Source organism: Rosa rugosa, chromosome 7 (assembly GCF_958449725.1).
Source record: "Rosa rugosa chromosome 7, drRosRugo1.1, whole genome shotgun sequence".
NCBI classification, from domain to species: Eukaryota; Viridiplantae; Streptophyta; class Magnoliopsida; order Rosales; family Rosaceae; genus Rosa; species Rosa rugosa.
Genome location: NC_084826.1, coordinates 30,914,660 through 30,976,347, shown reverse-complemented (window position 1 = coordinate 30,976,347; position 61,688 = coordinate 30,914,660). Strand labels below are relative to the sequence as shown.

At 38.0% G+C, this 61,688-nt stretch overlaps 7 protein-coding genes across 9 annotated transcripts; 2 read left to right on the top strand and 5 right to left on the bottom strand.

Annotated features, from left to right (window-relative positions):
* Positions 1-2,116: 2,116 nt before the first annotated feature.
* Positions 2,117-11,874, bottom strand: LOC133720560 (isocitrate dehydrogenase [NADP]-like). Its single transcript, XM_062146931.1, has 15 exons — positions 11,657-11,874; positions 10,471-10,514; positions 10,225-10,334; positions 10,043-10,080; positions 9,822-9,899; positions 9,688-9,741; positions 9,512-9,613; positions 9,253-9,344; positions 9,045-9,148; positions 8,859-8,927; positions 8,654-8,769; positions 8,527-8,561; positions 2,870-3,012; positions 2,658-2,780; positions 2,117-2,538 (listed from the first exon to the last, which is right to left on the bottom strand). Exons 1-15 carry the CDS (start codon positions 11,703-11,705, stop codon positions 2,460-2,462), a joined length of 1,236 nt encoding a protein of 411 aa, XP_062002915.1. The 5' UTR covers positions 11,706-11,874; the 3' UTR covers positions 2,117-2,459.
* Positions 11,875-12,236: 362 nt separating this feature from the next.
* On the bottom strand, positions 12,237-13,825 carry LOC133720563 (uncharacterized). The gene is made up of 4 exons (XM_062146934.1): positions 13,185-13,825; positions 12,762-12,872; positions 12,537-12,617; positions 12,237-12,408 (listed from the first exon to the last, which is right to left on the bottom strand). Exons 1-4 carry the CDS (start codon positions 13,395-13,397, stop codon positions 12,334-12,336), a joined length of 480 nt encoding a protein of 159 aa, XP_062002918.1. The 5' UTR covers positions 13,398-13,825; the 3' UTR covers positions 12,237-12,333.
* Positions 13,826-14,778: 953 nt separating this feature from the next.
* LOC133720561 (cell division control protein 2 homolog) lies at positions 14,779-18,480 on the bottom strand. 2 transcript variants are annotated; one of them, XM_062146932.1, is made up of 9 exons: positions 18,370-18,480; positions 18,229-18,266; positions 17,943-18,127; positions 17,451-17,571; positions 16,790-16,963; positions 16,035-16,198; positions 15,828-15,915; positions 15,683-15,736; positions 14,779-15,267 (listed from the first exon to the last, which is right to left on the bottom strand). In XM_062146932.1, the coding sequence occupies exons 2-9, from the start codon at positions 18,235-18,237 to the stop codon at positions 15,178-15,180; spliced, it is 885 nt and encodes a 294-aa protein (XP_062002916.1). In that variant the 5' UTR covers positions 18,238-18,266; positions 18,370-18,480; the 3' UTR covers positions 14,779-15,177. The 2 variants fall into 2 exon arrangements, with proteins under 2 accessions (XP_062002916.1, XP_062002917.1); XM_062146933.1 differs by having other exon boundaries at positions 18,229-18,370.
* Positions 18,481-25,655: 7,175 nt separating this feature from the next.
* Positions 25,656-30,144, top strand: LOC133719926 (uncharacterized). 2 transcript variants are annotated; one of them, XR_009851562.1, is made up of 5 exons: positions 25,656-26,180; positions 26,269-26,387; positions 27,084-28,110; positions 28,838-28,900; positions 29,246-30,144. XR_009851562.1 is itself a non-coding variant. In XM_062146120.1 (5 exons), the coding sequence occupies exons 3-5, from the start codon at positions 27,097-27,099 to the stop codon at positions 29,555-29,557; spliced, it is 462 nt and encodes a 153-aa protein (XP_062002104.1). In that variant the 5' UTR covers positions 25,656-26,180; positions 26,269-26,387; positions 27,084-27,096; the 3' UTR covers positions 29,558-30,144. The 2 variants fall into 2 exon arrangements, 1 of the variants encoding a protein (XP_062002104.1); XM_062146120.1 differs by having other exon boundaries at positions 27,084-27,183.
* Positions 30,145-40,842: 10,698 nt separating this feature from the next.
* Positions 40,843-41,469, bottom strand: LOC133723166 (protein FAR1-RELATED SEQUENCE 5-like). Its single transcript, XM_062149989.1, has one exon. The coding sequence runs from the start codon at positions 41,467-41,469 to the stop codon at positions 40,843-40,845; it is 627 nt and encodes a 208-aa protein (XP_062005973.1).
* Positions 41,470-42,790: 1,321 nt separating this feature from the next.
* Positions 42,791-50,891, top strand: LOC133722487 (DNA repair protein recA homolog 1, chloroplastic). The gene is made up of 12 exons (XM_062149374.1): positions 42,791-43,239; positions 43,338-43,413; positions 44,361-44,423; positions 44,544-44,673; positions 44,768-44,853; positions 44,941-45,066; positions 45,377-45,481; positions 45,613-45,669; positions 46,219-46,281; positions 46,360-46,436; positions 47,242-47,314; positions 50,397-50,891. Exons 1-12 carry the CDS (start codon positions 42,932-42,934, stop codon positions 50,502-50,504), a joined length of 1,272 nt encoding a protein of 423 aa, XP_062005358.1. The 5' UTR covers positions 42,791-42,931; the 3' UTR covers positions 50,505-50,891.
* Positions 50,892-52,008: 1,117 nt separating this feature from the next.
* Positions 52,009-52,752, bottom strand: LOC133723165 (uncharacterized). Its single transcript, XM_062149988.1, has one exon. The coding sequence runs from the start codon at positions 52,750-52,752 to the stop codon at positions 52,009-52,011; it is 744 nt and encodes a 247-aa protein (XP_062005972.1).
* Positions 52,753-61,688: the final 8,936 nt, after the last annotated feature.

Here is a 61,688-nt window from a genome sequence, read left to right as displayed (position 1 = left end):
AACATCAATTTTATGAGCAAAAGCACCCTTGAACAACCCCTCATGGTCATGAAAAAACTACACCAAAATCGATAGTGCTTGGACCTTTTGGCCCTTGTGGGCATGTGTTTTGTTGGTGCCCAACTCCAGAATCTATCTTTGAAGTATCTCCATTCTCTGTTTTGTTGGGCATCCATTTGAACCTAAATTTGGCAAGGCCCACATGGCACACATGTGGGTAGGGTCCACAAGAAATTTGGCTTAGGACCGCAGTTGAATGGTTGAATAGCAGCCACATAATGGATGACCGCTATTGAATGGCCGTGGCATAATGAATAACGGCAATCGAATGGTGTTAATCAAGTTCATAAAGGCCATAAGCTGCAGGTGCGCGTTAAAAGGATTCAGGATATTCAAAAGCCGTGGAGATTATGAGTTTTAATTCCCAAGTTAGCAGTTACTGCATTCAAATGCATGTAACCGTCAACTTTGAATTCATGCAATCAATACGGTCTCGACAGTTACAACCAAGATTTTTATCTTTTCCTTTATTCAGTAGTGTATCTTTCACTATAAAAAGGACCATAGGCATCATTGTTAAAGGTCCTCGACCAAACGCTCTACACGATTACTCAAATTTTATCTCAATACATTTCAACGTTTCAGCAACACTTATCAATCTTAATTTACGTACTTATCTTATCGTTTTCTTTACCAGTATTTATCTTTCCTGCACTTTACATTGTCGTTCTTTACATTCCAGCAATTTATCTTTTTACTTATTACTTTGCATCACTTTCTTTCCCACGGTTTACATTCTTGTTCTTTATCTTCCTACATTTTATTTGCTGCACTTTTACATTCCTGCACTTTCATTTATGCTATTTATTTGTTGTTGTTTACTTTACGTCATTTACTTTATACAAAATCACAAAAAGAATCATCATCACTTCACTTTCACCTCAATCATCTAGTTACACAGCATGAAGACTGCGGCTAGGTAAGGCCGATCAGTGCTAAAGTCCTTGCATTCAAGGCAGAGAGAACCCCGCGGTCGAGATCGATCCTTCCTCGGCCCACAATCAGTTTATCAGAAGTCAGATCGGCGCAAGATCTACAATCTATAACAAAACCTCGCTTGGCCTCCTGTAGAAACTGATTTTTCGTATATTGCTGTTTACAAAGATACACATATATAGCAGTGAATTGCTGCCGTTACAATACAAGAATTAAACTATATTTACAGCTAATTATAACCATATCAAAACAGCTCGCTGGAGTAATCATGGGCAAGGCAGTCCCATATGGCTTTGGATGTTTCAAATCCAATGGCAAGTTGGGCAATATTTTCAGTTAAAGTGGTGGTGAGGGTACTGACAATGAGTTGATCTTGTTGAAACCATTTTGCATAGTCTGGATTGGGAATGGGAGTAGCTGGTTGAGTATCAGAAGGTGTGGACGTGATGGTGGATTCAGGCGCAGGTGTGGAACCATCAATGTAGCCCCAAAGACCATTACCAATAAGGTATGGTTTGAGTTGACGAAGCCAAATCAAGTAGTTGGTTTCAGTAAGTTTGATGAAGTGGGCAGTGTTTGGAGAGGGAGTGGAGGATGAGTTTGTGGTAGCCATGCGAGGAGAAAGACAAGAACAGAAGATCAAGAACAAGAAGGTAAGAGGAACCTAACTTGCTGATACCATGTAGAAACTGATTTTTCATATATTGTTGTTTACAAAGATACACATATATAGCAGTGAATTGTTGCCGTTACGATACAAGAATTAACTATATTTACAACTAATTATAACCATATATATCAAAACAACTAACAAGTAATTCAATGGAGAAGATCCATGGCTTGATTTCAGGAGAAGATTTAGTTTCGCTAACACCTCCCGGCCGCAAGTTGGCACGCCCGCGCACACGTCACCACCCCAGAAGGGCACGTGTAAGCCAAAGAAGCCCTCGGCCCAGTGACACGAGGCCAAGACGATTTTTGAGCGAACAATATCCATTCTTTTAACTTCAAACAATGAAATGGATGTCTCCAGACTCCAGATTGATAATGTTCATTTGGAGTTTGTGGAACAATAGAAATGACAAACTTTAGGGGTAAGAGTAGAAATCAAACTTTGCCATTGTTTATGGTATGAGGAAAGGTGAATGGCACAGTTGCCCGACCATGAAACAAAACTCACAACTCGTTAAGTTCAACAAATGAAGAAATGTAACTGGCAAAATAATGAAATAAATGAAAAGGAAAATCACAAGGAAATGAGAGAAACAAAAATACTAAATGACAACTGACATTTATAATGAAATGCATGTGTTAATTTGCCACCCTAAAAGACTGGTTTTAGCTGACATTACTTTACACAAGTTATGGCTGCTAATACTCAGAACACCAGGAATGAAGCACAAAACAGAAAGATATTAGTTTCGAGGCATAGAATCAAATCTGCAAGTGCTCCCACAATGCTTTCAAGAAAGCTTTGCTCTCAGTTCTGCTGCGACGGCATCAATGAACACTTCCGTGTTCAAGTAGTGGTTCCTAGCAACCCTACACCATATAAGCATACGATGAAACCACTGTCCATGCAAAGATGCAGAAAAACACAACCCCAGTGTGACATGCACACACACGAAGGATGAAGAAACAACACACTAGTAGATACTTACTTAGGTCCATGAATATTTAGCGCAAGATCCTTGGTCATTTTCCCAGATTCCACAGTTCCAATACAAGCTGCTTCCAGCTTCTGAGTGAAATCCAACAGTTTAGCATTGTCATCCAACTTTGCCCTGTTACGAAATTTTTCGACATGAAATTATATCATACAACCTTGAAAAAGAGACGAGTATCAACATGAAGAATGAACTTTACAAAGTACCTGTGTGCAAGCCCTCTTGTCCAAGCAAAAATAGAAGCTATGCTGTTTGTGCTGGTTTCACCTCCTTTTTGGTGGATTCTATAATGGCGAGTAATTGTACCATGGGCGGCTTCAGCTTCTATAGTCTTTCCATCTGGGCACACCTGCAGTCATGAAAAACGCTCTAGTAAGTGAAGGACAAGGATTCACAAAACACAAAGAGTGTATTGAGACTCTGATGTGATGCAGAACAGATGGCAGCCCAATTTGAAGAACAGTTGGATCGTGCTAAAGGAGGAAAACGAAAAGTGACTAGTAGACGCGAAACAGCTCTTCGGAGTCCGATTGAGACGCACCTTACCTTTCCGGAAAGGGAATCGTGCCAGAAATCAAACTTTTTTCGGGCTTTCGGGGTCGTTTAGGGCCTCAAAAATGCGTTTTTCTATTTTTACCCGTTTTGGTTTTCCTAGTTATTTTCGGGTTGTTTTCGTTTTTACCCATGGGCTTTAGGGTTTCATTGTTAGTCGCCATAGGGTTTATTTTCTCTTATTTAAGCCGCCTTAAGCGACGGCAAACCTATCTTTCATCTTTTATCAATAAAATTAGAGATTTTCTCTTTTATCTCTGGTGGACTCCAGATTTCTTTGTTAGGTTTATTGCTGGTAAACCTAGTTTATCAATCCGATCAATCCGACTGCGTCAGGTGGTATCAGAGCAGGTCTTCCCTGTCTCTTTTATTTGCCTTAGTAGCAATGGGTGAAGTTACGAAATCAGATATTGAAGCTCTTACGACAGCGTTTACCGCTGCCATCAATTCCTTGAATAATCAGATCGGAGAAATTCGTGGATTGTTGGGTGAGAGGAACAACAACAACAACAACAACAACATCAACAACAATAATCAGAATAGAGGCGGGGAAGGAGGCCAGCGAGCTCCACGTAGAGAAGTTGTTGACCATACTTCAGAATCTGAGTCTGAAGAAGATATTGTGCAATATGAACCACAAGGACAAGCTGACCAGGATTACAGAGTCAAGGCCGAAATTCCTTTCTTTTCGGGCAACTTGGGTGTAGAAGACTATCTAGATTGGCAGCTTCAGGTGGACAGGTTCTTTGAGATTATGGAAGTTCCTGAACACAAGCAGGTTAAGCATGTTGCATGGAGATTGAAGAGTACTGCTGCAGTTTGGTGGGATAAATTGCAGAACACTCGAAAGAAGCAGAGGAAGCAGGGTGTTAGAACATGGCGAAGAATGAAGCAGTTGATGATGGAGAGATTCTTGCCAGATGATTATGAGCAGATTCTATACAGGTTGTACATTGAATGTGTCCAGGGAACTAGGACAGTGGCTGATTACACGGCTGAGTTCTTACGCTACTCAGAGCGTAATGAACTAGGAGAAACTGAAGGCCAGAAGGTGGCTCGCTATGTTAGCGGGCTGAAGCCTTCCATTCAGGAGAAAATTGGGTTACAAACTGTTCATACTATGGCCGAAGCTTCAAACCTAGCATTGAAGGCAGAGTTGTTAGAGAAGCCTTCACGAGCTTCTTCTTTCCAGAGATATAATTACCAAAGGAGCACAGATTTGGTAAACTCCTCAACTGACAAGAGTAAAACCACACTGCAGAGATCAGAAAACGCTTTTAGGGCTTCCAATCCTCCTTTTAAAGGGGTTGGCAGTTCTAACAGTTCTAGTGGTGTTCAAACCAGGGCACCGAACCAAAGGCTTAATAATCCTTACGCTAGACCTACAACAGATGTCTGTTATCGATGCAACAAGCCTGGGCATAGATCTAATGTGTGTCCTGAGAGGAGACAAACTGCCCATATAGATGATTATGATGAGGATGAAGAAGAAGTTGGGAGAGATGGTGATTATGATGGGGCTGAGTTTGCGGAGGAGGAGTCTCCTGAAAAGGTTAATATTGTGTTGCAGCGGGTCTTATTATGTCCTAAAGAAGATGGGCAGCGACGCAATATTTTCAGGTCATTTTGTTCCATCAATAACAAAGTGTGCAATTTAATTGTGGATAATGGGAGCTGTGAAAACTTTGTAGCCAAGAAGCTGGTGGAATACTTGCAGTTACCTACGCAGCCTCATGAAGCACCTTATTCTCTTGGTTGGGTCAAGAAAGGTCCACAAGTTCGAGTTACTGATTCCTGCAAAGTACCGGTATCCATTGGTAAACATTATAAAGATGAAGTTCTATGTGATATTATTGATATGGATGCTTGTCATATTTTATTTGGACGACCTTGGAAATATGATGTGGATGTGATTTATAAAGGCAAAGATGATGTGATGATGTTTATGTGGAATAGTCATAAAATTGCTATGGCTCCTGTGTGTCAATTTGAGAAATCTGATGGAAAGAAAGGGGAGAGTTTCCTGACCTTGTCTAGCAGTGAATTTGAGATGGAGAGGGCCTTTAAAGAATCTGAAGTTTTCTGTCCAGTGGTGATAAAGGGGTTGTTGGCTGCAGAAAAGGAAGATGTGGTAATCCCTAAGGAAGTGCAGAATATGTTGGGAGAGTTTGAAGAGTTGATTTCAGATGAGTTGCCCAATGAACTACCACCTATGAGAGACATTCAACATCAGATTGATTTGGTTCCTGGAGCTAGTTTGCCAAATCTGCCACATTACCGAATGAGTCCCAAGGAGAATGAGATTTTGAGGGAGCAGATTGAAGACTTGTTGAAAAAAGGGTTCATTCGTGAGAGTATGAGTCCTTGTGCAGTTCCAGTCCTCCTTGTTCCTAAGAAGGGCAATCAATGGCGGATGTGTGTTGATAGCAGGGCCATAAATAAGATAACTGTGAAGTACAGGTTTCTTATTCCTCGTTTGGAGGACATGCTTGATGAGCTGGAGGGTTCCAAAGTGTTTACCAAGATAGATCTTCGAAGTGGTTACCACCAGATTCGAATCAAACCAGGAGATGAGTGGAAGACAGCTTTTAAGAGCAAGGATGGTTTGTTCGAGTGGATGGTTATGCCATTCGGGTTGTCTAATGCACCCAGCACTTTTATGAGGCTTATGAACCAGGTTCTTCGTCCTTTTATTGGTTCCTTTGTCGTAGTGTATTTTGATGACATATTGATCTATAGCAGGACCAAAGAAGAACATCTGGTACAGTTGAAACAGGTTCTGAGAGCTTTACAGGAAAATAAACTGTACATTAACCTGAAGAAGTGTATTTTCTGTACCAACAAACTGTTATTTCTGGGATTTGTGGTTGGAGAAGAAGGCATTCAGGTTGATGAAGAGAAGGTGCGAGCAATAAGAGAATGGCCAGCTCCAAAAACAGTTTATGAGGTGCAGAGCTTTCATGGTTTAGCTACCTTCTACAGGAGGTTTGTGAAGAATTTCAGTACTATTACTGCCCCTATTACTGAATGTTTAAAGAAAGGCAAATTCCAGTGGGGAGATGAGCAAGAGAAGAGTTTTGCCTTAATCAAGGAGAAACTTTGCACTGCACCAGTTCTTGCTCTTCCTAATTTTGACAAGGTCTTTGAGGTTGAATGTGATGCTAGTGGTGTGGGAGTAGGTGCTGTGTTGTCACAGGAGAAGAAACCAGTAGCATTCTTTAGTGAAAAGCTGAGTGAAGCTCGTCAGAAGTGGAGTACTTATGACCAAGAATTTTATGCAGTGTTCCGGGCATTGAGATAATGGGAGCACTACCTGATTCAGAGGGAGTTTGTACTGTTCACTAATCATCAAGCCTTGAAGTACCTTAATAGCCAAAAAACTGTGAATAAGATGCATGCAAGGTGGGTGAGTTTTCTGCAGAAATTCCCTTTTGTGATTCAGCATAAATCTGGTACTCTTAACCGGGTTGCAGATGCTTTGAGTAGGAGGGCTTCCTTGCTGGTCACTTTAGCTCAGGAGATTGTGGGGTTTGAGCTCTTGAAGGAGTTATATGAGGAAGATACTGATTTTAAGGAGATCTGGACCAAGTGTAGTAGCAATAATGCAGTTGCAGATTTTTATGTGAACGACGGATATTTATTCAAAGGCAATCGGCTATGTATTCCTAGTTCTTCTTTGAGGGAGAAACTGATCAGAGATCTGCATGGAGGGGGATTGAGTGGACACTTGGGCCGAGACAAAACTATTGCTAGCCTTGAGGAGAGGTATTTCTGGCCACAGTTGAAAAAGGATGCAGGAACTATCGTGAGGAAGTGCTACACCTGCCAGGTTTCTAAGGGTCAGTCCCAAAACACAGGACTTTATCTTCCTTTACCTGTTCCTGATGATATTTGGCAGGACCTTGCTATGGATTTTGTGCTGGGATTACCCCGTACCCAAAGAGGTGTGGATTCTGTGTTTGTGGTAGTTGACAGGTTCTCCAAGATGGCGCACTTTATTGCTTGTAAGAAGACTGCTGATGCGTCCAATATAGCCAAATTGTTCTTCAGGGAGGTGGTCCGTTTGCATGGAGTGCCCAAGTCCATCACCTCTGATAGAGACACAAAATTCCTTAGTCACTTTTGGCTTACGTTGTGGAGGATGTTTGGAACAGCCTTGAACCGTAGCAGCACAGCACATCCTCAAACTGATGGGCAGACCGAGGTTACCAACAGAACGTTAGGTAACATGGTCCGCAGTGTTTGTGGAGATCGCCCCAAACAGTGGGATTATGCTTTGCCACAGGTGGAGTTTGCTTATAACAGTGCTGTGCATAGTGCAACAGGGAAGTCCCCATTCTCCTTGGTTTATACTGCTGTTCCTCGACATGTGGTGGATTTGGTACAGCTTCCTAAAGTTCCTGGTATTAGTGTTGCGGCTGAAAGCATGGCCAAGGATGTGCAGTTTGTTAGAGAATCTGTTAAGGCCAAGCTGGAACAAACTAATGCAAAGTATAAAGCTGCAGCTGACAAGCATAGGCGAGTTAAAGTGTTCCAGGAAGGTGATGACGTGATGGCGTTCCTGAGGAAGGAGCGATTTCCTGTTGGTACCTATAACAAGCTGAAGCCCAGAAAATATGGTCCTTTTAAAGTGGTGAAGAAGATCAATGATAATGCTTATGTTGTTGCACTTCCAGATTCGATGGGCATTTCTAACACTTTCAATGTTGCTGATCTGCATGAGTTTCGTGAAGATGAGGCTCTTTATCCTGAAGAGAACTCGGGGTCGAGTTCTTCGGAGGTAGAGGAGACTGATGCAGAACAGATGGCAGCCCAATTTGAAGAACAGTTGGATCGTGCTAAAGGAGGAAAACGAAAAGTGACTAGTAGACGCGAAACAGCTCTTCGGAGTCCGATTGGGACGCACCTTACCTTTCCGGAAAGGGAATCGCGCCAGAAATCAAACTTTTTTCGGGCTTTCGGGGTCGTTTAGGGCCTCAAAAATGCGTTTTTCTATTTTTACCCGTTTTGGTTTTCCTAGTTATTTTCGGGTTGTTTTCGTTTTTACCCATGGGCTTTAGGGTTTCATTGTTAGTCGCCCTAGGGTTTATTTTCTCTTATTTAAGCCGCCTTAAGCGACGGCAAACCTATCTTTCATCTTTTATCAATAAAATTAGAGATTTTCTCTTTTATCTCTGGTGGACTCCAGATTTCTTTGTTAGGTTTATTGCTGGTAAACCTAGTTTATCAATCCGATCAATCCGACTGCGTCATGATGGAAGGGAAGGTGGATAGGAAAGAGAAAGTAGACACCAAAGAAGTTATAGCATACCAGTACTGAAGTCATCAATCCAAGAGATCCAAAACCTATAATGCAACCAAAAGTTAGAAACTATAACTTGGGCTAGATGATGATAAACAGAAGAAAAAAAGGGTTGCTAGAAGTCTGTCATACAAACCTTGGGCTAAGAAATCACTTTGTACATCTCCATCATAATTCTTGCATGCCCAAACAAAACCACCTTCGCTTTTAAGTGCATAAGCCACCATATCATCAATGAGACGATGTTCATACCTTCCAATCCAATCATATATATAAAGTCAATAAATAAGCAATAGACCTAAAAATCCATCATAGGAATGCAAAATCACCAAGTTCCTCACCATATGCCAGCAGCTTCATACTTAGATTTCCACTGGGCTTCATATACTTCTTGAAATATGTCCTTGAATCTTATCTCAGGAACAAATAAGGGTTTAGGAAAGAAAAAAAGTATAGACATAACTTGGAGAATGATAAAGAAAATCCTAGATATATATTAATAAAAAGCCAATAGAGAATATGCATACCTTCCATCGTACTTCTTAAGAACAGTATTTTTTGTGCTAAGATAAAGAGGCCACTTTTTCTCATAAGCTGTGGTCATAGAAGCCTCTGCAAAAGCACGGATTGACTGCATGCACACAAAAAAACATACACAACAAAAGAAGCAAAAGGCTTACTCGCTGCGATCGAGCAACTGTTTCAATTAAAACACCATGGATTAGCAAATCAAACCTCATCAACGTTGCACATGGCAAGTGCAACTCCCCCTTCCCCTGTAAAGTTGTATACATCCAGTTCAGTCTTCTCATCCTTTCCTTCTGGAACTGCAAACATTTTCAATTTTTTCTCAGAAATCCCAAATTTACCAAGTAATAAGACAACAAATGACAGGAGAATCCTTTCTTTACTCAAGTTTTAGTTTGTATTCAGAACAATTTCTAAAACAAACGATATACATAATTCTGTAAAATATCATGCACATGTAATTTACCAAAAAGCAATTTCAGTTTCCCAGGTCCTTTTATGACTAAATCAATTGATCGATATTGATCACCGAAAGCATGTCTTCCAATGCATATTGCCTTTGTCCAGCCTGCAGAAAACACCAAGAATCAGCATGGTTCTACTCCAACGAAACAATATAGACATAACAAGAAATGATAATACCTGGGATAAGGCGAGGAACGTTCTTGCAAAGAATCGGTTCTCTGAAAACAGTACCTGAAGAAAGCCAGAAACCCTTGTAATAAATTTACCCATGAATGTGCAGAAGAGAAGTTTACAGCTTCAAGTTCACTAACCATTCAAAATGTTCCTAATAGTCACATTGGGACTCCTCCACAGTTGCTTTAAGTTATACTCCTTCATGCGATTGGCATCTGTCACATTATAACTCCAAGATTATGGATGTTGTGTTCCCTAGTGTGGATTAAAAATATTAATATGCTACTAAAGCGGTAAACATGGAGTTCAACAAGAACATATGAATGCCCAAATTCTAACATGTTCAGAAAGCGTATACCTGTTGAAACAGTGGCGCATTTGATTGCTACATTGTACCTAAGATACCAAGTCTTAGAGATGCAACATGAATACCAGAATAACATAAGAAAGTCAAAAAGTTACTGAGGCTCGTTCTTTTCTTACTACACAATTTGGAGAAAAATATCATACTTAGAAATTTAGGTGGAGAATAAGACTCACCTAAGAGTTGCCTCTGCACTTTCAACAGTAACTTTATCATTAGTGGCATCACGATGAGGAAGACCAAGGTCAAAGTACTTGATGTCCAGATCCAAAAAGGGGAAAATAAGCTACAAATGTAACAACAGAGAAGAGCTGACATAAGGAATCAAGATGTTGACTTGAAAATGATAAACCGGATAATATATATATATATATACGTATACATATAGATTAGAGAGAGAACATAGAGTAAAATCAAATCACCTTATCCTTAATTGATTTCCAGAAAACTCGAGTCATCTCATCTCCTGCCCCAGATATCAAAAGACTAATAGTATGAGAAAGAGGAAAGTAAAATTTCTTCAACCCATGTACAGAGAGTATGACATTTGCAAATTTGGATTGAATGTGTATGAAGTCTACAAGTGTGTTGTGTGCCATGGGCTCTCAGGGTCCATTCCATTTTCCAAGGATCAAGAATATTGGCATGGGTGAAATTTAAATAAGACTTGAAAAGGGATATTTTCGATGACTCTTGTCTAAACAATACTGGATTTTCTTGATAAAATTTTGAATAAATGATCAATACCGAAATCTTTTCAGACATGAAATACATGTGACACACAAAGTGCTTGCAAACAATGATTTAGGATGTAGTTAATTCATAAATCCTGTAAATTGCTTGAAGCATGAATCAAATTCATTCATTCCATCAATAAGAGCTCGAGCAAAATGCATATGAGGGGTGTCCAGAAATTCCAATTACAGACATTTTCAGAATAATATAAATCAAGCACTTGCCGATCACAGAGATGATTACTTTTACAGATCTTTATTAGCATATTAAAGAGTCCTGCTCCATTTAGATAAGCGAATAGGTCATTTTACAGTTCTATCTTGGGCTCTTGACAGGCAATAACATGTATTGAAAAAGAGTAAAAGATGATTCAAGGTGATGAGCCAGACCAAAGTGGAAAAGACATTCAGATGAAAACTAAATCCACCACACCATCCTAGTCTAGGATTAAAACCTGGCGACAATCCTAAACAAGTCATAACTAGAGGATTGGAGTTTGGTAACAATTCAGCCCTACTCAGACAGTCTGGCCATCAACATTCCATCTGAATGGAAGAGTGGAGCAGGCAGAGACCAAACCAAGACAAGGAGGAGCCTATGAACCAAGACTAGCATTGCTCATCACCATACACATCTGTCCTGATTTGCTCTAAGCTAACACTCACCATAATTGACTGTATAGCACATTAGAGCTGTTGTCGAGTCGATGTCTATATAAGCAGATGCAAATGTAACGTTTATACTCGATCAGAGAAGAAATGTACAGAAATTCTCTTTAACACTTTGACACTTAATTAGCAGTTAACTATTTGAATATGGGGTTGCTTATAAAAGACTAAAGACTAAATGAGAAGCAATCCAATCAGTGCTCACCGTCCATCTCAACGATGGGATTGGCGACCTTGATCTTCTCGAACTCCATTTTGTTTCTCTTGGCAGAAAGGTAGAGTGTTGCTCAGTGGTTTTGACTGATGAATGGTGTTGAGTGATCATGTATTATTATGATGATTCGGGTGGTAAGCTAGCTCCTATCAAACTCATCTGTCAAATGACAGGGTGGTGACTCAACGGCACAACAAAACAAGATCTCCCAAAATCTGTCAAATTATTTTCCACTCATTATTTTTTAATAGATTGACAGGGTGGACTTGTTTGTGTTGAGTGAAACATAACGGGGAAGAACATGGAGGGAGGAAGAGAATCGCATGAATGTTATAGTTTTGGTAGCACGTGTTTCGAGAGGCTGATTTCTGATATTACATTTTTCTCCCTTCATTTTATCGATTAATTATATTCTTTTCCAAAACTTAACCACTGTATCCCATTTCAGACGGACAAAAAAAAAAACCTCTGTAGCCCATAATGTGCCTAGTAACACATGGCCACAAAATCAACTTGGTTACAATAGTGAACTTAACAGTATAGTATACCCAGAATTTTATTACATCCATACTTGCTCATTCAAAAAGATAATAATAGTATTTATCTAAGGAAAAAGAATAGCATATAGAAATTAGAAGGTAGTCCACTGAAGCATCAGGGCGTTTCAATTAATGTGATAGTTCTATGTTCTTGCTCAGCTCCTCTAGCTTTTGCATCCTCAACCTCTCACTCTCAGTCAGAAGCTGGTAAGCAAGAGTACAAGAAATTGGAAGAAGAATCACCAAGTGATTAAGAAAGGAATATAGTAAATAAATTTGGGGTCTGGACACTAAATAAAGAAATCGAGAGCAAATGAGCATCAGGAATTTACCTCCATCATTGTGGTTACAAGTTGAGACTTTTCTTTGTTCTTTTCATTGAAGCTCTCCAGGACTTCCTTGTATTCTTTTTCCTGTTGCCAATAATACCATGTTTGTTCAATTGTATTCATCTTGAGGTATGTATAAGGTCTGCAGATGCATATGCACTGACATGTATTGTTGAGTGAAGGACTAGCTAGCTGAAGTATAGTTTTAGAAAAAAGAGCATGTAGCACCTTCTTCTGGCAGCTGAGTCCCAAGGGCTTCAGCTCTCGATTAACCATGTCGATTTTCTTCCTTACATTTGCAAGTTCCTTCCTCATCGGATCTGCCATTGCTTCAAGCTCCTACTACATTGTAAATTTAAAATATATAAATAAGAAAAATCATGTGGAAAAACCATGCTATAATGCAACGTTTGAACCAATAAAATATTAACTTTTAAGTACAGAATGACTTTCTGAAAGTGTCAATAACATCTCTAATATTAAATCGTAAGTCTAACAAGAAGTTGGTTTTGAGCACAGACGCCATATCACAAAAGATGTACATCAAGGATCCTATTTCAATAGTCGTAAGAACTAAAGTCACTAAAAACAAATTGATAAGTGATTGCAGTTAGATATGCTATCCTCTATTATTGGGTTTCTTGAACTTACTTCCCAAATTTGTGCCAAGCGCCTAGTTTCTTCCTCCGCACGACCTAATTGAAGTTCAACCCTCTCCTTCACTTCCATCTTCTTCCTCTCAATCTCCTCTTCTCTAGCTTGGAAGGTTAATATGGCCAGTCTCGAAGTCTCTTCATCCTCATTCTCCTCCATGGATAGCCTCCCACTGCTGCCATTTCCCCCAAGGCTCTTCATTTTCTGCATTTGTCACGATTCCAATTTCACTTCCAATTTCCTCTTATTGTACCTTCTCACATTGCTTTTGCTTCAATTCTGTCTCTCTTTCTCATCCCTTTTCTGGTAAGTCTTCTCTGGCCTGCTACTTGCTTCCTTTTGACAACACCTCAGAGAAAGCAAGAGAAGCAAAATTTAGGAAGAGAATATCTGAAAGATGTTTATGCCTCTACACATTTATCAATCATATAAACTACCCAAACACTAGTGTTTTGTTTAACTGGAGTCACATGATCCCATCACACTTGGAGATGAATTAGGTAAGAAAACTATGGCACACGGCTCGACATTGCTTTGAAGCAAGACGAAGTGTTTCAAGGATGGACACAATCTGTACATATTACTTTATAGCCATGATCATATATAAGGTCTTCTACTTTCCTTTCCATTTCTTTGTTTTTCCTCTTTTTAAAAATGGATAATCAAATAAAACAGAGCCAAGCCTCAAGAAGAAGCCAGACCAGAAACAATCAACAATTACAAACAAACATACCAGACCTAATGGAATGGGCAGAGAGCAAGAGATAGCACACGTCCCAAAGAAACAAGATGACAAAAGCCATTAGGCTGCTCCAAAAAGAACAGCAAACAAAAACTTAAAAAGCCTAAACAGAGACAACCCAACTTTGCAGAACAAGCACATTTGTAGAAGTCGGAGGGAATTGCAAGGAAGACGAGCTAATTTCAGAATTGAACTGAAGCGTCATCTAACTCGTAACGGGAGGTAGGTTCCCATTTCAGAATTTACAGTTCTCCTTTACCACACTCCGGCAGAGATTACTTATCACAACTTACACTCACTCCACTCATCATGCCAAGCTAATTTGCTATGGAACCACCTCCAACACTACAGAAACTAGTCCTCTAACCCGTATAATTTTTATGACAATCCAAAGTAAAGCTCAATTCTGCACTCTGTAACAATGTCACTACAGACTGTCAAGGTTAGCGTTTATTCAAGTTTATAATAACTACATGTTACAACTTTTATTGTCCATGGAAGCGCAAGCACATACGGGTGTAGCAAGAAAAACTTGGTTAAACATTCTTGTAGTTAAGCTAAGATTCAGAGTCTTCGGATCACCAATCCTCTGAAAGTATAGTTCAGAAACACATGCACATGACAAGAAACGATTAATATGGTTCTTGCCTCCCTCTCTCCCTCCCTCCCTCGATCCCGTCCATTCGTTGAGTGATCCCTTGCTTTCACGTTCTATGCTTCCAAAGACTAAAGACTACTCCCTCAATTGACAACATAAGATGGCGCACACTATATCTCAATTCTCAATAACTGCAATTTCCCAAAAATATTGAATTCTCAAAGAAATGAAACATTAACAAAGAATTAAAATCAGGGCCAATCTGCTTAAGTAGGAAGATTGAAGTAATTATAGTATTTTCACAGAACATGTGAATTGAGAGCATATCAAAAACAAAACCTATCTTTTACATTCCTCGAGGAAAAATTGTTTCTCATAGGACATTAGGACATGTATTGCCAATTACAAGCACTTAGAAAATGCCACCACCACATGCATATCTTTGAAAGGTAAAATGGAAGAGGAAAACAAAAAACTGGGAGCAGACAGTAATTGATGATAACATGTCTGCTGAAAGCCAAATCAACATAATCAGAACGGTCGAGGAATTGAGGGGGAAAAAATCACAAGAGCAACACACTATTGTCGTTCCAACCAAGTTCAGGATGCTAGGCTATAGTATAAACACTCAGCACAAAGTGAAGACAGAATCAGGGTACAAATGGAATATCTTTGAAGTATTCATGCTCAAGAGCACTCCTGGCTGTAATCCTTTTGCTGGGATCCAAGCAGAGCATTTTCTGAAACATAAGAGAAGAGATAAACATTTTGTATTTGAAAAGTCAACCCAAGTCCACAAGTTAGTAGAAGAAACTAACTATATGCAGTTGTAACATGGACAGCAGGAATCACCAATAAAACTACTTCTAGCCTCCATCTAAGCACAGAAAACTTTCTTTCTTGTTTTTTAAAATTGAATGTCAAATTTTACTCAAAGCTTAGGACATCTCAGGAACAAGGAGAAAAGAAAACTTACTACAGAACAAATTTGTATATACAATATTCAAGGGTTATGACCCTATCATCTTGTCTCCCAGTGGGAACTCAAGAACTCTCAATATACCAGAACAAACAATTTAGTGAGACTGACCAGGGACACATGTAGAACCCACTATTAAATCACAGAGGTGCAGCAAGTGTTTGTAAACAACTTACACAAAGAAGATCAACACCAGCTGATTCAAGATTTGGAACTAGAGTTGCCAAGTCCTGCAAAATAAAGGATGCTCATTCAATGCTTCACTAACACAAAAACTGAGGATTTACAATGGGAGTAGATAACACACATAGAGTAGAATACCTTAGAAGGCCACTTAGGAAAGGAAGATTTAAAATCAGGCATACTACTCACTCCAGGCCATGTATCCTCATTTGGAGTACCCAAGATTCTTCACATAAAAAGCAACAGTGTAAGAATGATAGCATAGATTAGACATCCCGCTGCATGTCTTCCAAAAAAGAAAAAAAAAAGGAAAGAGAATCACAGATTTGGTTGGGAATCTTTCACCTAAATATCTTGAACAATTCATCAATCTCAGAATCCCCAGGAAATAAAGGCCGTTGGTTTACCATCTCAGCAAATATACAACCCACTGACCACACATCAACTGGTGTAGAGTAATGGCGGGATCCAAGCAATATCTCCGGTGCTCTGTACCAGAGCGTGACCACCTACACAGATCACCAATGATTATTAACATAAGCCTAAAAGTAATATGAGGACTGAAGATGTGATCGTTTAGTTTTCCCTGATCCAACACTGGTGCAAACAGATATGAACTTTGTGTAGTCATAGGCGAACTCATATTAAGTCTTTTTGTATGTCTAAAATCTTACATGCATTGACTTTTTTCTTTCTTAATGCATCTCTCCTTAAAACATTGGCTAAAGTACCATACTATAAAGCATACTATTTACTTGAATCATTGATTGCTACCAACAAACAACTATGTTTCAATTAGAAATTACAAAAGTTACATTGATCTCACAGCTATCCAAGTTAGTGATAAAGTAGCTACACCAATCACATCTAAAACAACAAAAGGCCACTATGATTTGTTAATAAAAATGACTAGTCCAGCTTCCAAGTGGTACCAAGCTTCTACGTGAGTTTTATTCAGTAAAGTAGTTCTGCATTGTATCATTGGTACAAGCTGTAACCTATTTTGGACAGTTTCCATTGCTATCGATTAAACATAAGAGGAAAGCTATAATGTTATTGCAACAACTAAATATCATGACCTAATAGAGAGACATTCAGACCTCATGAGTAAATGTCCTAACAGGAATACCAAATGCTCGGGCCAGTCCGAAATCTGCAAGTTTGAGTGCATTAGTACGGCGATCTATCAGCAGATTCTGGGGTTTCAGATCGCGATGAAGAACTCTATGTGAATGACAATAAGCAATGCCTCGGAGAATCTGATAAAGGAACAACTGCAGAAAGGGGACATGACTGAATGACATTCTGTTGTATGTAATATCACAAGAGCTTATTATCAGAATCCACGATGAACTATATAACAAAGAAATGATTGCAAGCTTGATAAAAGGTGACGGCAGTAGCAACTAGAAGCAAGCATAAACATCATCATACACCAATGGGTCACAAAATATTTCATTTGGTCCTCCAAACTAAGCACAGGGTACACAATGAAATAAATGACAAATACGAAATCATGCAGCCATATGAAAATTCTCCAGCTGATAGCCTGATAAGTTTATCTGCATGAGTTTATAAGCATCTCCCCTACAATCTTTCTAAACACATTCACGAGGGGTACAATTTAAGGAATTGTCTTCATCTGATATGTAATACTAATCTCTTTAATCTGTTATCACATAACTACCAATTCTCTGATATATAAGTTTCTAAAGTAAACACTACAGCATAGTTCACAAAGAGCAGAAAGCAATCACACACTTTTATTTGGCGGGGATCCTTTGCAAAATCAGGAGTAGAATCCATATGTTTCTTCAGATCCAAGTCGAGGTACTCAAACACCAGATACAAGCGCTTCTCACTGTGCACTACATCCTGTAACCTGCCAAGCAGATACCCATCAAAATCAAATACGAATAGTCTTGCTACGCGACCAAGCATTGACGAAACATGACAGGTGCCTAAGAACCCAAACTTGAAATGTTTCAACACGACACAGATTGCCTTCTATACAAGAAAATGCATCTCTCTCACACATCACAACCACGAAAAACAACATGCTCTCATATAAATCAATCAAACACCCCAAAAAGTAACATATCAAAGTCTTATTAAATGCATAGCCTACTTCCAATACTCTACTAGACTTACGATTCACATCGAATCGAATGCCGAAACATGTAAATTAAAGCTGTAAATCAGGAAGAAAAAAAAAAAAAAAAAAAACTCACTCTGAAAAATGTAAGGAGATACCTGACAATGTTGCCGTGCTGCATTTCCTTGAGTAGAGAAATCTCTCTAATGGCGGTGCTAGGCACTCCCTCATCTTCCTGCTCCAACCGAATCTTCTTGAGAGCTATAGTCTCATTCGTAACACGATCACGAGCCTTGTAAACCACTCCGTAAGTCCCTTCGCCGATCTTCTCAACTTTCTCGTACTTGAATCGCACCACCAACATCACAATCAGATACAGATTTAACGCAAACTCGGATTCAAAATTTGACAAAATCGAAAGAAAGGGAAAAGTGAGAGACTAACCTGGTCCATTCAGTCCCTCTCTGCTCAAATTTCAAAGCCTGAAGGAAAATGCAGCACAAGAATATCCTTATCAATCAGTCAATCATCAAGTTTTGAATGAGAAATGCGAAGACTGTGTCTACTTTGCTTCCTTCATCTTACCCTAAATTCGCGTAAGCATATATAACCCTGGCTCAAAGCAGAGACGGAGGCACTCGCTTGGGACCAGATGGGGTCCCAGCCTCCTTGTAGAATTTGGTCACTCAGAATTGCGGGTCACTCACTGTTAAATTTTTTTTTTAAACCCATAAGTAAAAGATAATAACAAGTAATTTAGTTTTACCCATGCTGGAGGCCCGGAATATTAGAGCATCTCAAACCATTTAGTCATAAGCCAAAGCCATATGCAAAATTTGACTCTCCTAGTGTCATCACTATTCATTCAATTTTTCCATCTCCAACCATGTTTAGTCAAAAGCCAAAGTCATTTAATAAATTAATAATTTTAGAGAATTAATTAACTACAATATGAACTTATATATCATACATAATTATGTTATATAATATATCGTCATTAATCGATTAAAAAAAAATATTTATTTATTTTTGGGAATCTATATATTCGTGCCACGTGTCAATGCTATTCGGATCCGATGTCTTATCTCTATCTCGGTTGAGATTTTATTTACCACGTGATAAGATAAGATTTTCTATCTCAACTTTGGAGATGTTTTGGAGTGAAAAATTATGAAGAAGATGGTTGGTATTTATAGAAGTTGTTAAAGTTACTGTTCCAACGGGTAAAAAACATTTTTCTGATTTTTTAGAAAATTTTCTTTTATTTTTTCAATTTTTTTTGGGTTTAAAACACATTTACTTTATTATTAACCGTTGATTTTAATCCATACAATTTTTTGAACCGTCAGATTAGATATTCAGTATATATATATATTAACTTTTTTATGTTTAGAAAGATTTAATCTGGGCCTTTCATTTTAAATAGAATTAATGAAGTTGAATCTGGGTCGTTCGATATATTACCGTTGGAAGACTTCCACCCGTTCTGCACAGCCGGGCCCCATGTGTCGGCTGCATCTCCAGCGCGTGTCTCGCGCGTCAGCCACTCCAAACCAGTTATTTTGTCGTCATCCGCGAGTTGCTTGTGTCTTCTCCCTCTGGCGCGTCATCATCTTCAGCTGCAATTGCAGCACATGCAGCCGGGGCCCACCATTTCTCTTCCCTCCCAGAAATGGCTTTCGTTCTACAAAGTGGAGTCAAAATGACTCAACTTTTGGCTCAATCGTCAAAATGGCTCTTCCTTTTCAATGGTTGGAGATGCTTCCCACAAAAGCGAAAGCCATTTTGGCTTATGACGAAACCAGTTGGAGATGCCCTTACAAAGAATAAGTGTCGCTCAAACAGTCTCCGAAGTTTGGGTCATTGGACATTTTGATAAGCTATCACATTGGACACCTCAATATTAATTTCCCGAAATAGTTTCAGCACTCTACGTTAATAACACCGCTAACTCCTCCTTTTTTTGCCAATGACATTTTTATCTTGTTATATCTCTCTTTCCGTCACAGACATCCATTACCGTTTTGATTGAGATAATTATTCACTGATTGCTAACTAAAAATTAGAACAAAGGCAAGCATAAATAATACTACTATATGCAAAACACAAAGTAAAATGGGACATGAAAAATGCAAAACACGAAGAGACATGAAAAATGGGATGAAGCCTCGAATGCGAGAGCGGATCCAAATGGTTCGCAACCTTACCAACCTTTGCGGCCACTTGAAATGATCTATAGAGTCTTGGAGGAAGCTTTTGGGAAGGTCTCTTCAGTAGGGAACGTTGGCAATAAGGATGCAGTTTTAGGTGAACTTAACCACTTTTCTAAAAGTCGTGTTCATATTTATCTTTGTCATAGAGGTATTAATGAATTAAATAGAGGTATTAATGAATTAAATAGGGAGTCATAAGCATCATCTTGATTGTGACATGATATGTGGTGTTATACCACAATTTGGCTCAGTAAGGATATGTGCTCAATCATGTGGCTTATCAGCCGTGAAACAATAACAATGATGTTTCAGTGTCTTGTTTAATAACTTTTATTGGTCGTCGGTCTGAGGGTGATAATTTGAGCTGCGGCAAAGTGTGGGGCCTTAAAACTTGAAAAAATGCTCCCAACAGTGGTTAATGAAGATGCAGTCTTGGCAACTAATTATGGTGCGAGGCATCTCGTAAAGACGAAAGATTTCAAGGGTAATGAATTCCGCAATTTGCATTGTTATGTATGGATGAGTTGACAGGATCCGCCCCGGATTTGACCATGAAATCCGAAGTGGCCCTACAAGGCCCACCTTAAGGGTAAATCTGCCAAATATTTGGCAGAATCTATCCTAAAAATGGACTACCCAAACTTGTGATAACATGCTCGTACCCAGTCACAAACTGTGACTCAAAAAAAGGGCTGAGTGGAGGTGGGTCGTAGACGAATAAGTATAGCTGCGTGCAAAATTATATAACCCCAAGTAGAAATAGGGAGATTGGTGCACATTACCAATGTCCTCACGATCATTAGAAGTCTTTTATTGATGGCTTCTGCAAGATCATTTTAGGTGTGTATATGGGGAACCAGATGCTCAACATCTATCCCAATGGACGTGCAATAATCATCGAAAATTTTTGATGTAAACTTTCTAGCATTATCAAGACAAATTGACGTAATAGGATGATTCAGGTGGTGATCAGCTCGTAGACGAATAATTTGTGCTAAGAGTTCAGCATAAGCAGGGTTTGTGTGAACAAGAGCGTGACATGTGACCAGCATGTCAACGTATCAACCAACACCATCGAAATAGTCCGCAAGTTGGTTGAATAGGTCCACAAATAATCCCTTGGGTTTTGTGTAAAAATAGAATGGTATCCTTGCGTAGGATGGTCTCGGTCCTAAGTTCCCTAAGGAACAGGCTTTGCAAAAATGAATATATATAGGTCGTAGAAGCAACCGATGAGCATTTCGGTTGGACCATGGCGCCACAATTGGCATTAGAAGGAAGTGATGACATCACCATTGGCATCAAAAGATGTAGGAAGCCGCAAGGGGATGGAGGCGGTGCTGATGGTGGACGGCGACGACAAGGTGTGCGGTGGCAGTCTTAGTTCCTCCTTGGTTCATCTTTTGATTCTAGCTTCTTGTAGCTCAAAAAGAAAAGATGTCGTGTGAAGTTTTTACTCTTTAGTAGACGGATCATCATATCACGGCCAGGATGTCCTAATTGGTCATGCCACAACCAATTTATGTCTGAATGGATCATCATAGCACTATTACCACTGACCATTTATCGAGCATTGAGTCGATCAAGAATGGATTTTCGTGGGGGAGGTGGACACCTCGTTCCTCCTACTCACTAAAGGTTATGGACTACCATAAGATTTTGGTGTTTTGGGAGATCTCTCATAGCGGATGTTGAAGATTTCCTTTGGGTGATTGGCTCGCGCAAAGCGCTTTCTTGCCCTATGGGACATGTTATTGATGGGGCACCGCCATCGATAGTGTTGATGTAGCACATTGATTTGATGTTAGCAATCACTGGTGTTGGTTGGCGGACTTTGAACTGGTCTAATTTTCCCTCGCAGTGGAGTGTCTCAATCGTGGTTTTCAGGGCGTTGCAGTTGTTGGTGTTATGACCACTATCTTCATGGTATTTGCACCATTTCACGGTGTCTCTTAGTTTTCCTACCCTTGGAAACTTTCTTGGCGGTGGTGGAGGAATTTGGTCCTTACACTTATCATAAATTTCTTCGTAGGAAGCGGTGAGGACTGTGAACACTGCATACCGCTGGGAGGAATTCGTGTGCTTGTTACTGCGATTGTCATTATGGGAAGACTGATTACCCTTTCAGAGGTATTATTAGTCTTTCTAGCGTTTCTCCTGATAGTTGCTTTGCTGCCACCCCCTTTTCTTATCATTTTGAGGTGTAGCGGTGGATTTGTTAGTGGCTTCTTACTGAGAGGAAGAAGGTTGACTTGCCTTGGTGGGGTGTTGTAGTGGCGGTGGTGTTTCTCCGTATGTCTTATATTCTGCCTATGCGTGGAGAACCGCCTCATCCATGACATGGTCATATGCCACATTTGGGCAATTGTAATTGAGGTGATAATGGAATGGCCCCTTCAGAAGCCCTTGCTTGAAGGCTGCCAGTGCCATCGTTTTGTCAAGGTCGCAACATCGAGGCGCAGAGGCTCTCCACCTTATGACAAATGTCTTCAAGGATTCATCAACGCCTTGTTTAACGTTTAATAGCTGGCTTTATTGTGGTATCCTGCTGCCATGAGGATGAATCATGATAAGAAATTGTTTGACAACGCGGTGAACAAATCCATTGAACCGGGTGGATACTCAAAGAACCAACTCATTGCCTCTCTGTCCAGCGTTTCGCTGAATAGGTGATATAGAGTGGTGTTGTTGAATCCCTTGTTATTGGTTACCTTCTTGAATGTGTCCATATGGGCAAAGAAGTCTATGAGGCCGTTGTACTAAGCAATCATTGGCGTTTTTGCATACGCTGGCCTGACGGCTTGTATGATTCTAACAGTGAACGGTCCTAGCCGTGTTGCGAAGAGTGGGTTTGGGATTGGCGCCGGGGTGCCCGCTTCTGCCCTGAGTAACATTTCTTCCATCTGCTGCATTCTCTGAAGGATCAAGCGGTGGCATCAGCGACGGGCCTTTTCTGGAGATTCCATGGAACCTGGTCTTGGTGTTGTCTGTGGTTCGGCGGGATTCCTAATGTTCTTGCTCGTCCTGTGCTGAGGTTGGCGCACGGTTGTGACTCCACTTCCTGCTCCATCATTGGTTGTGGCGGGGGAGGTGGGCCTAGTGCCGCTAACTCAGGTGGATTTAGGGGGATGCTCATTTGTATAACCGGCGTTGGTCCTACCCTTATCCCCGTGTTCAAACTGAGTCTCGCACTCCATGAATTCTCTCTCCAAGCTGGGTTAGTGTTTGCCTCCAGCGCCCTTTTCAGATTGTCAAATTTTGAGATCAACGTGGGCACTTGTTTTTGGGCTTCCGCCTTCTCTCTTCTTTCTTGCTCTCACTCTCTATTTTCCTTGTGAAGATCCGCTACTGCTAACTCTAGCTTAGCGGCAAGGTCTTGTCCCACCGACGTGCGGCTACTGCCGGGTAGGTTCTCCACCATTGATTGGGTGTGTGGGATTGGTGAAGTGTTTTGGGGTTCACCGCCGGCGTTAGCTGGTGTGTTGAATAGTGCCCGGTTGACGGCAACCGTGAAATCGATGATTTGGGGGTTAGCGGATTGATTCGCTTGCTCATCAGCGATTTCCCCGCTACCGTTAGTCATTGTAGGTTTTGGGGGGATGACATTTTTGTTCGAAGGTTCCGACAGACGGCGCCAATGTTAATGTCTAAGATTCAGCAGTAGCTAAACCTTTGTTAACACTGGTCCTAGCTCAGACAGTTACTGGAGGGATTGTAACGCTAGCGTCACCTGTCAAGTAAAATACAAAGGGCTCTGATGCTTAAGTCAGTCAGTGTATTTATGTTGACAGCATAACGTTAGGTAAGTAATAAATGCGTAGTTAATGAGGAGAGAGGAGTAGACCTTTTAGGGATGAGGGAGAGACTAATCTCTTCCTTGCCTTTGATGTGGGACTGATATGCATCAGTTCTCATATTCTGCTAGTGCAGCAAGGTGATGTTGGCGCAGCGCGTCAGTGGAGGTCTAGGGTTGAGCCAGAGCTTAGGTGATGGCCCGTGTGGCGATGTTTCCATAAGTAACCGCCTTAGTGATGCTAGTGCCTCTAACGGCAGTATGAGCGTGGCTCATTGTAGCTAATTATGTCATAGACAAATGCTCATGTAAGTGCAGGGTGAACCTCAATAGTGAATGATTCAAAAGATGGGCTTTCAATGGAAATATTTGCTGTCTTAACATCATGAAGATGCAACTCCTTAATGCATTTGCAAGAACTTGAGATCCACTTGCAGAAGCTCTCATCTATTCTAACATTACTCAAAGATAAGATTTGGAGAGTGGAGGAAGTCAAGGACGGAATTGTAAGAGCTGTATCCAAGGTCCACGGCTATAGACCTCCAAGATTCAAAAACAAACACGCAAGCACTACTACAATTAATACTGACCAATAACAACCCCACTTTTATTCATGGCTTTTCTGTGGCTTTTCCCCAATGCCCACGAATAAGCTTTGCCTTAGGCAATAGCAACGTTACAGCCACGTGTAGCAGGGTCAATGCGCTGTAGATGGGTTGCTTTGGCCCAAATAGACACGCACACGCTTACCTATCATATGTGACTTATAGTCAGCTCTGACTTGGTGGGTCCCAAATAATACTAAGTATACTAGTAATACTCACGGTTGTCTTCTATTGGTGTCTTTATTAACAAAAATATTATAAAAAAAATATTTGCTGAAAAATGAATTAAAAGATATTAAAATATTCCCACAATTTCCTTTATTAATGAATACAACAGTAATTTCTTGAAATACATTCCCATACTAACAACAATACACCAGCAAATTTATACTCCTCTAAATACCAAGTTCTATTATATAGTTTCCGACTTCAATTTCTACAGAAGCTCCAACAGCAGCGGTACTTCGTAAAATCTTGTATGCGCAGTATGATCCAAACAAAAGTTGTTAGTAAATGTGAAATGAAAATCACAAATGAAAAGGTGTGAGATGATCCAATTGCATCACATGATAGCTTAGCACAATGTTGCCTACGATGGTAGTATGGAATAAACAACCATTATAAGACGCATTAACAAATAGGAAGATTTACCTTCTTTAGTGTCCAACATATTCTTGTCTCTTTTTGTTCTTCATTTCCTGAAGTTCATTCTGAGGATGTTCCAATTTACCAGATCAGCATCAACTTGAAAATTAACCTCAAGTTAAAAACTAAGCACATTGTAAAACCTTAACTCGCACAATCTTATGATACTCACGAAAACATTAAACTTGGTACTAATAGAACATAACAATATGGCTCAAAAATTATTCTTGATTTATCTTATATAAAAAGGTTAACAGTATGCATATAACATTAGCTACAAAAAAAGGTTGCTAATTGTATGCACACAGGAGTAGATATGAGACATATCAGCAAGCTAGAGGCATGTTGACATGTTGGACTTGTGTTACGAATATGGCTTTACAATTCACAATTGTTGGTGTACGAAATTTTTCTCTCTTGTGTACAATTCAGAACCATCGACCTGCACCACACCAGCAGTCTTAACATAGGAAAATATGATGGAGCTCAAAATTAGCAAAATAAGAGACCGTGTGATAATAATAAAGATAAATAATATACAAAACTAAGATAGGGTGAAAGAATGTGCTATGGACTTTGGCTAGATTGTGCAAGAGGTTGACTATGACATGTGCTCACTACAAGAAAAGTAGTCTACCACAACATCACAATAACAACATGCTCTAAATGTTCGTTGTTACTTACAGTATTCGACAACGAGCAAATAATGTGCGTTGTAGTAAATCATTTAATACCACACGCGTCATTTGCACGTTGTTAATTTGGTTATCAACAATCTACTTTGTGTGTTGTTATCTGCAAGTTGTCAATTAAGTTATCAACAAGCAGGTGTGCACGTTGTTGAAAATTTTTCAGAATGACAACATGTGGCGAACGCTGTCAAAACTTTGAGATAAAAAAAAAAAAATTGGTGAGGGGAGCTGTCCGTTTTATTCTAAATTTTAGGAGAAATTTGAAATTTGGTTGACCTACCTTTTACAAAGCCACTAAACGCCCTAGTCGAAGCCAAAACTCATTTCCCGCCACCAAAAGCTCTCGCCTCAGTCGACGGTGACCTTCATAATGTTCGACGGGCTCGGAGCCACCTAGTCGTTTCAGACTTCAAGCAGTCCTTCCCTCCCGCCATCAACTCGTCTCCAGGTACCAATCGCTCTTCATTCTCAGTTTTCAATTTCAAATTCTCTCAAAAGCTCAGATCTCTCTCTCTCTCTCTCTCTCTCACTCGCAGCGTCTCTCAGCTCAGCTCAGCTTCTCTGTCTTTGGTTCCCTTCTGAAGCTCAAGCTCAAGCTCTTTCTCAAGATCAGCTCCCTTCGATTCCTGCAATGCTTCTCCGATTCTGATTACAGGTACTTTTTTTTGACTTATTGTTCGTTCATGGTAGTGTTTGGTTCGAAAATTTTCGGAAATTCCACATAGCCATATACTCAATTGAATGGGAAATTGAGTATATGGCTTTGTGGAATTGAATGGGCAATTGAGTATATGGCTTTGTGGAATTGAATGGGCTTCTCTTATTGTATCTGCAATTGATTAAGAAAGTTTAGTTAGCTGCAATCTATGACTAGTTTTCTGCATTTTGAGAAAATAGGTAGAGTAGAATAGCACGGAATTTTGACATTTATAGTTCTGCAAATTGTTTAGTTTCAAAAATATATGAGGCAAATTGGAATAGGCTAAGTTTAGTGTGAGAATTTGCCTTTAGCTTCTCCTTTCGATTCAATTCATTGTTTAGTGAGGACTGCAATTTCTGCTTGTAGGGTCAAGAGGGGGAAGAACACGGTGGCTTTAACAAAGTAGCATTTTAATCTTTCATTGATTCTTAAAAGCCAGAAGAATTAAACATGAAGTTGAAACTGGACATGAATTTAGCTAACCGAAACCATAACTTGGACCTAGGCTGCAATTGCATTACCTGCACCACTTTGCTATAATGACTAAATCTGTTTTGGTTTCTCACCCGGCTCATGCTTCTTGGTATATCTTAATATCTTAAGATTAGTTACTCTTGATTTGTCATTCCTTCCTTTGATCTTCATCCGCAGGTGTGGTCCTTGAATGATTATAGCTCCAAAATATATAGAATTGTCACAGAAATATCACGATATTATATTCTTGAAGCTTGATCGTGACCAAGAAAATAAGGTTTGTCATCTGTCATGTTGAAATTTTCTTTGACATCATTATTTTTGTCAGGTGCCAGTGCTCTTATCTTATGTTTATTTTGATTATTGTTAGCAGCCATTTGTCTCAGTGCTATTTGTCTACTACAGTCTACTGAACAATCTAATGCTCTTGAGTTGATTAATTTGTTTTTTCCTTCCGAGCTTCATTCTTTTCTCAGTGTAGGTACTCATTCACTGCACTTTTTTTTTATCCTGTTTTTCATCTATGATGAGATTTTTTTATAGTCTACATATATCGACTTATTATCCTTTTTTTTTTCTCTTTTCATTCGTGCAATTTTACAATCCATTTTATTTCTTTATCAAAAGCAACCAAAGTGCCATACACTACAACAAGTAAATAAAGATACAATAAATCCCACAGCAAACTGCTGATACTATCTAGCAAAGGCGATCAGACTATCATTCCAATTAAACTGTCAAGGCTTTTTCTAAATTCCGTCAGTTTATCTTGAGTTTCTCCTTCCTCATTTTTCAGTGATTCTGATGTATTAATGAAAGATTGTTTGCATTTATCTCCCTTTGCAACATTTATGAAAAAACAAGGCATCTGGTTTTCTTGACACATATGGTATCACATCTCACTTCTCACTTGTATGGGCGTAAATGTTATAATGGGAGTTATGTCTCATGCTCGTTTAGGATGAGAGTTTAGAATTTTATAATCAATAAAATAAGTGAGGCAAAACTTGCAAAGGATCTCTGAATTGAGGTAAGCATCTCTTGGATTAAACCTTCTGTCTCAACCTTCTGTGATGCCTTAAGTTGCCTGGTTGTGGATTTTCCTACCAAGAAACGTGCAATTGACAAGGTCAAGCCAGCAAATGTGAAATCTCAGATAGAATGGGACAACTTTGTGAAATACAAACTTGGTCCTGAGTTTCGGGTAAATTTCTCCTTCTATTAAATGCTTTTTGGACACATGGTATTGCATCATTCATGATCTGTTACAGAACTTCTATTAAGAGGCCACTCAGGAGGTACAAATCTGCTCTTGAAACTTGAATGCATTATTACTCTTCGGATTCTGAAACAAAACACAGAAACTGCCAATTATCTAGAACGATTCTATACCACCTCTTGCAATTGAATTCATTTGTACACTTCATCTCAAAAGCTCCTGTATTCTCGACTGCAAATAGCCATTGACATCTTCTGCTACATAATTGTGTATGACATTGTAGTTTACTATTAAAATATGACTTATATTGTTTAGGGGATCAAGTTATTGATCTGATAGTAGTTGGTACGTGGTATACAAAATTATGTATTAAACATGAGTGGGCGGAATAGTCTGGTATTCGATATGCCTTCATACCATCTTCAAGTTTTTTTTTTTCCTTTTTTTTTTTATGGGATATCATCTTCAAGTTGGAAATGTGAAACTACTGTGTTTTTGAGTTAAAATAAAAAAAAACGAGTTCTGGTATGCGATGAGTTGTTCAGTTGCAAGACTTACTGCATATGACTATAGGTATTACTTTACTTGTGGACCTGTGGTCATGTTGTGAACTACGAATTAAGATAGATCTGATATGCAGTTTCTGGCTTGTGCTTAACAAATCCATTGGGAATGAAGAAGCATAATCTAATGTGTCTTGAACTAAATTCAGGGACCTTCTCAACAGAACATAAACTTAGAGAAAATGATAAATGCACATGCAACTACTTCTCAGGTATGTAATCTCTGCTATAATTGGTAAGATTTATGAATTTTAGGTGAAACAAAATTCACCTATTGTCATGCTATAACAAGAGAGGAATTTCTGCATTGAGGTTCCTGGACAACAATCATTAGTCATTACAGTCTAATTATCATTTTAGAGTAGGGCTATGCTTTGAAGAATAAAATAGAATTGCTCTTGGTAAGCAACTAGGTACTGTACGGTACATGTTCAGTTTTAAGTTTTATCCTCTTAATCTACTGATACAATAGCTATTACTTCCAGAAACTGTGTGAGCAATATTACAGTTAGATGTTTAAACCAATATTTCTCTCTCTTAATTTCTTATATTTGTAGTCACAACAATCAAGTAGACCAATCAATGCTCCAAGCAATGATCTTGAAAATAGAAGATGTGCACTTTTGAATTGGAACAATTATGAAGAAGATGAAGTGGTGGCTGAAGGGAAGATCTCTTCAACAAATCCAAGTACAAAAGTTCATTGTGTGCCTCTTGGACGAGATTGTTGGAAGGTTTGGGTTGACGTGGTGTTTGATGAGTATCAGACTATGGAAGTGTATAGAGCAACCATGGATGCCAAACAACTTGGTGAAGCTGTAGGAAGCACTCTTGCATGGCCCAAAAGCTCCATTAAAATGCTCCCTTAGTAGTTGAAGTAGCAGGTACATTTTGCTTTACTAGAGAATTTATGTAGGTGAGGGAGTACCATGCATGTTTTGTCAATGCTGATGAACAAAGAATCCAGTACTTTGTCATGCTTGTTTTGTAAAGAACATATGTATAAGAGAATGTGGCACTCCTAATGAAATGTAAATTTTTCATACATGGTTAGTGTGTACTAATATTGGCATGTGAATGAGTTTAAGTAATGGTGAATGTTTAGAGGTACAGGAAAGCATAACCCAGCAAATTGGGTGCAATAGTATGTACTGAAATTTTATAACAACGTATCCATTAATATGACAACGTACCGTGTATGCTGTCTAAAATTTATGACAACGTGCAGAGAATGTTGTTAAAACTTACAACATGCGCTTGAAACGTTATCGAAAATTTATGACAACGTGCATAGCTCATTGTTGAATAATTACAACAACATGCTTCGCCTCTTTTCGACAACGTTCAAAGCTCGATGTTAAGGACTCGGGGACTTTTAATGACTTTGGCATCTACAACATGCGGCAAACGTTGTCAAAAGTTATTGACAACGTGAATTGCATGTTGTTAAATATGTTTTTTCTTGTAGTGGCTTGAATATATGTCAAACTATAAGTTAACAATAACCACGATTCTATCTAAACCAAACATAAGAGGAAATACTACATTTCGTAGATTACAATACATGACAAACTAAAAATATGTGAACTAGCTCCTCTTATGTGAGAGAAGGTAAACAATGTACTCAACATTTTAATTTTATCTTATAAGGCAAGAAATACGTTAGCACCATTGGATCTCCTTATTTTAATGTAAAATCAACGAACGAAATAACAACCTTACCATGAAATAGAGTTTCCAGAGAGTCATTATGCATCAGCCATCAGTTCACAGTTGATGAACCTCGTCAAAGCCCAAATGCAAGAGTTAGTCATCAAACTTGACTACATTGCCAAGAGCATAGCTTTTTAAATAGTTGCAATGTGTAGAACACTACAACACAAGGAGATGTCAGTAATAACATCCCGACAACATTCATTAAAATTTGGTAACAAAGAACTAAAAGCTTAGATGATGAAAGTGTCAAGGTCAGTGAAGAAAATGTCAGCAAATATCAATGCTCCAGTCAAGTCAACAACACCAACAGATAAGCAAAGTTTGTTAGAGTATTGAGCAAGTTGTTAGGTTGCTATGCAGGTTGGCTAGAGAAATATGATTTCCAGATTCTAGAATATATAAGGGGTTGTCTTCTTCCCCTTAATACACACAGAAACACATTGAAAAATTACCAGAGATTAATACCAATATTAGAGAACAGTTGCTCGTCTTCTTCTTTTACTTTGTTATTCTTCATCTTCTACCTTAGATCTTTGATATATATATATATATATATATATATATATATAAAATTCCAATAGAAAAAATAGAGCAGAAGAATGTATGAACCTAAAATGCAGAAATATTTAATGAATCAAATTGATACAAACTTTGATAAAATAATTGAATGTAAAATTGAATATAAACTAGTTCAGAATTCGAATCTGAGTTTAAAAATCTAAGCCCGAAATCAATGTCTAGCATGGTCGGAGCCACTTTCATATCATAGAGAAAAAATGATCAAACCCAAATCTAATAACAATTACTTTTGTATAAGGTATACACCAGAGAGAGAGAGACATCTGAGGGATGAAGAAGAAAGATCTCGCTAATTTAGGGAGATAGACGGCTCTCACTCCTCTCTCCAATCTATCTCGAACTCTTTCGATAGCTTTAATTGGGTCATGGGGCGGAGCGACAACGTCGGCTTGGCTTCTGCCATCGCCTAAACCAGACATGAATTGAGGATGAGGGTTTGGGTCTGCATTCCGCTTTAAGAAGAAAGAGATCGAATTGATGAACGAAAGAGAAAAGCCTCATCCTCGATCATATCGGTGCACTTTTTACCAAGCCACGTTCAGCAATAGTGGTAAAATAAATATTATGAAAAATTGTTTTGCCACTAACATTAGCGATAGTGGGAATATAAGGCACCAACAAAACGAAGGCCAAACCCCAATGGAAATTCTATAATCTCAGGTGAATGCCAAGTTGAACAACGAAATTCAAGCACTTCAACAGTACACCTTACTGCTACACGGATCCACGTGATCAGCCAAAAATTATCATCAGAGATGCCAGAAGAGAGAACCCCAATTAAGAGTAAAGTTTCAAATCTTTTTATTCCCATGATGATCCAAGAACCTATCTATAGAATTTAACAAGCTCAGTTGTGACTGCTTGTTTCCACCACCACCCACTACGCCAATAATGGCATCAGACAACATGATTCAGACAACTGCGAAATTTTTAACTGTCGTCTGATTATTTGGGACGACAGCAAGAGTAATTCTATTGTGTTTGATAGCATCAGACAATACTTCTTGTTGGGTAAGTGTGATGTTGTCCCCGTTTAGTAAAGTCACAACAGAATTAAACATTGCTGTTGTCCAACTGACTACTTTCAGACAAGAGTTATTGCTCTGATGTTGTGCCACTTGATTTCAGACAATGGTTGAAGATTGATGTTGTCTGATTAAAATTACTTAGACAACGGTTAATACATTGATATTGTGTGATTTGTATTCACACAATTCTTTGAATTTGATGTTGTCTGATTATTTTAGTTCAGACAATTGTTTTGGTTTGTCTGTTGTGTGACTTCATTTAAGACAATATGCTATAATTATAAGTTGTCTGATTGTTTTAAGTTCAGACAACTGTTTTATTGTGTATGTTGTATGAATATGTTTCAGACAATAAACTTTTATTTTATGTTGTCTAAGTGTAGGGGCGCGCTTCATTTATTCTGCCCTAGTTGACTTCAACAATAATACTTGGCCAAATTTCAATTTTCCCATTCGAGAAAACCCGCGCCCCCTCATCAGCTCTCGCACACTCTCTCTCTCTCTCAAAATCGCTCTCAGCTCTCTGTCTCTCTCTCTCTATCACCGCTCACACCTCTCACTCAGCCATCTCTCTCATTCAGTCCTCAACTCTCACTGTCTCGCGCTCTCTCACTGTCGAAGCTTTCAAGCCAATTCCCTCAATCCATCTCACTGGAGCTTTCAACTTGCATACTATTGCTATGGAGGTTCTTGAAGATAGACCGCTCCCTCTTTTGAGCTAGGTACGAATGGGTTTACAAGGTGTGTTAGGGTTTCGGGGTTCAATTGGAATTGGGGATTTGGTTTCGTATTGAAATCGATTTTTGGGTATTTGATTTTCTTGATTACTTGGATTTGGGGATTAGGGTAGTTTCGTATTGAAATCGGTTTTTGGGTATTTCATTTTCTGGATTACTTGGATTTGGGGATTGGGGATTTCATATACAAGGGAAATTGGGTACCCGGTTTGCTGTTAATTTTGATTTGGGGGTTTGCTGATATTTTTGTGAACTCTAGTTCCTTATATTCGCCAATCAAATGAAATTGTGTTTCTCAATTTGCATAGATTTCCTTTGCACGTTATTTTTCAAAGATGCATTCTTTCTTTGTTTTCCTTGTTTATTCAAAATCTTCTGCCATCATATTCCTTATTGATATTATATCTGGCCATCTGGCAATTGTTAAGCTTGTTTACTTTTTCCAAAACTTACAGTTGTTAAGCTTCCTTTCCATCTATAACTGGAGTGAGTCTGCCACATATTCAGAGCTTCTCAGTCAGGTATATTGTTCTATCTCTTAACTTATCATCTTATCTGATATACTTTTTCACTTGCTTATTGCCATTTTACAAAACTATAATGTCTAGTTGATCATCTAACTTCGTGATTATTAATCATTAAACAAGACAAACATTGATCATTGTGTCAATATTGGTTTGACCTTATGAGATATAATTCAAGAATCTGAAGACATTTTTTGAGATTTTGAACACGGTTACATTGGTGAAACTGTGATGCTAGCCTTGTGGATTTTTTCTCTGCCGTCTGTCATCCCAATACTGTTATTTCCCCTTCTTTCTAGTATACTTGTGGATGCTCCCCATTTACTTAATATACTTGTTGATGCTCCCATGTTAAATTTATACAAGTCTATATGCTCTTGTTTGCTGATAATTTCGATCACAATAGTTGTGAAAATTTAACACTTGTAAGTAATGTGATAGGGAAATTAGGTGATTGAAAAGGAATCTTGGCAAATGCATTGAGCAAGGCTGGTAGAGGAGTACAAGCTTATTGCTGTGACAAAACTAGCTGAGATAAACAGTTCAAGTGAGTATTTCTAAGCTTTGTCTTATTCTGTACTAGTGAATGCATATAGGTTTATAATTTTAGTTGATGTGTGTTGAACTGTATACTTGCGATGATTGCTTTGCTGTCTAAGTGTACTGTAATGTGATTCTATTACCTGCATATTGCATACAATTACATGGGATGTGATGAAAATGTAGGAAAAGTATGATGATTACTTTCTAGGAATTCTTTCTAAGTTGTTTTGTTTTTGATTGTAAGATGGATAAATCATGGATGCATGCTGATAGAAGATCGCGAACCTTTGAGCTAGGTGTTGAAGAAATGATTATATTTGCATTAGAGAATGGTTGTGATGTTAATAAATTATGTTGTCCTTGTATGAACTGTGCGCACAGCAAAAATTGGAAGGCTATGGTAGTCAAAGATCATTTAGTAGAGTTTGGGATTGATAAAACTTACACAAAATGGATATGGCACGGGGAAAAATCAGAAAGTGAATGGCATTCTGAAACTGTAGAGAAGGAACAGAATGACATATGTGGTTGTTTGTTTGTTTGCCATCGATTGATTAAAGCTTGTTGTTGTCTTCTGTTTTATTGTTGAAGTGGAATCAAAATTTACAATGCTCAGAGGGATAGATGTGGCCGGAAATCAATAGTGTGGCATAACATGGGGGTATGTCTACCTAGTATTCAATTGTAGGTTCAGAATTTGTACTTGGTATATACATATGATGGTTAGCACAAATTGAGTTGTTGTAACGTTATGTTTTTAGGGAATTCCGGTGCAGCAAGGCGACAAAGATTGTGGCATATTCATCATGCGGTACATGAAGGAAATAGTTGCGGCTAAGAATCTAGAATTTGCATCAAAGGTAAAGCCTGAAATTTTAGCCTAGAATGCTTTGTAACTTCATTTTCTTCTTGCTGCATGAATGGTTGTGATGTTGAGATTCTACTATTCTATTTGTTTCAGTGGCAGCGGCGATCGGAATCGGTTTACACCCAAAAGGATCTTGATGATGTCAGGTCAGAGTGGGCAAAGTTTGTCTTGAAGTATCATGCATAGCTAATGGTTGGTAAATGGAGGGACCATGTTTTGGTATTTTGACTGCAGTACCCTAGGTAGATCATGTTTTTTGGCCTTTAGGCAAATATGGTTAATGTGCGCACATTGGACACATGTATGGACAAGTTCATGATTATGGCCTTTATGTTTTTAGCCTTAATGTATATATAGGCAGGGTACTGTGTTACTGTAGGGATATGAATACATGCAGCTGATGGAATTTGTATGTTTTGGAATCAATGGAAAGCTAGCTTTTGGAATCCAATGTTGGATGTGTTTGTGGATGTTTTGATCAATAGCTTTTTCTTGTTAATTATATTAGATGCAATGTCCAGAATGCATGTCCTATGAGGCTATCTCAGACAATTCAATTCTGAGGAAAAAAAAAAAACTATTGTCTAATGACTGGACGTAATAAAATTGAAATGAAAAAACTGTTGTGTGTAAAACCTAACTACAATATCACTCAACCAAGTTCAGTTGTCCAACTTTAAGAAACACAACTGCAAAGTTACATATTCTGTTGTCTGAAGTAAAGGAAGACAACAAAGAATAGAACAAAGTTGTAACCAAGTTATTGTCTGACTTCAATAACCACTACATCTTTTCAGAAATACCATTGTTGGAAACATGCTTTAAGGAGTAAAAGGGCTAACAAGCTATTGTTCCACTACTAACAAGACAACAGTTATATTGGAAAATGATGAACTGTGATACATTAACAGACGATAACTTTACCAAAAATAAGTTGTGTCAATGTAATCCACTCAACAGATAAAACCTACACCTAGATGTTGAAGACTCATACAGACAACACATTTTCTAAAAGCAATGTTCTCTGACTTGTTATCACAAATTACCGGTCTTCATCTTCTGCTGACTTAATTTACATCCCACAACGGCACTAGTAATCTACAATTGTCTTTTCTGGTATTCAGACAACAGGTATGTAGACATCTGCTCTTGTACTATCTTTCTTCAGACGACAGTTCTATGCTGTTGTCTGACCACCCCCATCAGACGGCACATGCTTTCACAACAGCGGCCAGACTCATCAGACGACAGTCCAAAACTGTCGTCTGATGCCATTATTGACGTAGTGACCCTAAATATCCAATGATGTGGTTGACAGAAAGAACTGTCTGCACAGTTTAGAAAGGCTGCTGCGGAGCCAGAATTTCTTATCAAGTGGGGCACAAAATTAGAATATAAATATATATCAAAATTTTAATAAAAAATAATAAAGTAAAATAAAATTAAGGTAATATTAATATTTTTCTCAAAATTACGTATTTTATGAACAAACTTTATAACTTTAGATATTAGATTATTTTTCATTAGGGAGATATAATTTATTTTTTTAACTTTTAAAATTATAAGGAAAAAAATGTGTTATTGTTCTCAAAAAGAAAAAAAAAATTGAAAAAAGTAACTTTCCCAACGTCCGTGATTCGAATCTAAGACCAACTACAAAATCAATGCACACCTTGCCACTACACCAAGTTGGCTGGTATTGATATTACTCTACTCTAGGTTATTTAAACAAGTTTTCATGTACATAAATCAAGGTTCGAAAAATCGCTAGGCGCTAGTTGGGCGGTGGCCAGGGGACTAGCGCCTAGGCGGTTTTAGTTTTTTAAATCTTTAATTGATTTTTATAGCATAATAAAATATAAAAAAAGAATATATAACTATATATATAGACTTAATTTAAGATGGGTCTCTTTCTTTTGGAAGATATATAAAGACTTAACTATAATTTAAGATAAGAACAATAAGAATTTTATAAGGATGTATTTCATTCCTATTTCCAATGCCGGTCAAACACATGACTTAATGGGTTTCATATTCAAGTTGAACACAAACTCAAATACTCAACAAACTACTGTGGACACTCAGAAAAAGAAAATCTGGAGAACCCACGAGAGCTACAGCATCTGTAGAACCCACGCGAGCTACATCATCGTCAATTAAACTCGACAACTTAATCTAGTTCCCTATCCACTTCTCTCTTATTCTCTTGTCTTCTCCAATCGATCATCGATCGTGCACAAACAAACACCGAGTAATTTATTCAAGGTAAGCTCCAATCCTCTCTCTCTTCCCCTTTCACACTTTTTGTCAAGCCTGAAAAGCCATAGTTTTGTCCATCGCTCCCTCAGTTTTACGATCAGAATGGGTTTGGTCTGTAAAGTTGGATTTCTCAGGTTTTGCGACGATGAATCTAGTTCACAGTGGGAATTTGGATCCGCGAGTGAGTTTCAGACTTTTGTTGTTCTTCATAAACGACCTACACAGCCTGCCTAGCACCTAACTACTCGGCCGCCCAACTCTAGCCCACCCAACCCTGCCGATTTCCCATTCCTCGAGTCGGAGAGCCACCGCCCAGCGCCTAGGCGGTCGAGTTTTAGAACACTGACATAAATTGAAAAAATATATATAAAAGTCAGCGGGGCACAGGACCCACTAGGTGTCCTTGTGGCTCCCCCCCTGCCCACTAGTTTTTCCTTCTTTTCATCTTTCTTCTACGTGTATTGGTATTTTAGGATAGAGAAATTCTTAGGTAGGGCACCCCCACCACGTCATATTTACGACCATCCATTCGTAGCCTGACACGTGTGATTTTTTTTCCACGCCAGATTGCTGCGAAAAGGGCTCCAAACTTTCGATCAAATTTCAAAGTCCCGCCAAGAGTTTTGCCTAAATTAGAATTCCTCGATATAGTTGAATCTGGGAACAACAAACGAGGCCTCTGTTCTTGTTCTGCTTGCTGCCGCGTCCAATTGACTCTATCAACTTCTTCTTCTGCCTTCACGCTCTCCATCAGATCTAGATCTCCGAACGAAATAGATCGCATGGAATCACCTGGTAATCTTCAATCCTCAATCTATCGCTTTTAGTTGGTCATCCTTATATTTCATTCATTTCAATTTCAACATCTCGATTCTATATACGTGTTCGTAGAGGTTCTGCAAGATCATACACTTCCTGCTTATATATTGTTGTTTATGAGCTTATATATTTCTCGAATCAGAAGCTGCTTCAATCTCACATGCAATTGTTCTAGCATTTGGTTTATCTACAGTTGAGATTGGTTGGGAGTTCATGGATCCCCCTTTAAGTAATAGTAACTGTTTGTTTATTGGGTTGATCCTAGGATTTGCGGACGAGATGAAGACTGCTAGAAGAGTAGGGGCATTCAAGCAATACATTGTTGGGAGAAGCAGTGAAGCAACTTTTGCTGATGCATTTGAGAAGCAGGAATCGATAATACGATATCTCGGAGGATTTGATTCTACTGGAGAGGTTGGTTTTCCTATTTTTAATGAGGTGATGGTTTCTTCTTTATCAACTTTTTGTGCCAGAGAAATTACACCTCTGGCAGCATTTGTCTAATATGTGCTACTGTTTTAAAAGTTCAAGTCTCATAGGCTAGTTAAATATTTGACCAAGTCTTAGACTCATTCCAATTAGTCAAGTTCTTCTGATACTTATGAAAAAAAAAAAAGCCATTTGACACCAAATCTTCGTTTCCTATTACTTTGCTCTGGTTTATTTGGGAATAAGGATATTTCTCCAGAAAACTATTGAATCGTAAATGATTTTGATGCTAATATTTGTGACAAATGACATTGCACACCACACCAGAATGTTTTTCTTGTCTTATCAACACAATCATTTTCCATATTCTTTGTCAATCTCTCACTCTAATTGACCAATTCAAAGCTGAGGTCTCTTTGTTCCTCTCTAAAATGCCTACACTGTCACTCCAGAAGCTTCGTTATTCTTAGAATATACCCCAAAGTATTTGTTTATTGACATGCCTCAGTATTAGGTTGTGTCTTTCATTAGTGTCTTGTTAAGTTTCTTGATTGTGGCTTTAGCTCTTCTGTTATGTAGAATCTCCAAATCACGCAAAAACAAGAAGCAGCAAAGCATTGTAAATGCTCAATAGCTGATGTTGAGAATGCACTTGCAAAGTTCACCTGGGCTAGGGAAGCACACAACAAGATGGAAAAGTTAAAGGCAGAAGGGAAACCAATCCAACAAACATTGGCTAGGTATTATATCTTAAATTTTCCTTTCCTTCATACATCCCAGGTTATTGAAAATCACCACACAGGGATGAACCTTACTAAGTTAGTATCTCTAAATTGGTGGAATTATCAGTAGACAACTTCAGAATGTCTTATAGCTTGGCTTTGCTGTTTTGTCATCTCTAAGGAGACTTTATGATACAGTAGGATTTATTTGTGGTTAATTTTTGGTCGAGATCTGGTTTCTATATCTCTCTGCAGTACCTTTTACTTGCTTGTTCTGGCAGCTGAGTTTAAATGTGTGCTTGTTCAGAAACCCGGAATTGCTTGCTCAATTTTGGCCTGAATATATGGTTTATATAAACTTGAGCTCCTGATGGTTGCAGGTACGTGGAACATTTTCCATTTATTCATTACCCGTCAATGCAAACATAAAGGCCATTTGTAACTCCAGCCATATCAGGTATGCATTGATAATGCTTATTTGTGAAATTTTAATGAGGGTGATATTTGGTAGTAGAATGATGCATTGCAGTTGTCGTGGTTTTGTAGCATATTCTAGACAAATAGCAGGTAGTGTACTATGCTTTTGTAACATATTCTAGGCATTGCTATATACGAGTGGGATAAAGGCAAATAGCAAGTAGTGTACTATGAAAGCCATGCCAATTTTTTCAATTTACTAATAAAACTTGTCTGTGTCAAGAACATGAGATTGAAGCTGTCAGGCCGTGAAATGAAAAATGCAGTGGCACCTCCAAGATGTACAGAGGATAGGTGAAGAGGGAGTTACAAGAAGAGACGCAACTGGGAGAGCAGAGTGGAGGGTTGACACAGAATAGTCTCAAAGTTGCAACATACCTATATAAACGTTTGCTTAGAAGAAAATTGAACATTTTCTACTGTAATTGTTTGTTGTCAAAAGGTGGCAGACTTTGAACAGTTTGTCACTTCCAATTTATATGTTTTGAGCAGTTCAATGGTTGTATTTTTAAATGTTTATAAACTAGCAATTCATGTGAGAGGTAAAAGATTAATTAGATCTTATTCTAGTAAATTCTAGCAATATCTATTGCATTTGACCAACAAGCGGTGTGTGTGGGAACCATTATACAATGGCAAAAGCCAAGTATAGAGTGGGATGAAATAGCTGTTAAAAACAAAAGCCATTGCAGCCAATGGAAAGTAGAAGAGTAATTGCATCCCAGACATACTGTTCAGCAAAACGCAACACTTTATGAAAATAGTCATATCAGTGGAGGGTGTTCCCTCAGTTGAAGCTGCACATATATAAAACATATACTTGCATCACGAAATAAGAAGTTAAACTAGATGACTTATATCATCAGTATCATTCAAGGGGAAACTGATAAATTGAAAGTTACATGGAACCAAACTACACAATCTTGCAGCACATGTTTTTGTAAATGAACCATACAAAATGAAATGTCAGATGTACATGTCTCAAAAACTAGGTTTGAAATATTGTTCATCTTCTCCAAACCATATCTCACATAGATTAAATTATATGTAGCACAAATGGGGGAAAAGTTTAATCAAAATCAGTCCCAAACTTGTCTTCAAGTCTCACAAAGAGATCCTCTTAGTACTGCATCATTTAGACCTGCACAATATAACTTCACTAACTCATACATGTAATTGAGTTTCATGTCATCAACTTAAGGAGATAATATAAAAACACAACTTGACTTCACTGAGGTTGTTGTCTGACTGTAGTATTTGTAGTTACAGTTGTAGCTGGTGCAAGATTCAGACCTGTAGTTGAGTAAGTTGAATTCTACAAATATGAAACTCAGTTTAGTTTCATTATAGTAATTAAAATGTACGAATGTACAAAAATTTCAAATATATACATATATATATATACCTGGTTTGAGAAAATTTCAAATATATACATATATATATATACCTGGTTTCATTTTGGTGCTTTGTTTCCCATTGACTCCAAAAATGACTCAAACAACCAAACAAATGACTCCGTAGTCTCATCCAATAAAAAAGCACATCCAAACAAAACATTTCTCCAATGATGATTAACTCCAACTATAGGTGCACAGATCAGATTATACTTGTTTGTACGAAATGTTGTATCAAAGCATATAACATCCCCAAAACAATCATAATCAAGCTTTGCTCTGCCATCCCTCCAAAAGAAATTCGTCATTCGGCTATATTGGTCCAATTGCATTGAGTAGAAAAAGTTAGGATCCTCACCTTGTTTGCGCTTAAAGTGATTCAGCAAACTTTGTGCATCACCTGCTTCCAACATTTCATTCTTTTTCCTTTGCAAGTAGTTATAGACGTCCTTCTTAGTGCACCCAACATTTTCCGGACCACCCATTTCATTTGCTATGTAGAAAAATGATTTCTTTGGTCCTATGCCCGCATCATACATAGAAGTAAAAATATTTCCACAAGCACCTGTTACTTTTCGCCCTGATCTCAAAAACTGTCTTTCGTCAGGCTTTGCAAGCTCATGGTTATGATTTGAATTGATCTCTGATACTGTCCATATTCCATCTTTCACTGTAAATGATATCATAGCCTTACAACCACTCTTGTTTCTAACTTCCTGTGTTTGTTTGGTTGAAATACATCCTCGTCTCTTGTAAACCCCTCCTTTGAACATAGAAATTCTCGTTGGCGGATTTTATTTGATGCATCTCTTCGAATATGTCCTTTACAAACACTGAAACCCTTCCTCAAATCATAGGTGTTATATAAATTGTAAGCCTCATCATCAGAGTGTACTTGCATTCCCACTTTGAGTTCTTCTTCGTCTCCAATAGTTTCCTCCATTCCTTTACAAGCCAATTGAACTCTGTCAAACAACAAATATACAATGTAAGAAACAATTATAGTCTCATCCGGTCGAGTAACATATAAAGTTGAAAGCAATTTTTTTTTTTTTTAGCTCACTGAACGTAAAAGGCAAACACTTTTTATTAACAATCTTAAGCAAAGATCACTACGCCTAGGAAGTTGAAGAGAAGACTTCTCTATATTGCATGAAGATTGGTTTATAAGGAACTCTACTCCACGCAGCTTGCCTCTGCACCACTTCCATGGCAAAACAATTGAAATGCCCAGATTGAAACCCAACAAAAACCACCTCTCAAACCTCAAATTGAGTTCAATTCCAATAAAACCCACCTCCAAAACCTCACAATTTCCAGAATCCTGACTAAATCCTACCCATCTCCTCTCCACCCGATTCACACGAAATAGTCACAAGAAAGAAAAGACTGACGAAGACAAGAAGTACAGAAATTCAACAAGAATTAAAAAGAGAATAGTTTACCGATGAGAATGAACTAACAGGTCGAGTTGTGTTTATTTTGGTGAATCTGTAATGGAATGGAAAGGATGATGAATTGGGTGAGAGAACAGAGGCCTCGTTTGTTGTTCCCAGATTCAACTATATCAAGGAATTCTAATTTAGGCAAAACTCATGCGATCTATTTCGTTCGGAGATCTCGATCTGATGGAGAGCGTGAAGGCAGAAGAAGAAGTTGATAGAGTCAATTGGACGCGGCAGCAAGCAGAACAAGAACAGAGGCCTCGTTTGTTGTTCCCAGATTCAACTATATCGAGGAATTCTAATTTAGGCAAAACTCTTGGCGGGACTTTGAAATTTGATCGAAAGTTTGGAGCCCTTTTCGCAGCAATCTGGCGTGGAAAAAAAATCACACGTGTCAGGCTACGAATGGATGATCGTAAATGTGACGTGGTGGGGGTGCCCTACCTAAGAATTTCTCGGTTTCAAATTAATGACTGTACCGGTTCACCCACGTTAGTACCGAGATTAAAAAAAAAATAAAATAATAATAATAAGAAAAAAAGTTGTTTTAGTTTCCGATAGCAAAGGGCAAATGTTTTAGGGTGCCGTGCTCGCACTCGCACTCGCAGTTTCCATGGAGCAGAACCTCCTCTTCTTAGCAAAAGAAAAATCATTCCATTCCCTCTGCTCTGCTTCCAAAATCATATAGAGAGTCTTGAAAGCAATGGGTTTAGCGCTGAGAAGCAACAGCGCAAGCATGACATATTATATGTCCACCACCCACTCACACTCTCCTCTCTCATTCCACTCCTGCTCTCTCCCACACCGACACCGCTTCAACGTTCAATCAATGGCGGTCAAAAGGGTCCGCTCTGAGCTCCAAGTAAAAGTCAACGGCTCTCTCTCCGCTGCTGACTCCGACCAACTCTTCCTCGACCGCCAAAAAGCACTGGAGGCGGCCATGAATGATATCAATAGCTCATTCGGCAAGGGAAGTGTTACAAGACTAGGAAGCGCTGGTGGAGCTTTGGTGTATGCGCTACCCTCTTTTTCTTTTTGCTTCTTTCTTTCTGTTTTTCTCCATGCTAGTGTGTTTTAGGGTAAAGTTGTTGATTTTTGGTGTATTGCAGTGAAACTTTCCCCAGTGGTTGCTTGACATTGGACCTTGCCTTAGGTGGTGGCCTCCCAAAAGGGAGAATTGTAGAGGTGTGTTCCCAATTCCCATTCTATTGTTTTTTCATGCGTGTGCATTCTGGTCTTTCTTTAAATTCCACCTTGCTCATTATTGTGGAAGCATTGAGGTGTTTTGTTAGGCGAAAAGGCCCATTGCTGCCTCTAGTTTAATTTTATTGAATTTGTTCCTGATCAAGAAAGGAAGAGTCGATTACTAGGAGATAGTGTACATTTGATATTTTTCTATCTGGCCTGGCCGATCAAGAGGGGTAGAATAGCTACCAGATTAGAGATCTTAGTCGAGTTGTAAATCATGTGGTGTTAACAAACTATAAATTAAAAGAAAACCGAACTAAATAAATGATAGTCCAGTTTAACATTGGTGCGATAATGATATGATTGACTGACAATTTGCATGACTTCACTCCAAAATATGTGGTTGATTAGCAACAGCTAGTGGCTATGGCCTCTCTAGAACATATGGATGCATCATCATTCTTTAGGGACAGAATCCAACGGTGGGCAGAATTTTCAATTCAAGAGCGGGAAGGGTTTTAAGTTTGTTACCAATTCAAGTCAAAGTCCATCTTTCTATTTATTTATTTTTTAATGTAAAACAGTATTGATTCCAAACTAGAGTATTTAAATCATCAAATGAATGCTAGAGGTGATAATTAGCTCTTAAAAAGGTGGTTGAAAGTGGTATAACCTAAGGTGTCTCCTCTCTTTCGCTTTTAACTTGCAAACCAGTCGTAGAAAACTTTGGAGTATTATCCCAGGGAAGTGTTCCTCTTTTTAATAAGTGAAAGACTTGTGCTCTTTCAAATTCTTGTTTGTCCACTGTTGTTTTGTTTTGAGAGTTTAAACCCAAACACCAATGGAGTTTATGCCATTCCAAAGAAATAGTTTAGCACTCTTCATATTTAGATTAGGTAGTTTCGTCGACGAAAGGCTGATTTATATGCTGTATTTATTCCCAGATATTTGGACCAGAAAGTAGTGGAAAGACAACTCTAGCACTCCATGCAATCGCAGAGGTGCAGGTACTGTAGTTGTATGAACTTTCATTTGGAAACTTAGTTTCCGGTAACTAAAGCATTACTTCTTCAAAATTGTTGTGTTTGTGCTGGAACCAAAGTTTAGCTTTTACTGATAATAAGCAGAGGCTTGGAGGAAATGCTATGCTTGTTGATGCAGAACATGCCTTTGATCCAGCATATTCAAAAGCATTGGGAGTAGATGTAGAAAATCTGATTGTCTGCCAGCCTGATCATGGCGAAATGGCACTTGAGAGTAAGATATCTTTAACTATGTGTGTATTCTATGGGAACTATTTAAGTATTTTGGAAGTATTCTTGACGTACTAATTGATTTTGTATCACCTCAGTTGCAGATCGTATGTGCAGATCTGGTGCCATTGATCTTATCTGTGTCGATTCTGTTTCGGCTCTCACTCCACGAGCAGAAATTGAAGTAACTTTTGTTTTCCTGCTGGTAGTTTTGAATGTCAGATATGCGATTGCTCATATAAGTCAAATGACTTTCTGGTCTTTTACATAGGGTGAGATCGGGATGCAACAAATGGGTTTGCAAGCACGCCTTATGAGCCAAGCTTTGCGCAAAATGTCAGGAAATGCATCTAAAGCTGGATGTACTCTCATATTCTTGAATCAAATAAGATATAAGGTAGTTTTACTTAACATTGTTTGTATGATTTCTTTTGCCAATCATACATCTTGGATTTGTTGCCGAGTATGAGTGCCTGGGTCTAGCCACTTGTATCTGAGCCTTGAATTTCAGATATACATGATACATACTTGGATCCATTGCAATCCTTTAGATTGAGTGTCTGGATCCAAGCAGTTGAACTCAAGTAGGAAACATCTGTATTTTTATATGGTGGCAATTGTTATGATAGGATCCATGGTAATTTTTGCCCCCTAATCACAAGTACTTCACTTCCAAAATTATTACCATCGTTCATTCATTTTGCAAGATTGGTGTGTATTATGGGAATCCAGAAGTGACATCTGGAGGAATTGCATTAAAGTTCTTTGCCTCAGTTCGCCTGGAAATACGTTCTACAGGGAAAATAAAATCTGTAAGCACAATAGCCACTTTTTCTTCTCGTGCATTAGTTATTTTATAGATCAATGAATTTATCTGTTTTGATCTCTTTTCAATTTTAATCTATGCTGTTTGTTATCTGAGTTTACTTTTCTATTTAATTAGGTAAAGGGAGACGAGGAAATTGGGGTTCGGGTCCGTGTACGAGTGCAAAAGAGTAAGGTACTTTTAAAAACATCAGAATAATTTCTGCCTCTTTGAGGGATTTTCAAATTTTCTTCGATAGTAAAGCCACACATTGATTGCACTCTTGCTAGAAATTTGAAACTGGTAAAAAGTATCTAGACATCTATTACTGGTATAAAGTTTGATCAATTGTAGTGCCATTCTTAATTGCTTTTGTCTAATTTCTCAAATTTCTTTGTCCTGCATCTATACACCGGTCTAACCGCAGTTGCGAACATGAAAAAACATTGATATAACAGTCAATAATCACTAGATTGCACTAGCATTTCTGGCTGAAGTGTAGAGTTTTTGGGCAAAACCTATTGATCCCTTTTGATTCTTCAGATTTGTGAGAACTGCTTTCATCTTTTTTGAAGATATTTTTTTATCAACTGCAATATCCTGATCTACAGATTTGGCGTGTAGTAAATATTCACGATGCATTTAATCATGTCCATCATTTTAGTAGTTTAGTCAATATTTGTTATGGTTCTAATTGATGTTGCTCATTGGCTGAAAGATCCTTATCCTAAGAAGTTGTTGTAGGTTTCGAGGCCATACAAACAAGCTGAATTTGAAATTGTGTTTGGAGAGGGAGTAAGTAAATTGGTAAGTATGACAACATATTAGACATTCCCCTCTCAAAGGTGGAAACCGCATTCTGTTTTGACGTTTCTCTTTCTTTAGGGTTGCATTTTGGATTGTGCTGAAATGATGGATGTAGTAGTGAAGAAGGGCTCTTGGTATAGCTATGGGGACCACAGGTTTGTATTTGATTTTCTATTTCATCTTTGATTTCTTAAATTGCTGGCCATCAGCAATTAAGTGCCTGAGCATCTGTCATTTATTTTATTCATAAGTTGGAGTCTCGTTTTACTTATTCATTCATTCAACTTTATTAATGATAGGAAACAACACTTTGTTAATAAAATGATTACAGAAGTGTCATCAGAATCCTTGGTTTAGCTCTATGGACTAGTATAGCTTAAATAAGAAAATCAATAGTTTTTCTTCTTCTTAGGTCTGTGTTTATAATTGTTGAACCACCTCCTTAAGGTTGAACAGAATCCTAGGCAGCTCTGTGGACTAGTATAGCTTGAATATAAAAATCTGTTGTTTCTTTCTTATGTCTGTGTTTATAATTGAACCACCTCCTTACACCTAGCTTCCTCAAATGATCCTTTTGTTTCATAAAATGCACTCCACCTAAAGAGTTGCCAACAATGAGGCAGAGGGTGCGGTGGAAATTGTTTGGTTTTCTTTTTGATTTTTTTTTCTTTTGCAATAAATGAATGATATTATGGTAAATGTGATGTGAAAGGACGATATGTATTCTCCTGCTCTTTAAACACAGAATGTGATTAGACTTCAAACTTTTGTTCTTCGGACTTCCTCCGTCAAAATTGTTTTCCTGTTATGACTGTTATTCTTTTTCTCAATAAACAACAGAAGTATTGTCTGTCTGTACTCATTGTTTTTCTTTTCCGTTTCTCTAGTGTCCTAAACTGTTTTCTGTCAATTGTAAAACTGTTGCAACTAACTAGTGGTATTTGATTGTGATAAAAAAAGGTTGGGACAAGGAAGAGATAAATCATTGCAGTACTTGAGAGAGAACCCTGTTCTTCTCGATGAGATAGAGAAGGTATGGATACTTACTAGCTACTATGATCTTTCGATCTCTTGTATTGAACTTGATGCAATACTCTTGTTTTTTTCCCCACTCTTAATCAATCAATACTTTGCTGCTTTGTTTTGCACTAATAGTGGTCAAGACATGCTACATTGTTTGGATGGTTATTGTTTTACTTTCCCAGTAATGTTAGGTTTTCAAATGGAAATGAGTGTTGTCATTCTTTTGCATTGTTCATTGTCTGGAAGTTTTGGGGTTTTGTCTTGTTTCTTGAGTGAGATTTTATTTGTGTTAAACAGGGGGAACATCATTGTGTTGCATGTTACAATTTATAGAGAATTTAGACATAAATTGCTTTGGCAGTCAACTGACTCAACTCTATGGATTAGAATTTAAGCTAACAGTCTTAATATATCAACAACACTATTAAGGTTGGAGAGTAAACATTGACAGCACCCAGCTTGCTGCAAACAGAAAATCATATTTACTAGTGCTCCGGAGGTTACTTTGGATGGGTTGGGTGACTTAAATTGAGAATGAGGAAGGAATTGTGAATGAGACTGTTAAGTTTTTTTTTTCAGAAGCTTTATCCTAGAGATGAGTAGGTGAGGCTTAGAGATTCATAGTGGTGGTACTGAAAAGCCATTATCTTTCTGAGTGAGGGAGGTCATGGCTAATACAATCAAGGGAATTTGTCAAAGGTTGACAAATGATAGATGTCCCAAACGAAGTTGCTGAAGAGTAACTTGTTAAAAGAAGAAAGGAGTTTAGTAGTCCTTTTAGCATCCTGTCATTGAGAGTAGTTTGTGACTCGTGCAAATGGCTGGATTCCAATATTGTTTAAATAAAGAAGAAACAGATTTATCAATCAAAAGAATGATGCAATCAAAGAAAATGGGACAAGGTGTCAACAATAGAGAAAAACAGCAGAAAATCAAAAAGTTACCGAAATACATGGAAAGCTAGGGCACAAGGAACTAATCTGTTTCTATCTGTTGCCATTTTATGGTGGGAAATTGAGAAAGGGCAAGGTTCTGGGAATCCAGGTTGGTCATGAGATAGCTTTTTGGCACTCATATCCTTGTTTATATAGATTATAACTGTATTGTAACTATACCATTGCTTGGATCTGTATGGATGGTTATATTACTTTTAGTTGGATATTTTGGTTTTAAAAGGGATTTAAACGACTTGGAACTTAGATCTCATATAGATCAAATAGGAGGAGGATGTTGGCTTTGGGTGAATTTTCTTGCAAGTCTTTCTCTAAGGTGTTGATTGGTTAGTGATTCTCTTCCTCGCTTCATTCCATATTCTGTAATTTGGAAGCCTAAAGTCCCTCATAAAGTTTGGGTTTATGTTTCGGGTTATTGCACTAGGAAGGTAAATATACTTGTCATTTGGTTTGAAGGAGAAGACCTTATGCTCAGTGGTGTATAATGTGCAAAGAAAAGGCTGAGAGTGCAAATCATTGTTTTTCTACTGTCCGATAGCATTTGCTTTTTGGAAAAAAAAAAAAAAAAAAAAGGGGGTGTTTAGGGAATGTAATTTGAGCTGTTGCACCCAATTTTTTGACGTAGTGCGAAAGGTACAATTGTTTTGGATCATCTGAGCATCTTTATGGGCTTCAATTTCTTTGGTCATTGGGAATAACTCATTTGCTATTCTGCTGTTCTTCTGCTTATTGTTTCTTCTTTCTTTGGTGTTCATGCTTTTCTCTTTCTTGGAGTTCTTCTCATAGATGTCATGTCCACTCGTATATTTCTTGTTAATCAATAAAATTCTATTTCTTACCAAAGAAGGTCTAGCCAGCAATCTGTAAAATAGTTCTCTGGAGTGCATTCTTTGTTGGAGAGAAATAGTAGATTCTGGGTAAATGTAGAACTTTCGAATAGCTAGTTCAGTGGACAAAAGAGCTCCAATGTTTTACTACTTAGATTTAACTACAGCTCAGAACTATTGTATATCAGCGCATAGTATACCAATGATCTGTTAGAATTTTCAGTTAACTTTGTCGCTTAACAAAGAAATGCTGAAAGGGAAAATGGAGAAAGAAAGGTGGAAGGCTGAGATGATTGCTGATGAAGGCAAGGATTAGGAACCCTTCGCTTAGCAAAGAAATGCTGAAAGGGAAAATGGAGAAAGAAAGGGGGAAGGCTGAGATGATTGCTGGTGAAGGCCAAGGGATTGGGAACCCTTGGACAGTTCAAGGACTTAAAGGGTTGGTTCCTCTCAACTTTCCCAGTGTTATTTTTCTTAGCGAGACTCACTGCAGGGTTGCAGAGATGACTTGTATCCAACATCAACTTGGGTGGTCAAGTGTTTTTTCTGTTGTATTTTTAAGAAAAAGAAGAATGGTAAAGGGGTTAGTAGAAGTGGTGGACTGAGCTTGCTTTGGACCAAGGAGGTTGAGCTGTTGTTGAGAACTCTTTCAGATAATCATAATTATGTGTTGATTGGAAAGGCGGATGATCCTAATAGGTGGGAGGTTTACCGGGGTTTATGGTTATCCTAAAGTTGAAGATCGTCACTTGTGTTTGGTATACATTTACAGGGGTGTTTGGTGTCCAAGATATTGTTTTCAATTAACTTTGTCATACATTTATGTTTGGTATTCAAGACTCTCTCATAAAAGTTATACTAGAATTTAGTACTTTTAATCAAGTACAGATAACTATGGAGTAAAGAACAATGCCAATGCCACTGGTACCTTATGTGGCAGCTGATGTGCCTTGTCACATCATTTGATGAAAATTTCTGATTGGGTGGTTTTTAAGTGGTACACCTTAGCATTACTACTAAATTAGTAGTAGTTTTGCATACTTACACTTGGTTTCCCTTAAATTGGGTTAGTGTGCTGACTCTGTAATTTGTTGTCAATACACTGAAACTTCGATGCTATTTTATTGGGGAAAAGACTGGACTTCTGAAGTACAGATAATGGTTTTTGCATACTTGCACTTGGCTGCCCCTAAAGCGGGTTCATGAACTGACCTCTGTTACCTAATACATGGTCAATACTATGAATTGTAAACGTAATATGATGGTATTTTATTGGGTAGAGAACTGACAAACTTTTGAAATGCACCTGCAGATAGTTCGCTCCACAATGACAGATGCAACTGGACAGGTAGGCTCATTGCACACAAGGAACTTGCCAGTAACACATCAGGATGAAGATGATTTTGAAGATGTCCAATGAGTAGAAACAGATTTTGGTATTATCACTGTTTTCTACACTGGATTAAGGCATCTGCAGTGCTGGGGGATTGCAAAGAAGCAGCACCAATTGGCAGCTCCATGGTGTATCGGTGTTTGACAAGTTGACATTAAATGTCTACCTCTAATTCAGTTCCTTTCGCAAGGATCGTTGGTAGAGATATTAAGGGAATGATTTTATGGGAAAAGAGAAGAGTGGGGTTGCTTTGTATTATGTTCTCAACGATCAGGCCCGCTGTTATCATTCTCATCTAGGATGTAATTTTATGAATATGGATGTAGTTACTTTGATATGACCTTGAGAAGTAATGAGAACATTAAACAAGAAGTACTCCATTCCACAATTATTAATAAGAAATATCAATGTGAAGTTTCAAAATGTTCTCAATTGTTTTTTTTGCCCTTTTTTATTCCTCTTCAAGTAGAAACAACTTCACTCCTATATTTTTTAATAGAAATTGATATCATTAGATCAATAGCATAAGGCTATAGTCTACAGACACTTACATAAGAAATTTGGCAAGGAAATTCGGGATAACCTAAGCAATGTGCAAACCATTAAGTTATAAGGAACGCGCTTTTTAAGCAAGAATAAAGAAATAAAAAATTAGGGCTGGGCACGGGTCGGGCGCTTGTAAAATTTGGTGAGCCCAGATCAAGACCCTTTTTTTGCGGGCCGGGCCCAATTAATGTTTTTTCATTTCTGGGACCGAGTTGGGTTCAGACCGTTTTTTACGGGCCGGGTTTTCCGAGCTTTCGGGCCCAAAAGAAGTTGTCAACCTGTTCAAGCAAATGATTTAAATCATTTCTTCATCATGAAAGATCTACATCGATTCGATGATTTTCCGTCACAAAATAACCACAATCTTTAGTTAAGAAGAGAGAAGAAAAAAAAGGGAGGTGCTGATCTGATGGGGAGGAAGAGAGAAAAGAGGCGTATGGGATAATGGGAGAAGAAGAAGACGATAAGAAGAAGAAACGGGAAACAAAAAAAAAAGGAGGAAGAAGAAGATGAGAAGAAGAGACGGGAAAAATAAAAGAAGAAAGAAGAGATAAAGGAAGAAAGAAGTCTTCGAACATGTGTCGATTACACATGACTTCGGGCCTTCGGGTTTTTTTTTTTTTTTTTTGACTTTTAAGGACCGGGCCCGGCCCGTTATATAATGTTTTCGGCCCAGGCCTTTTAAAACTGTCAAATATTTTTGAAGGGCCTGGACCGTTCGGCCGGGTTTCGGGCTAAATGCCTAGTCCTAGAAAAAACCTCGCCTCCTAAGGAAAGAAAATCATCAACTAAACCTTACCTACGGCGAGCAATTACGGTACAAGAAACTAGAAACGTTTTAGAAGACTCATAGAAGTTTTTCACCCTCACATAGGCTTAATACCCTGAGAAAAAAAAAAAAAAACTTAAACAATAACTAGCTCCTTCCCCTTTTTTTTTTTTTTTTTTTTTGAGAAGAAACGACAATTTTATTGATGTGAAAAGATTAAGTACATTCTCTAGAAATAATCTCCTCTAGAAAGGGAGGTGTAGAAGTAAAAACAACATTGCATGACCTATTACATAATGCCCAACGAGCAAGAGAATGAGCAGCAGTATTCCCTTCCCGATACAAGTGTGAGAAAGTACTTCCAGGCAGCTGAGAAAAGAGAGCCAAAACATCCTCATAAACAACCCGGAGCTGAATAAAAGAATCTTGGATAGAATGCATAGCTTGTACTAACAATAAGGAGTCCGATTCTAGACGAACTGGACCCAAACCCTGGTCAAGAACCAGCCTGCAAGCTACTCTACCAGCTAGTGCCTCCACTTGAGCAGGAGAAAAAACTTGATCAAAACTAATGGCCATCCCACAAATAAAAGAACCATTTGCATCACGTACCACAATTCCTGCGCCACCAGAATGAGAGTGCACATCAAAAGCTCCATCCATGCAAACACTGAACCAACCAACAGGAGGCTTCTTCCAGGCATGCTTATTACGTGGGACCTTGGGGGGTGAAATATTGGCTTGAAGATAATTGGCATGCCAAACTTGAGCACTAAGTAGGAGAGGCTCACAATTTCTATTCGCCCACACTTTATCATTCCTTGCTTTCCACAAAAACCATAGCTTCACCAAAAGACGGCAAAACGATGATTGAGGTAATTGCTCCATACAATGTTGCAACCATTCCTTAAGAGAAAGCGAGGGAGAAAAACCCAGCATACCAGACAAATGATGAGTCATCTGCTTTGCAATAGGACAATAACGAAAAATATGAAGAGGGGTTTCTTCCTCATTTTCACATAAGGGGCAAAAAAGCTCCACTTCCACCTTCTTCTTACCTAGATTAGATCTAGTAGGGAGAAAATGATAGGAGCATTTTAATGTGGTATTTTAATAGTTAATTCCTCACATTTTGCTTAGTTAATTCCTTAACGAATCGATTTTTAATTCAATTTTTATTTTTAGGTACATTGGAGTAGATGATGATGAAATAAGTGTTAGGTCCATAAAATGATGGAGAAAAATGGAAATGCACTAAAAAGGTCAACTTTACACATTTTCCTACTCCGGCTAGGAGAAACCAAGCCAAGCAAGGAAGAAGGAGCGACCACCTGACCAAATGAACTTCAAATGAGCTGAAACCTTCCAGATCCATTCTAGACATCCTAAGAAACATTTCTTATGAAGAGTGCAAGAGCCAAAAAGAAGTGGAAGGCCTTCAAACAGTCAGCCCAATGTTCTGCAGAAGCAAAACTGGAAAACTGGACCTGTAAGGAGTCCAGCAGAAATTCCGGCCCAAACACATGGAGATAAATTCTGAAAATTTTACAGAATGATCTACACTCATGATGGATCATTTCATATGAAGAAGTCACGGGCAAAATCTGAAGTCTTGGTGGAGAATTAATTGAAGGAAAAATGAGTAGAAAGTGACTCAAACCTAACAAATTCCATTAGTGTTTAAATGCTCAAACCTAACAAATTCCATTAGTGTTTAAATGCTCAAACCTAATAAATTCCATTAATGTTTAAATGCTCAAACCTAACATATCATCATTTGTTTAAATCCAAATAGTTTTGCTTGGTAGCCTATAAATAGAGGCTACAACAAAGAAGAAAGGACATTCCTTCATCCATTCCATCTTCTTTGTCTCTCCATTTCCTTTCCATTTTCCTTTCCATCCTCTAGTTTCAAGTTTAGTCATCTCCACGAGTTCAAGCAAGGCCAAAGAAGAAGAAGAGAAGCCGTGAGCACTTCCATCCATAGCCATCCTTGAAGCTTGCTTTCGAGTTTCAAGAATCCACAACGTGAATCATCCATCTCATCTTCATCCACGGTGTAATCCTATTCTCCTTTGTAACCTTTGCTTTGAATTTCGTTGGTTATGAACTAGTTGACATATATGTTTGAACAAAGTATTATTTCTGGAATTTTTATGATTAATTGAGAATTTTCAGATTCATATATTGTGATTCGAGAGTTGCTTATGTGGGTTTGTTTAATTAAATTTGCGTTATAGATAACTTTTGTATTTTAATCTTATGTGGTTGCAAACACTTAGGGTTTCGATATGAATGGTGCTAGGTTTAAGAACATGAAATCGACTTTTCGTTTTGTGTAAACTTGAATCAAAGTAGTAAAGGTTTTGTACAAAGATCGAATTTAATTAAAGAGAATTGCAATTAGGTGGACTTTTCCATACTAAGTTGTACACTTGAGTTGATAGCCTTTCTCTATGTGTAATGCGTTAAACATGACATGATTGACTAGCTTTCTAGGGTTTGATTGCATGTTTGATAGGATTAATCTAGGTGCTTTCGCTTAGGTTAATTAGCATTGAAAAGTAAAAAATGGGAATTCATTTGCTTTCGAATGTTTCACATGATCAACTCCTTTCTCATGACTTAGATGAACAATATTAGGGTTTGAATCAATTTTAATCATAAGTTTCGGTTTTGATCTTTGTTCCTTCATTCCATTCGTATTTTTATGTTTTTGCATTTTAATTGTTTTTGTTAACTTAGTTTCATTTTCGAAAAAAACCAAAAACAAAATCCCCCCTTTTCGTGTAAAATGTTTATATTTTGTGAATACATTTGTGAATATTATACTTTGTTTTAATTTTAATTGTTTAATTGTTTGACAATGACAGGTGTACCCTCAATCCCCGGAATAGAACGATCCCTACTTATTCTATACTAACAACTACATTTTGCAGGGTTAAATTGCGCGCTTGCTTTTAGCGTATCAATTTTTGGCGCCGTTGCCGGGGACTTGAAAAATCACTTGTTTTTGTTTATAATTATTGTATATAAACTGTTTGAAACTTAGTTTAAATTAACTATGTTGTTTTTTTTTTTTATATTGTTGAATACGAGTTTTAATTGTAAGTTGTAAATTGAACGGAATAGGTGAAGTCTCTTTTGTTAATATTGGCCTAAACCCCTTATTGGTACCTAGTTCAGGTCCATTAAGGTTGAGGGCGGCCTTTATTAACACTTGTTGAACTGTCTTCACACTTATGAACTTTTTCATCTTAGTAAGTATAGCCTATGTGGAATGGTGTCTAGGAAGGGGACAACGTTCATGACGGGTTTTTGAATCCAGAAGTGCTTACAAATGGGCCTAGCTCATGCCAAAATGGATTTTCCCTCTCGTGTTCGTCCTCCCCTACCTGGCCATTTCAGTAAGGTTGCCCAACGGATGTAGGAGGGACTTTGTGTCTAGGCGACTATACTTGGGCCGCATGTCCACTTGATTTACCGCTTGGAATTAGATTTGATATCAATAATATTTATGACAAAAGAAAATGTAACAAAATGTTGTGATACACTAAGGTAAAAAAAAAAAAAAAAAAAAAAAAAAAACATTTGTGTAAATATTTTTCATGTTTTTTTTTTTACTCACTTGTGTACCTAACTTGTGTCTTGTGTACAAAATACTTGTTAATTATACTTGTAGTTTGTAATTCATAGTTACTTGTTTTTTTTTTTTTTTTTTTTTTTTTTTGTTAATATTAAGTTACTAACTTTATTTAATGTAGGTACCGTCTGGCTGCAAGACGTAAAATACAAGCGCTGCTTGGGAGGCAACCCAATTCAGAATATAATCAGATTTGCTTTCTCTTCCCCTTTTACTCCTCCATTTTCTTTTTGTTTTAGTAGTTATTTTCGTAAATTCCATCCCTATATGCTTACTTATTTCATTGCATGCTTTTAATTGATTACATTGAGGACAATGCAATATTTAAGTGTGGGGGAAGGGATTTATATTTGAGTCTTTTATTTTGAGTCAGATATATTGGAAAATACAAAAAAATCGAAAAATGTCAAAAATTAAAAAAATTTCGTTGATTTTATTTATTGAGTCTTAGTCCTTTGTTTTTATTTTTGAGTCATAGGATGCCCTTTTAACTGTCTAGAATGAGCTTATATCTCTGAAATTAAGGCTAAAAGAGGATCACAAGATTGGGATAATATTTGATGATATTCTTTGGTTAATTATGATTTATGAAAAGCATATGAATGTGTAGTAGATATGGTGCATGCGTAACTTTGGTACAGAATATGAACATGTGGATGATAAGTTATGATTCATAATAACCCTTGTGAGAATTTGAGCCATGTGCCCTTTCTTTGTTGAGTGATTAATGGAAAAAAAAATGAATTATACTCTTATTTTCTTGGCGATGATTCTGTTGATCTCATTATTCTTTCATCTTGATTGATTACATGCCATAGATTAAGTTTAATGGACTAGAGAATGCTAGAATTCGCTCTTGTGCTTGTTAAGACGTTTTGTCAATACATGGCCCTGATTCTGGAAAGGATAGAGGCACCTAGGAACTACCACCATTGCCAAATAAGCCTGTGTCCCTATTTGTGCCCGTCGTGGGACCCCCTTAGATAAAACCCTTTGAGCCTACATTAAGCCTTTTCTTTCATCACCCTAAAAATCCTTAACCCCTGAACCTTAGTATAGTTATAATCCTACCCTTTGTTCTAAAAACTTAGTGGAGCTATCTTTTGAGACTTACTACATGATGGTGACAAGGATTAAGAAGAGGTGAAAATTCAAGTGTGGGGGTAGACTTGTCCATAAAAAAATTAAAAAAAAATAAAAATAAAAAAATATAAAAAAAAAAAGAATGTTTATGGATTTTAGTCCCCCATACTTGGTGAGTTTGGAGATTGTTTTGAATTGAAGGCCCACTATCGAAAAATTTGGTCTTTGTCCAATTCACTAGAATCAAAGGGAGTTTAGAATGAAGATGAAGACATTAAGCCCTTTTATAAAGCCTCATGAGTATGACGTTATGCCTTGGTGGATTTCTAGAAGTCTCTCTACATCAACATGAGCTCTGCTAGGTTTTTAGGATACTTTGTTAAAATTCCTTACCCTTTCATTTCTTAAAACCTTGAGCCTTAGCCCCATTACAACCTTTGAGAAGACCTTCTTGATCCTTAAGATGGGACAGCCTTTGATGTGGAGATGAGTTACAAGAGTTGAACATATGGCTTGGGTCCATTCGTGCAAGTAGTTGATATCTTTCATGAGATCTTTTAAAAAAAAAAAAAAAAATTATATTCACAAAGTGCTTTTTGTTTCTTATATATGTGAGCTATTTGATTGCCTCAAAATATTTTCTCTCACATATAATTGAGTGATTATAAGCTTTTAAGCATGAGCCTTGAATCTTAGAGAAGAAAGAGTGATATATCCATGTGAGGTTTGAATCATGACTTGTTTGAAATATGTTGAGCTCCACTCACCACCATTGTTTACTCCCAAGTCTTACATGCTTATATGTGGATTATATTTTGTAATTACCTCTTGAATATCTTGATGATGTGATTCTTGGTTAAGTGCTAATCTTGGTGTCTTGAAAGTATGAGATTTCTGAGACAATATGTTAAAGGGCAATAGAGGTCTTTGTGATGTCAACATCATGGTCTTTGTCTTTGAATTTACTCTTTTATGTGTGACGTTTTTTTTTTTTTTTCTTTGTGTTTTGCTTTGTGTTTTACGTTTTTGGTTTCTTTGAGTCTTTGTGTTTTTGTTTCCATACTTAGTCAATTTTTTCGTTGGTTTCTTTGTTTTGTGTCATAGTCTTTTTGGTTTGTTAGTTTTTGATTTTGCTAAGGGACTAGCAAAAGCTAAGTGTGGGGGAATTTGATAGGAGCATTTTAATGTGGTATTTTAATAGTTAATTCCTCACATTTTGCTTAGTTAATTCCTTAACGAATCGATTTTTAATTCAATTTTTATTTTTAGGTACATTGGAGTAGATGATGATGAAATAAGTGTTAGGTCCATAAAATGATGGAGAAAAATGGAAATGCACTAAAAAGGTCAACTTTACACATTTTCCTACTCCGGCTAGGAGAAACCAAGCCAAGCAAGGAAGAAGGAGCGACCACCTGACCAAATGAACTTCAAATGAGCTGAAACCTTCCAGATCCATTCTAGACATCCTAAGAAACATTTCTTATGAAGAGTGCAAGAGCCAAAAAGAAGTGGAAGGCCTTCAAACAGTCAGCCCAATGTTCTGCAGAAGCAAAACTGGAAAACTGGACCTGTAAGGAGTCCAGCAGAAATTCCGGCCCAAACACATGGAGATAAATTCTGAAAATTTTACAGAATGATCTACACTCATGATGGATCATTTCATATGAAGAAGTCACGGGCAAAATCTGAAGTCTTGGTGGAGAATTAATTGAAGGAAAAATGAGTAGAAAGTGACTCAAACCTAACAAATTCCATTAGTGTTTAAATGCTCAAACCTAACAAATTCCATTAGTGTTTAAATGCTCAAACCTAATAAATTCCATTAATGTTTAAATGCTCAAACCTAACATATCATCATTTGTTTAAATCCAAATAGTTTTGCTTGGTAGCCTATAAATAGAGGCTACAACAAAGAAGAAAGGACATTCCTTCATCCATTCCATCTTCTTTGTCTCTCCATTTCCTTTCCATTTTCCTTTCCATCCTCTAGTTTCAAGTTTAGTCATCTCCACGAGTTCAAGCAAGGCCAAAGAAGAAGAAGAGAAGCCGTGAGCACTTCCATCCATAGCCATCCTTGAAGCTTGCTTTCGAGTTTCAAGAATCCACAACGTGAATCATCCATCTCATCTTCATCCACGGTGTAATCCTATTCTCCTTTGTAACCTTTGCTTTGAATTTCGTTGGTTATGAACTAGTTGACATATATGTTTGAACAAAGTATTATTTCTGGAATTTTTATGATTAATTGAGAATTTTCAGATTCATATATTGTGATTCGAGAGTTGCTTATGTGGGTTTGTTTAATTAAATTTGCGTTATAGATAACTTTTGTATTTTAATCTTATGTGGTTGCAAACACTTAGGGTTTCGATATGAATGGTGCTAGGTTTAAGAACATGAAATCGACTTTTCGTTTTGTGTAAACTTGAATCAAAGTAGTAAAGGTTTTGTACAAAGATCGAATTTAATTAAAGAGAATTGCAATTAGGTGGACTTTTCCATACTAAGTTGTACACTTGAGTTGATAGCCTTTCTCTATGTGTAATGCGTTAAACATGACATGATTGACTAGCTTTCTAGGGTTTGATTGCATGTTTGATAGGATTAATCTAGGTGCTTTCGCTTAGGTTAATTAGCATTGAAAAGTAAAAAATGGGAATTCATTTGCTTTCGAATGTTTCACATGATCAACTCCTTTCTCATGACTTAGATGAACAATATTAGGGTTTGAATCAATTTTAATCATAAGTTTCGGTTTTGATCTTTGTTCCTTCATTCCATTCGTATTTTTATGTTTTTGCATTTTAATTGTTTTTGTTAACTTAGTTTCATTTTTGAAAAAAACCAAAAACAAAATCCCCCCTTTTCGTGTAAAATGTTTATATTTTGTGAATACATTTGTGAATATTATACTTTGTTTTAATTTTAATTGTTTAATTGTTTGACAATGACAGGTGTACCCTCAATCCCCGGAATAGAACGATCCCTACTTATTCTATACTAACAACTACATTTTGCAGGGTTAAATTGCGCGCTTGCTTTTAGCGTATCAGAAAATCTTTACAAGCTTTCCATAAGCAAAGTTTCACTTTACTTGGCACCTTGCACTTCCAAAACTTCTTCCAAATGGTATCAAAAAACTGATGAGGAGAGGAGCTAGAAGTAACCATGACTGGGAGGACCAAACTGTCTCTAGCCACAACATAAGCACTACTCACTGAAAAAACTCCCTTACTATCATAATGCCAAATCAGTTTATCCTCAAGACATCTAGAACTCAAAGGAATTGAGCTAATAACCTCCACATCCTCACCAGGGAATAAACTCTCCAATAAAGGGACATTCCAACAACCATTAGCCACATCAATAAGCTGATGAACATACCTCAAAGTGGTAGGACTCCTAAGTGGTAGTAAGGGCCGAAACCCATGAGGCCTAGGCATCCACCTGTCCTCCCAAATAGCAATAGTAGCACCATTTCCAACTTGCCATCTTGAGCCTAGCTCAACCACTTGCTTAGCAGCTAAAATGCTTCTCCAAGAATAAGAAGGAGCTCCCCCCAAAGAAGCCTCCCAATAAGTTTTAGAATGAAAATACCGTGCCTTGTAGAGCCTTCCCACAAGTGAGTTTGGATTTTCTATAATTCTCCAAGCTTGTTTGGCCAACATGGCTAGATTAAAAGCATAAAGATTACGAAAACCCAACCCTCCTCGGTCCTTTGGGGCACACATATTATTCCAAGAGCTCCAATGAATTTTTCTCCCATTCTCTGAGTCACCCCACCAAAAATTGGCACACATTTGCTGCAGCTCATTACAAAAAGTTTGAGGTAATAAAAAGCAACTCATAGCGTAGGTTGGAAGAGATTGAGCCACCACTTTCAACAATAACTCTTTTCCCGCACCACTTAAAAATTTTCCTTGCCACCCCGCTAGCCTCTTCCTCAATCTATCCTTCAAATATGAGAAAGTATCCTTCTTGGAGCGCCCCACAAGAGTAGGCAACCCAAGATATTTTTCATGGTACGGCACCAAATCAACTCCCAATAAATCCGCTAAATCCTGCTGCCCTTCTAATGATAAATTACGACTAAAACAAACACTACTCTTCCCAAAATTAATCAGCTGACCTGAAGCAGTAGCATATACTTCAAGAACTTCCTTGATCTGAATACAACTGGCAGGAGTAGCCTCGGCAAAGAGAAAACTATCATCTGCAAATAAGAGATGGTGAAGAACCGGAGCCCTTCTGCATATCTTAATCCCCACTAAAGAGCCATTATTGTGCATCCTTTGAATGAGTGAGGAAAACCCTTCAGTACATAAAAGGAACAGATAGGGAGAAAGAGGGTCTCCTTGCCTGAGACCTCTTGTTGGAGTTATGTAGCCTCTTGGAGTACCATTGATAAGAAAAGAATATCGAACAGAAGTCACACACTCCATCACAACCTGAACCCACTGACATGGAAAGCCCAACTTTAATAATATAGCTCTCAAGTAAGACCATTCCATCTTGTCATAGGCCTTACTTATGTCAAGCTTAAGAGCAAGTTGACCTCCACCTCCATCTCTCTTGTTCCATAGGTAGTGAGCCACTTCATTAGCAACCAGAGTGTTATCTGTTACCAACCTACCAGGAACAAAAGCACTCTGATATGGGGAAATAATCTGATCAAGAATAGGCTTCAAACGATTTGCAAGCACCTTTGCACAAATCTTGTAAACCACATTGCAAAGGGCGATTGGACGAAGATGGGACATTTCAGTAGGATTTTTCACTTTTGGAATCAAACAAACATGAGTAAAATTAACCTCCTTCAGCAAATTACCAGTAGATAAAAATTCACGCACAGCAGTCACAATATCATTACCTACAATATGCCAATATTTTTGATAAAATAGAGGAGGCATACCATCTGGACCTGGAGACTTTGTAGGATACATCTGAAACAGTGCATGCTTAATCTCATCCGCAGAGTATTCTAGTAATAAGGAGGCACCCAAGTCTGGCGTTATTACCGGTACCACAGAAGAAAGAACCGGCTCCATTTGCTCATCAGAAACATTTGTGGATCGAAACAGTGAATTATAATAATCCAAAACGATTGCCTCAATACCTCCTGGAGTGTCTTGCCAAATTCCAGTTGAATCGAACAAACCCTTTAAGT

What these genes read in the sequence shown, in the direction of transcription:
- LOC133723165 (XM_062149988.1), bottom strand. Translation starts at nt 52,752, where the DNA reads ATGACTCATCATTTGTCTGGTATGCTGGGTTTTTCTCCCTCGCTTTCT.
- LOC133720561 (XM_062146932.1), bottom strand. An exon ending in CAGCACGGCAACATTGTCAG is followed by an intron (nt 17,572 to 17,942) that starts GTATCTCCTTAC and finishes TCTGCTTGGCAG; the next exon opens with GTTACAGGATGTAGTGCACA. An exon ending in TTAGGACATTTACTCATGAG is followed by an intron (nt 16,199 to 16,789) that starts GTCTGAATGTCT and finishes TGATCTGTGTAG; the next exon opens with GTGGTCACGCTCTGGTACAG.
- LOC133722487 (XM_062149374.1), top strand. Translation starts at nt 42,932, where the DNA reads ATGGGTTTAGCGCTGAGAAGCAACAGCGCAAGCATGACATATTATATG. An exon ending in AGCGCTGGTGGAGCTTTGGT is followed by an intron (nt 43,240 to 43,337) that starts GTATGCGCTACC and finishes GGTGTATTGCAG; the next exon opens with TGAAACTTTCCCCAGTGGTT. An exon ending in TATAGCTATGGGGACCACAG is followed by an intron (nt 46,437 to 47,241) that starts GTTTGTATTTGA and finishes TGATAAAAAAAG; the next exon opens with GTTGGGACAAGGAAGAGATA.
- LOC133719926 (XM_062146120.1), top strand. Translation starts at nt 27,097, where the DNA reads ATGATTATAGCTCCAAAATATATAGAATTGTCACAGAAATATCACGAT. An exon ending in ATCGTGACCAAGAAAATAAG is followed by an intron (nt 27,184 to 28,837) that starts GTTTGTCATCTG and finishes AACTAAATTCAG; the next exon opens with GGACCTTCTCAACAGAACAT. An exon ending in CACATGCAACTACTTCTCAG is followed by an intron (nt 28,901 to 29,245) that starts GTATGTAATCTC and finishes TTATATTTGTAG; the next exon opens with TCACAACAATCAAGTAGACC.
- LOC133720560 (XM_062146931.1), bottom strand. Translation starts at nt 11,705, where the DNA reads ATGGAGTTCGAGAAGATCAAGGTCGCCAATCCCATCGTTGAGATGGAC. An exon ending in TCCCATCGTTGAGATGGACG is followed by an intron (nt 10,515 to 11,656) that starts GTGAGCACTGAT and finishes TATCTGGGGCAG; the next exon opens with GAGATGAGATGACTCGAGTT. An exon ending in GATTGATGACTTCAGTACTG is followed by an intron (nt 3,013 to 8,526) that starts GTATGCTATAAC and finishes TCATGACTGCAG; the next exon opens with GTGTGCCCAGATGGAAAGAC.
- LOC133723166 (XM_062149989.1), bottom strand. Translation starts at nt 41,469, where the DNA reads ATGATATCATTTACAGTGAAAGATGGAATATGGACAGTATCAGAGATC.
- LOC133720563 (XM_062146934.1), bottom strand. Translation starts at nt 13,397, where the DNA reads ATGCAGAAAATGAAGAGCCTTGGGGGAAATGGCAGCAGTGGGAGGCTA. An exon ending in GCTTGGCACAAATTTGGGAA is followed by an intron (nt 12,873 to 13,184) that starts GTAAGTTCAAGA and finishes ACAATGTAGTAG; the next exon opens with GAGCTTGAAGCAATGGCAGA. An exon ending in TTGTAACCACAATGATGGAG is followed by an intron (nt 12,409 to 12,536) that starts GTAAATTCCTGA and finishes CTTGCTTACCAG; the next exon opens with CTTCTGACTGAGAGTGAGAG.